The 64,033-nt window shown below is 36.1% G+C and overlaps 1 long non-coding RNA gene and 1 pseudogene across 1 annotated transcript; both read left to right on the top strand.

The window, feature by feature from the left end:
• The first annotated feature begins 29,649 nt into the window (after window positions 1-29,649).
• Window positions 29,650-34,496, top strand: LOC145521328 (uncharacterized). Its single transcript, XR_014065325.1, has 2 exons — window positions 29,650-29,743; window positions 33,111-34,496. It is a non-coding gene; the product is annotated as an uncharacterized LOC145521328 (long non-coding RNA).
• A 16,392-nt stretch (window positions 34,497-50,888) lies between these two features.
• LOC145515704 (14-3-3 protein zeta/delta pseudogene) lies at window positions 50,889-51,445 on the top strand (annotated as a pseudogene).
• The last annotated feature ends 12,588 nt before the right edge of the window (window positions 51,446-64,033 follow it).

Here is a 64,033-nt window from a genome sequence, read left to right on the forward strand (position 1 = left end):
TTTCTGAGAAGATATTTTCAAGTAAGATATTCCTGGGCAAGGATTTGGAAGACTGTGTAATAACAAGATCCTATAGAAATATGAGTTTATACCTTGATGCTAAAATGTTAACCATTATTTTAATTAATAAGCTTTTATGTATCTAATCCTTTAATATTGTGAAATATCACCATCTAATTTAGCTTTTGAAAAATGCTGATTTTAGTATGTTTTCATTTATAAAACAAAAAAGCAGAGCATATAAATGTCTAATAAAAGATGATTAGTTAAATAAGTATGGCACATTTAATATATGATCATATAGACCTGAAACTAGAAGAGATAGAAAGACTGTGACATTTTACAAATGGAAAATAATAGGTTCTATTAGTTTTTATTTTACATACACACATAAATGACTGAAAGATTCACACACATGAATCGGAGTTGCATACTGAAACTCTGCTCCACAGATGGAAAATAAATTTAGCTTCTTTATTCTCTACAAGTGATCCAATTTCCTCACTATTTCCCGTGCTGCTGGGCTGGTAGAGATAGATATATCGGGATAAATTTACTTGCTAATACCAGTGAGGTTTTCCACTTTGAATCCATTCAAAAGTTCTAGTATCTTTGGGGCAAATGCTTAGTTTTTGGAATTTCCCTCTTCTCGCTCACATCCCCATGTACACTGATTCTCTGTAGGAGACATATGGGTAGACGGAAAATTATATAACTTTCTGACTGCTGAGGAAAAAGACCTCCTCTTCCCACAATGGCTTTTTAACTGTACTAATCTCTGCAGCTCAGTTCTTCCTGCCATCACTCTGGTGTTCATCATGGAGACACTAGTCCCATCTGCTCTCTTGGGATTTCAGGTTATTACCAATCATTCATGTTCATGGCCTTGACTACTCACGTTGAATTTCAGTGTCCCTGATCACTGTGACCTCCTTGTCCATGCACCTTGCTTCTACTGTTACACGCAACCAATCTTAAAATTATGCATCCCTTCTAGGAAGCTCACTGAGATTTCTGCACCCCAGCTAACCTTTCAAAGGCCATGGGAAGCCAGCAGTCCTGTGATAGGCTCATCTCTTACTGTCAATGCTCTGCTACTGGTCAATTTACTTTGTTGGTCATGGTACCAAACTGGACCTGGGCTTCTTCTAGAAGCTTGCATCCTTTCCTACATTTGCCTAAGGAAGTGGACACTAGTTCTGATGACCTCAAGATCATCCCATCCCATTCTTTTAAGGTTTGTCCAAGGTGGGGTGGGAATAAAGTGCTAGCACTCAACTAATTCCTTTTTCCTCTACATTTCTTCTTTCTATACTACTCAAGTTCAGAACAGGTGGGCCTTATAGTTTCTCCTCCTCTCTAAAAGAAGCATTTCCTCTTCTTTGGCAACATTAGACCTCATAGCTTGCCCTTAGTAATGGAAACTCTTTGAGACCTCATGGACTACAGCCTGTCAGGCTCCTCTGTCCATGGCATTCTCCAGGTAAGAATACTGGAGTGGGTTGCCATGCCCTCCTCCAGGGGATCTTCCCAACCTAGGGATCAAACTGGGGTCTCCTGCATTGCAGGCAGATTCTTTACTGCCTGAGCCACCAGGGAAGCCCAATAATGACACACCAAACTCCTAATCAAATAAGTGCTGCTCTTACGATCAATGTAGTAGGAAAATTAGGAACTAGGGATTTCTAAAAACAGAAGCACATAGTTTGCAATAAAAATTCATCAGTCCTATTACAGAGATACATATTTGCATAACATTTATATACATGAGTAGAGGCATATATATGCACATATATAACATGCTGGTATATCATGAAAGGCATATTATATACATTTTTCATTTTATGGCATACTGAAATGTTACCATTATTCAATCTGTGGATAATATTATAAGTGATTTTTTATTTTCTTCCTTATGCCTTTTTTAAATATACTTTAAATTTTCTAAACTTAGTACACATTATTAAAATAATTTACCAAACAAGATAATGTATATTTGCAAAAATACCTGTACTTTAGCCTAAGAATTTGGTCTCTTTTGAGTAGCATTTTCCATAATATTTAAAATCTTTCTATTAAAGCATCAATAGAAGAATCACTTTAAAAGTTGAATTAAAAATTTTCAAGAGCTTAAATGTCTGCAAACGTTGACTGCATCCATGAAATTAAAAGATGCTTGCTCCTTGGAAGGAAAGCTATGACAAAACTAGACAGCATATTAAAAAGCAGAGACATCACTTTGCTGACAAAGGTCCACATAGTCAAAGCTATGGTTTTTCCAGTAGTCATGTATGAATGTGAGAGTTGGACCATAAAGAAGGCTGAGTGTTGAAGAATTGATGTTTTTGAATTGTGATGCTTGAGAAGATGCTTGAGAGTCCCTTGAACTGCAAGTTGAACCAGTCAATCCTAAAGGAAATCAATCCTGAATGTTCACTGGAAGGACTGATGCTGAAGCTGAAACTCCAATAATTTAGTCACCTGACACAAAAAGCTGACTTATTGAAAAAGATCCTGATGCTAGGAAAGGCTGAAGGCAAAAAGAGAAGAGGGTGGCAGAGGAAGAGATGGTTAGATAGCATCACCGACTCGATAGACATGAATTTGAGCAAACTCTGGGAAATAGTGAAGGACAGGGAAGCCTGGCATGCTGCAGCCCATGGGGTCACAAAGAGCTGGACACCAATTAGTGACTGAACAACAACAACACAAATATTTAAATAATTCCCCAGGATGCCTATAATGAGTTGATTATAATATTTAGATTTTGCATTTTACACTTAGCAGAGTCAGCCCCTGTTTTCCATTTGAAGATGGAAGCTCTGGGTAGTTACCTATGGATATGTCTAGGAAGTTCCCTTATCTTTCCTGAAGCAGCTGTCTACAGAGGTTATTAGTCTTGCGGGCTGGGCCTTAGTGGGCAGTTGTCAATAAGGTGGTGTCTACGAAGGCTACCAATAGCTGATCTGCATGTAGAATTTTGGATGCATTCAGCTTCTCCTCTTATCATCTTCCTCTCCTAGGTGCATACTTAATTGAATCAAGACCTCTAGGTATCCCCATCTTAAAGCCAAATAGCCCCAACATAAAGGTTTTCTTTCCCATCTGTTCACTTTGGATAAATAGCTTAGTTCTGTAAATGAATTTGCAGACCACCAAAACAAACTAGTGCTATGTATAAATTGTACACCGACAACAGATTTTAACAGACCTTTCAAAATTTGAAACTAAGCAAGTCTAATGTGCATATTAAAACTTAACTTTGGTTTCTTATAGTTAATCATTATTTTTAATAGAGAGGAAGCTAAGTCTAAACTTAAGAGCTAAATCTCATGAAAAGTCTCTGAAGTCAGGCTGAAAGATTCATTTCAGATACTAAATAACAGTACTAAGCTGTGCTCTTTGAAAATAAAGAATATTTTTATTCTTTCAGATCAGTAAACATTAAAATATACAGTGTTCTGTCCCTATAGAAATCAAGCAGAATATTATAGTATTTCTTTGATCAAAAATTCTACTTTTTGGAAGCACAAGATTATTTTCAGTAATTATTTGAAAATTCACTTTATACAGTATCTGCTGGACATCTTATATTTCACAGAAAACCATTCTGTGAGACTGTCTGGAGAGAAGGAAGTAAACATTAGTGCAGTTTGTGGAATAGCTAAGTTTTATCTTAAAAAGTTATATCCCATTCTTTAGTATACATGGATGACTATTTGGCATTTCAAGCACTGTGTTAAGTGTAATGAAATTAAACTGAATCCAGCATTTGTATTACCATTTGAACAAAGTTTTTTGCTCTTTGGTGCACAATCTCGAAAATAAGTCTATCATTCCTGGGTGGTCACTGTAGATAGCTACAAGCATACAAAATACAAAAAGCACGCATGAAATATGCCAGTCTATTAAATTAACATCTTGCAAAAGCCCCTCTCTAAAATCCAGATGCTTATATTGCTTTTGACAGACTGTAGGCAGTAAAGTTTTAACTTAAAAGAAGGGGCTTTCCGTTTCTGTTTTCAAGTTAAAAATAATGAAAGGAAAACACACTGAAATTCCCACATTATTAAATAAAACATTTAAGTGGCCAAGGGCCAATCATTGTCACGCTATGAACAAATGCCTTACGGTAATATGTTCCATAACTGTTTGCTAAAAACTACCAATTTTAACACATTTGCACATGATTAAACACCATAAAAAGTTACTTATTGAAGCCAGTGTCATAACACTGTTACTCAAGCCCAAGGGTAGGGAAGCTTCAGTGCAAACCTGAACAAGAAAGGTGGTGTGAAATAAGTTCCACGTTGTGAAAACAGATCCTAAGCAGATTTGCCAAATAGCTGACTCCATTCAATGGTCAGAAGTTCATAACATCATCACAAGACTGCAGGGCTAAGAAAATGTTAACCGATGAATTTTCTCAGCAGTGAAAATATGCAAAGATAGATGATTAAAATTAAGTTTTGAAAAATCTATTCAACTCCTGTAATCTCCCTACAAAAAAAAAAATAAATAAATGCTTACTGGAAAAAAGTAAACTGGAGTTGACTTTCTTCAGGTAAGCTCTTGCAAAACCTTTTAAAAGGCAAAAGAAATCTTGTATTAGAGCTAGTAATTAGTATGCTAAGAGAAAAAAAATAGCAGGAAGAACTTTTCAAGTTTTAATATAATCAGAAGTTACAACTTTATAAAAAACAAAACAATAGCAAAGTGAAAAAGTAATCCTTTGGGGCCTTTAGTGTTCCTTGGCTCTCAGCTCCATCACTACAGTCTCTGCCTTCATCATCACGTGATGTTCTCCTATGTGGCTTTGTCTTCATGTGACTGTCTTCTTATAGGGACACCAGCCATATTGGATTGGGGATATATTCTACTAAGTATGACATCATCTTGACCAATTACATTTCTAAGGTCAAACTCTGAGATACTTGGGTTTAGGACTACAACCTATCTTTTTTCAGGGCACATGATTCCACTCATAAGAGTTAAGTATTTGTGGAGTTCTGTGTTGGTGTTCTAATTTTGCTAAAAGATCTCAAATCCAGGGCAGTCCATGCGCAACAGGTGAATGGATCAATGAGAAATAGTTAAGTGACAGAATTACTTCTTTATAAAGGAGGACTACTAATTAAACCAATTTAGAACATGTGTTAATTTATATAGTGTTACATTATAAAATATTGAACATTTATTTTCAAATCATGGAAAAATATTTTTATATTTGGGTGGCAGATCTTTAAAAGCTTTATTACTGAATTGAGATGCCTGAGAAGAATTTCTAAACATAATTGGCCTGTTGAATTTCTCTACTAGGCAATGTCTAGATAATTAAAGCTTCTAAATTTCTGAAAGATGGGTGCCTCACAAAATTGCACCCATTTAGGTTGTACAGTTAAAAATAGTGTTAACATTAAAGTACAGTCCCAGTTCTTTCATTGATGAAGTAAATCACATAATTGCTACTTTAGTTTCTACATTTGTAAACTAGAGGCTCTCAAATTGACTTCATGTATTTATTGTAACTCTGAAGATAACAAATACTATACATAGTAAGATAAATTTTCATAAATGATTAGTAGTACAATTCAGTTCATTTACCCCAGCCACCCCGAGAGAGTCCTGTTAGACAAGCAAGGAAGAAGTCTGAAAGGACCACGCAGTGCCGTTCCCAGCCCTCACCTCCTGGCATTTCCACTGCTCTCAAAACACTATTCCAGTGGTTCAGCAGTTGGAATTCTATTTGAAAAGAGGGGATTGTCTCTCTATTCCTTTCTCTTAAAGGTACAAACATCAAATGTTTAAGAGTGGACCTACTCAGGGGGTTGAGGCTGGAGCTGCAACCACCCCCTTGCTCCCTCCTGGGGAGAACTGTCTCAGGCCAGAGGATGAAGCAAGCGGTGGGGAGAAGCAGGCAGAGAGCGGAGTCCTGGTGGGGTCAGCTGAACGCCTGCATCGAGGCTGATTCATGTCAATGTATGGCAAAAACCACTGCAATGTTGTAAAGTAATTAGCCTCCAATTATAATAAATAATTTTTTAAAAGAGGACCTTTCAGGAAAAAAAAAAGTTTAAGAGTTATTGTATGCAAATATTTTCTCCCATTTTGAGGGTTGTCTTCTCATCTTGTTTATGGTTTCCCTTGCTGTGCAAAAGCTTTCAAGTTTCATTACGTCCTATTTGTTTATTTTTGTTTTTATTTTTTATTACTTTCAGAGGTGGATCAAAAAAGATCTTGCTCTGATTTATGTCACAGTGTTTTTCCTGTTTTCCTCTAAGAATTTTATGGTGGTTGGCCTTACATTTAGGCCTTTAATCCATTTTTAATTTATTTGTGTTTATTGTGTTAGGGTGGAGAAGGCAATGGCAACACACTCCAGTACTCTTGCCTGGAAAATCCCATGGACGGAGGAGCCTGGTAGGCTGCAGTCCATGGGGTCGTGAAGAGTCGGACACGACTGAAGTGACTTAGCAGCAGCAGCATTGTGTTAGGGAGTGTTCTAATTTCATTCTTTTACATGGAGCTGTCCAGTTTCCAGCACCACTTATTGAAGAGGCTGTTCTTTCTCCATTGTGTATTCTTGCTTCTTTTGTCATGGATTAATTGACCATAGGTGCATGGTTTTATTTCAGGGCTTTCTACCTGAATTAATTTTTTAGTGAGGCATGATGCAAGACTTGTGGTTCTTGTTTTACACAGAGGCATTCAGGGTTTCTAACACCATATGTTGAAAAGAATATCTTTTCCCAATTAAATTATTTTGGGTGAAAGTCAACTGACCACACATATGTGGATCTACTTCTAGACTCTGTATCATGTTCCATTGATTTCTTTGTCTTTCCGGTGGCCAATACCACAGTCTGGTTTATTGTAACTTTTAGCCTCTAAACAATGCGTGTGTGCTCAGTTGCTCAGTCCTGTCAGACTCTTTGAGGCCCCATGGACTGTAGGCTGCCAGGCTCCTTTACCCATGGAATTTTCCAGGCAAGAATACTGGAGTGAGGTAGCATTTCCTACTCCAAGGGATCTTCTTGACTCAGAGATTGAACCCTCATCTCTTGCATCTCCTGCATTGGCAGGCAGATTCTTTACTACTAGCACTATCTGGGAAGACCTCTAAACAGTATATTCACCTATTTTTTTTTTTTTGTCCTTTTTTAAAATTACTTGAGCTATTTATGTTCTTTTGCATTTCCATGTAAAACTTTGAATCAAATTGTCATTTTTTACCAGAAAAGAAAAATGGCCTAATGATTGAGATGGTATTGAATTTATAGATAATTTGGGGAAAAAAAGGACATCTTAGCATTATTGAATGTTCCATATTTCCTCCTGTTCCCTATTATTAATAGCATTTTGGCTTATTTTCAGGTTTGATAAATTATGGCTAATGCGGCCATAAACATGCTTACATAGTTCATTTTTCTTTTTAATATAAATCTAGAAACATCAATTAATTCTATTTGATTAGTATTTTATTCAAGTCTTCCATTTACTTATCTTTTTGTCTGTTCTAATAATAACTGGATGATAGAAATTAAAATCTGTATCATGTGGATTTTTCTGTTTTTCTTTAGTTCTTTTAAATTTTTGTTTTATGTACTTTGAAAAATGGTGATTAGGTGTATGCACATTTAGAAGTGTTATGTCTTATTGGAAACTATTTTATTTATTAATTAGAAAACAATCATTTGTGATTATATTTGATTTATTCAAGTCTACTTCGTCTGATATAAATATAGGCAATTCATCTTTTACAAGTTTATTGTTTTCATGGTAAATCTTTATATATCATCTTAATTTATTTGGTGGTATCCTTAAATGTTAAGTGTCTCTTTTGTCCTTGTGGGCCAGTGGCTAAGACCGTGTCCTCAACACAAGGGGCCTAGGTTCAATCCATGGTCAAGGAATTGGATCCTTCAGATCACAGTCAAGATCCAGCACAGCCAAATAAATAAATTTTAAAAAGATATTAGATAAACATCTGCACTGTTTTAGAAAAACAAATTAAAGTATATCTTTTGTAAATATTTTTTGCATTTGTCCATTATTCATTTTTCCCTTATTCTTTCTTCTGTGGATTAGTTGAGTATTTTCTTTGAGTATTTAGTTGAGTATTACCTTTCTAAGTGTATCTCTTTGTATTATTTTTGGTGACTTTTCTATAAATTGCACTCTACATTATAACTTACCACAATATTATATTTTAATAATATTATAATATCAAATGTTTGATATAAGAAACTTAAGACAGTAGAACTACATTTCCCTTTCACAGCCTTCCATTTTTATGTTGCTATTGTCATTTACTCTATTTCTCTATGTGTTATATACTCCATATGCTTTGTTAGATTTGCTTTATATAGGCAGTTGAGTTTTAAAAGAAAATTAGTAAAAGAATATTTATTATTATTTCTTGTGATCTTACTTTTTTCTAATAAATTCAGTTTTCCATCTGGTATCATTTTATTCTATCTGAAGAACATCTTTAGCATTCTTTTTTTGTCATGTATGTATGCTGGTGATAATTTTCCTCAGCTTTCATCTGAATGCTGAAAATTCCTAATTTCCCATTAATTTTTTGAAGGTTTTTTTTTTCAGGGTAAAAATCCTATGCTGATAGGTTCTATTTTTTCTGCATTTTAAATATGCCATTTACATTTTCTTATGCTCTCTATTATTTCTGATTAGAAGTCAGTTATAATTCTGATATGTTTCCCTTTATTTCATTTATCCTTTCCTTTTGACTGCTCTTAAGACTTATTTCTTCAGCTTTTATTTTTAGCAATTTGACTACAGTGTGTGAAGGTGGGGTCTTCTTTATGGCTTATCTAGATACTTTGTTCCTTGGGATGGTATTTTTACCAAATGTGAAACATTTTGGCCTATATTTATTAAAATACATTTTTTTACGTCATTCTGTTTCTTCTCAACTCTAGGAAACCAATTATACAAATGTTAGAAAATAGATGTACATTACCTCGTAAGTAATAGATTGAGCCTTTGTTTCCTCTATGGTAAGCATTTGCTGAAAAATCTGGTTAGTTCCCTTGGACTTTTGGATTCTTGCCCATGTGTGCATAATATACAGTTGAAGACACGGATTTGAAGAAAACCTATACTTACATTTTGGAGCTCTTTCCTCTGTAACTCCATTGTATCCAGATGTTCCTTCTTTAATTTCTAACTGCTTTTGCAGTTGCAAATATCTCCTGTTACTTCTATGGCCAATAAAACTGTGGCTTTCTGTTTAAGTTCTAGCTGATTCATTTATCTGTGTTGTGAAATGCCCTTTCAACCTATATATCATTCATTGCAGTTTTCTTCTTTTAAGGGTTAAACAGAATACAGTTTCTGTTTTTATATTTTGTCCAGAGTTTATAATTATTATTTGTAGGAGAATTTAATCTAATAAATGCTTTTCCACCGTTATCAGAAACAGATCCTCTGGGCTAGTAATTTATAAACCTGCTTCTTTGGATCATAAGGATTCAGAGATGATATACCACCATCTGGTAAGATGTGTTCTGCTACCCTCTGTCTATATTTGTGGATCTTTAAATTAATCTATTTACATATTAATCTTTCTCTTAATGTTTTATTAGAAGAAAATATTCTACTATTTGAAAAGTCATTTTTCCAGTCTCAGATTAGTTTCCAGGAAACAACATGATGTTTTTAAATCTAATTTTTTTAATTGTGTATACTTACAAAGATTATTTTATGGAAGAATCTTTGGGGATGTTGTTCATTCACTCCTGGGTTATCCAAAAATGTTGCTGATTCATGTTTGGTTCTAAATGCTTGAGCCTTATTAGAGTATCTTGGAGCTATCAAAACCAATGGTAACAAGGCACAGTGGGTTATGGGGAGTGGTGGTGAGTGTCCTTCAGACTGTGGAAGGACTCTCTCAACCAGTTTAAATGCTCAATATATGTACACCAATGCAAATATTTACATGAGAACTGTTTTAGTTTTTATTTTCTTAACGGTGTTTTCTTTAAGGTTTAGTAGTAATGGTCAATCTTTTTCTTTTGATTTAAAAATTCAAAACTAGCTCCTGGTTAACCATAACAAAAACACAGGAGATGCAGCTTCCATCTCTAGATCAAGAAGCTCTCTTGGAGGAGAAATGGGCAACCCACTCCAGTATTCTTGCCAGGAAAATCTTACGGACAAAGGAGCATGGCGAGCTAGAGTCCATAGAGTCACAAAGTGTTGCACACAACTGAGACTGAGCAGGCAGGTAACCATAACAAAATATTTATCTGATCATAAAAAATTGAAATCTAACTAGAAGCGCTTGTTACAAGTTGTTTTACAATGTTTTACTAACACAACATTATAAATCAATTATACTTCAGTAAAGAAGAAAAAAAAATTTAAGAATAAAATGATTGAAAGGATTCTTCAATTTTTTACTACTCCTAAAATATTGCCCTTGTTCAGAGAAAATACAAATATAAAATTCAGTTAAAATGTTTGCTTATTCATTTATAGTCATGACTATGAACTACATTGCATAATTCATTTATATATGTGTACCAGATACATGGCATTTTGTGAAGTCATTTCATACCATCAGCAAAAGTCAGTGTAATAAAATGACATCCTATAATTAAGATGAGTGCTGGAGAAAGGAGAAAACCTTTATGTAGAGACACATGTTTTATAATCTCTTTACTCTAATATTGATCAGTATGCTATTAATTTTGTGTGTAATTTTGCAACCTCGATTTCTAATATTATAATAAAGTTGCTATAGTCATTCATGAACAATTATTGAGGCAATAAATTAAAAACTGAATAAGAAACAGTCCTAAACTGGTGGAGTCAATAATGTCCTAATGTCGTAAAGCAATAAACTTAATGTCCTAAGGAGATAATCTTAACGGAACGTGGTTACTGTTACAACACATGCTTGTGCCTCATGCTGTGGAAACATTAAGTCTGCACAGATAATACACTCTGAAATACTCTTGTTGTGTAGTATTTTATACATGAAGAAAATTATAGAGACTAAATATTACCAACACAGTGTATGATTTGCTTATTAGAAATTCCTAAAATTCTGAGTCAAAAAATTTTAATAAAGTCTTATAATAAATTTGAACTCCATTTTGTACTCCCCTTTCCTTGAAAATAAACTGTCTAGAGAAGTTTTATTAATTCTTCATATTTTTTTTGAAACTTTGACTATATATGTTTATATCTAGGGAAAACATGTATCATGGCCTGGCATTTTTTTTAAAAGTTCACAATGTATTTTATTATTCAGCATTATCTTTGAGAGATTAATCTGACATAAAATCTATTCATTTTCACGACTGAAAACACACCTAGTTATGTGAATATACCCCTATTACTGATCAGTTTTCAAGTTGATGAATATTGGTTTGCTTCCAACTTTGGGCAATTATAAACAAGGCCACTATGAACATCCTTGTTTGTTTCTTTGTCTATAGTTCTGAGTGAAACTATCTCTAGGGTATTTATTGATGTATAGAATTGCTGTGTCTTAAGAGGTGAAACTTCTCAGTTTTACCAGATATTGCAAAAATCAAGTCTCCAAAATTTGTTGTAAGAATTTTCACCTCCACTGAGTATTAAACTATGATTTTTTCTACATTTTAACAATATTGGGTATTGTTAGACTTTTAAATCTATTGGGCATCATGCTGCTTAATGTGAATTTTCTATTTACTAATGAGGTTGGTTGATATATTTATTAATCCTTTAGGGTTCTTCTCCTGTAAATTTTAAGTTTATGCTCTTAGACCATTTTAAAATAAATTATGTGGGCATTTTTTTTATTTGTAGGTTTGCTTTATGTTTCTAAAGTCAGTCTCAATATCAAGATCGAAAATAATGATACCACATGCAGAGAAAATTATATTCAAATCATTATCTGTAGAACATGAGTAGGTTTTCAAAGTCCCACCTACACTTTACCTTTTAAAGTGAAATTACTTGAACAGATGTGTGCATGCACACACACACATAGATTCAGAAACTTCTTGGATCACACCTTAGGACATAGGCATCTCTATAGAAATAGGTGATTTGCTCATTTATACAATCTGATGATCCAGAAAGGAAACAAATACATCTGGATTTTCCATGTGAAAGAAATAGATTAATCATGAACAGTACTAGGGAGGAGAGACTTTAGGTGATGGTACTCTAGTCTAGGGGTGTACAAACCCAGACAGAAATTTGAAATAATCACTTTTGCCTTTGTTGTCCATCCATCTCTCTCTCTCTCTTGTCTTCTGTAGTTTGAAGCCTTCTGGCATCTCATCTTTCCTGCTCTATGATGTCTCAGTTTTCTGCTCCACTCCAGCGAGCACTGAGATATATTGCTGTAGGTGTCAAGAGAATAACAATGTGATTCACACTAATGTGAGAGTTACTGATTACATTCCAAGATGGTTTATGTATAAGAGGTTGTCACCGGCTAACTGATAAAACTGAAAAGAAGGACAGGATATGCATTAAATAAAATAGTGCTAGGCTCTAAGCTAGCACTAAGTATCATGTGTTTTAATTTTTAGCTCTCACAGTACTTGTGAAAGAGATATAAATATACATACTCTTTCCACAATGTAGAAACAAATTTAGGACATATGTGGTAGGAGGTTGGCAGTGGGAATCTGTCTTCTGCCCATCAATTATATTACTAGGATAGGCTACATAAAAGACCTCTTTCTTGCTCTAATGCATGTTGGTACCATATGTCTTTCTGATCCTCAGGGATAGAATCTATCTCATTCTCTCAAGTCAATAAATTTGTTCCTATTGTCTATCAGGATAAGAAGGAGCAAAAATTTGACACAACCTTTGGAAATTTCATTGACTATGTTGTACATCAATGAAAACTTTTACAAATTAGAGATTATTTAAGAGAAAAAAGTTATTTTCAAAATATTAACTATATCAGATATGATCACAGATTGAAACAGTAACTAAATAAAATGCACAGTTTGAGTTATATAGCAAGCTATCTGTAAGAGTAAAAATGGCCAGCTCAAATATTGACTAAATTGTAAAGTCAGTTTGTCCTCAAAGCTTCCGTAAAAATTCTTTTTTATACATTTACCAATGTCTCTTTGAAGCTACTCAATTTTATAAACTTGAATCAACTTGATTTAATAGAATGTTATTGGGTTGCTTACTCTGTACGACACTCTGTGTTAGGCATTGTGGAGTATAAGAAAGGAGGCACACAGTTTCTTCCTTAAGTTGCAGCAATGCAGATGGGAAGGGGACATGAAGTAGGTGGTGGTGTGAAACGACATGAGGTGATTGGGACTCTAGTAAATTGGAAGCAGAGGCAACCATGCAACAGGGTAAACCAGCAAGCTCCAACTGATTATTGCCGTTCAGGGACATAGGCACATGGTTGTCAGATTTGGGGATTTTTTTCCCTCAGGAGCATTTTTATGTTGAACTATGATTTTTAATCAGTGACACTTTTTAAAATTAAATGCTAATAAATACTGCAAGTTGAGTATGGCATACACACTGAAAAAATTAAAACTCTTAACTATAAAGTGATGTCCTTCATCCAAGCACTACCATTCAATTGAAAATGATCCATGATATCCAGGTTACCTGATCTGCCATGGATTGAATTTGTTTTCCCAAAATCCACATATTGAAACTCTAATCTTCAGTGCTAAGGAGGAGGTGGGGTTTGGGAAGTAATTAGTTCACACAGGAAGAGTCCTCATGAAAGAAGTCAGTGTCCTTATAAAAGAGACGTGAGAGATATGATTCCTCAGCCACGTGAGGCTATGGTGAAAATATGACCATCTGAAGACTGAGGTGGGAGTTTTCACAATGAACAGTGCTGAAATCTTGGACTTCTAGATTTCAGAACTTTGAGAACATAAATTTCTGTTGTCTCAGTCACTCAATCTATGTTATTCTGTTATGGAAGTCCAAGCTGACAAAGATCCAAAATAAAATAGCATTTTTTTTCCAATTTCCATCTTAAATTTTACTCACCATAATTTGCCAGACATGACCATTCCTTCCTTGTGGTGACATATTTCTTACCATCCCTACCAATACATTTGCAACCCCTTCCCAGTCTCCTATGTAGCTCCATCACTGTGAATGATGTTCAGACGTGGATGTTACTTACTTTTGTATCTCCAGTGTAGATTGTTCATCTGTGCCTCACATCCATAAATTCAGTTGGATGTCTAATAGGCATTTTGTCCAGAATCTACTCTTGATTTTTTTCCTGTCTTATTTCTTCTTGACTCACTTTCATTGCAGCAAATTGTGTCAGTTACTCAATCTACTCATTTGCTCAAGATATAAATCTAAGATTCATCATTGATATTTTCCCCTCAAATGTATCTATTTCTCTCTGTATTTAATGTAGCTACATGAGCCCTGTCTACCATCAACTTTTACCTCTCAACATGCTTCCTTGAATGAATGTTTGCTTACTCTCATAAAGCAACCAAAAATCTTTGAAAAACTTAAGTCTTATCATATACTTCTCACTTTAATATCTTTAGTGGCTTTCTAGGATCTCTGTGTGAAATTCAAAACTCTTAAATGGGCTGCTGCCTCCAGGAGGTCTAGCTTCTGCTAGACTCTAACACCACAGTCTGTCTTGTCCAGTGCACTCCACCCACATTTATTTCCTCCAGCAAGCCAAGCTTCTACCAATGTCTGAAATACAAATGTACACTAAAATATTTAGAAAGATTTTCTCTGTCTAGCTGCAATAGGATTTTTTGGGTCCCAACCCTTCAAGTAAATTCTCTTTGTCAATGTCAAGGTCAGGAAGTCCAGTGAAATGTTGGTGGACCCCTATATATGTCACCTTGAGTCAGCATCTAGAACATCACTGAGAACTGAGTAAATTTTGAATAGCTTTTTTCACTCATGTGAGTAGCCTTTCTGATATCACTGTTTTCCTACTTTATCTTGATAGAAACATATTTTATTTATTGCTTTACTTTTTTTATAATTTTTTTTTTATAAAGAGAGCCTTTCCCAACATAGAACTACACAAATTCCTGCATTTCACATTCCATTTAGAAGATCACATTATCTCAAAATGGATCTAGGAAAACCCAAGGAAAATATGAATATATTTTATTTTTTTCTGCAAATATTTATTGACCTCTTACCATATGAAAGACACTGTACTAAATTCCTGGGATACATTAATAAGGAAAAAATAGAAACCTCTCATGAGCTTATGAGGAGCTAGCTATAAATCAAATAATCACACAGATAATAGATACCATTATAAACTGAGATAAGTATTATGAAGAAATGGGTTAACATGCACTGAAAGAGTATGACAGCAAACTGGCACAGTTTAGGGGGCTTAGGAAAGCCTTCCTTGGAAATAATGTCTGAGTCAAGATATGAAAGATAGGAGGAGATTAATCAGATGGAAAGAATTTAGGAAAACAGAAAGAAGGAGAGTTTTCCAGGGGTGGAAATAGCATATGCAAAGGCCCTGAACCCAAAGGTCAATATGTTCAAGAAACTGAGTGAAGACCAGTATGCCACAACCAACAGAAGCAAAAGAAGATTTAGTGGAAGTTGCTGTTGGAGGAATAGGCAGATATTATGAGGATTGTGAGCAGATGACACATATGTTCTGCAGTTCAACAGACAGCTACTTAAAAATTCTAAATATCTTGTCTTTCAATTTTTCCTTCATCACTTATCAAAATTTTATATTAATAAGAGAAACAAAGGCATAAATAGAAACATATATGGGATATACCCATTGTAAAACTGACACAAATTAAATTAGGAAAGTCTAAACGTTGAATAACACAGATTTTTTAAAAGCAATATTTTGCTTGCAATTTTTTTTTAATCTTAGTGAGTACATGTGGGCTGATTCCAAGGTGAATTCTCTAGTCAGCACCAGTTTGAACCAGCTGTTCAGAAGCAAATTCAAGTCAGAAGCAAATGCAACCTGTTACTATATTTTACCTAGAAATCATTTAAAAAGATTAAATTTGCTTCCAGACCACACTTACTGAATTCCTAATGTGCAGGGAAACCATGCCCCTTTAGCTCTAAGATTCCTATTTAGCACAATCACAAAGAGCTTTTCAAATATATACAAGTATAAAAGTGAGGCATGTGGAGAAAAATCAGAAAGTGCCTGAGAATTGATCATTATGAGAGCTGCATCATCTATTCTTTTCATAATATATAAGAGGCTAAGTGAGTTTCCTGAAATAGAGTACTTAAACAATGTATTTGAGCCAAGGGCATAAACACTGATACAAATATTGATAAAGCAACCTGACTGTGGGAATTTAATACATTGTTGTTATAAAATTCTTCACATACATATATATATAGCCACACACACACACACACACACACACACACACACACACACACACATACACACACATGTATGGGGCTTCTCTGGTGGCTCAGTGGTAAAGAATCTGCCTGTCAGTGCAGAAGAACAAGAGATGTGGGTTTGATCCCGGATTGAGAAGATCCCCTGGAGGAGAAAATGGTAACCAACTCCAGTATTCTTGCCTGAAAAATTCCACGGAGAGAGGATCCTGGCAGGCTACAGTCCAAATAGTCAGACATGACAGCACCACAACACAAACATATAATACACATTTACATATAAGAATATATGTACAAGAATACTTATAGCAACATGGTGAGGACAAAAATTTGGCAACAAGCTAAATTCTCGTCAGTAAAAGAATGGGTGCATGAATTATAACAAAGCAAGGGCATCAAGTTAATATTTACAATATGAAACATGTCTATGTGTTTACCTGGAGAGATTTCCACAAAATAATGTAAATTAAGTGAAAAAGAAATTGGTGTCTGTAACACAATCTCATTTTGGTAAATAAACAAAATATGTGTATATACATAAATGTTTAGTATAAATATAAAATGTGTGTAAGGATAACTATTTTATTAGGTGAGTTGGGCTAAGTACGATTCAATCATGAAAAAACATGAAATCATGAAAAAACTTTCGTGACACTCCTTATTGAACTATGTTGACACTTTCTTTCCCAGACCTGTATAGAATTTCAAGTTGGTCCCACAGGTTTTACAGACCCTCTAAGATAATTTTTAGAAGTCCTCTGACAATGGACTACTCCTATAAGTCAATAGGAAGTAAAAAAAAAAAAGCAATAAAAAGTGGGTAAAATCTTTTCTAAATATACACAACAAAAGAGTATAAAAAAATGGCTGGTAAATATATCTAGTAAAGTAGAAAATATCTGTATCCTGTGCCCAAGCTAGCCTTAGTTTAATATACCCATCAGAAATGTGTACATATGTTTACCTAAGGACATATACTCAAACACTCATAGCAGCACTGTATGCATTAGCCAAAAGCTGGAAACTATCCAAATACCCATCAACAGTAGAATAGATTTTTTTAAAGTTAGCTGGAACACAATTTATGAACAGACAACTTCTGTAGACAAGCCAGAAAGACTTGTCTTCTTCAAATCAGCATTTCATTTATCTACTTCTCTATCTACATGACATCTTGTTATGCTGTTACTACCTCTTGAGTCTCCCACTGTTCCTCCAGCCACGGGAACATGTACACAAACTTTAAAGCTAACCAAAATGTTATCCACACTACTAAGTATTCTCTGATTCAGCAGAAACCTTCTCATTATCTGAATTCCCATTATGTTTGCTTTGTTTCACCTCCCTCCCCACTGAAGGCCTAAGAAAGCAGCAGCAAGCCATCCTCAAAAGTACCTTAAAAACTCAGTCTTAATAGACAAGACATCCTTGAAGAGCAGAGATGAACTGCTTCCCTCCAGACTGAAGTGAGAGAAACACTCTTCTTTCTTGCTTGAGCTGTTGGTAAATGTGGTCTCTGATAGAGCACTCGAATAAATAACATAGCAGGGCCAGTATTCTAATGTTTAACTGATCCACCAGGATTGAGAGTCAAGAGGCTTTAATCTTTCTTTGTTACTGCTCAAGGTGTCCAGTTTTTAAATGTCAGACAGAATTCAGTTCAGTTCAGTTGCTCAGTCGTGTCCGACTCTGCAACCCCATGGACTGCAGCACACTAGGCTTTCTTATCCATCACCAACTCCCGGAGTTTACTCACTCATGTCCATTGAGTTGATGATGCCATCCAACCATCTCATCCTATATCATCCCCTTCTCCTCCTGCCTTCTATCTTTCCCAGCATAAGGGTGTTTTCAAATGAGTCAGTTCTTTGCATCAGGTGGCCAAAGTATTGGAGTTTCAGCTTCAGCATCAATCCTTCCAATGAATATTCAGCACTGATTTCATTTAGGATGGACTGGTTGGATCTCCTTGCAGTCCAAGGGACCCTCAAGAGTCTTCTCCAACACCACAGTTCAAAAGCATCAATTCTTTGGTGCTCAGCTTTCTTTATAGTCCAACTCTCACATCCATACATGACTACTGGTAAAACCATAGCTTTGACTAGATGCACATTTGTTGGCAAAGTAATGTCTCTGCTTTTTAATATGCTGTCTAGGTTGGTCATAACTTTTCTTCCAAGGAGCAAGTGTCTTTTTATTTCATGACTGCAGTCACCATCTGCAGTGATTTTGGAGCCCAAGAAAATAAAGTCTGCCACTGTTTCCATTGTTTCCCCATCTATTTGCCATGAAAGGATGCGACCGGATATTATGATCTTAGTTTTCTGAATGTTGAGTTTCAAGCCAACTTTTTCACTCTCCTCTTGCATTTTCATCAGGAGGCTCTTTAGTTCTTCTTTGCTTTCTGCCATAAGTGTGGTTTCATCTGCATATCTCAGGTTATTGATATTTCTCCCAGCAGTCTTGATTCCAGCTTGTGCTTCATCCAGCCCAGCATTTCGCATGATGTACACTGTGTATAAGTTTAATAAGCAGAGTGACAGTATACAGCCTTGACATACTCCTTTTCCTATTCGGAACCAGTCTGTTGTTCCATGTCCAGTTCTAACTGTTGCTTCTTGATCTTCATACAGATTTCTCAGGATGCAGGTCAGGTGGTCTGGTATTCCCACCTCTTTCAGAATTTTCCGCATTTTGTTGTGATTCACACAATCAGAGGCTTTGGCATAGTCAATAAAGCAGAAGTAGATTTTTTTCTGGAACTCTCTTGCTTTTTCAATGATCCAATGGATCATCATTTGATCTCTGGTTCCTATGCCTTTTCTAAATCTAGCTTGAACATCTGGAAGCTCACGGTTCAAGTACTGTTGAAGCTTGGCTTGGAGAATTTTGAGCATTGCTTTGCTAGCGTATGAGATGAGTGCAATTATGCGGTAGTCTGAGCATTCTTTGGCATTGCCTTTCTTTGGGATTGGAATGAAAACTCACCTTTCCCAGTCCTGTGCCCACTGTTGAATTTCCCAAATTTGCTGGCATATTGAATGCACCATTTTCACAGCATCACCTTTTAGGCTTTGAAACAGCTCAATTAGAATTCCATCTTCTCCACTGGCTTTGTTCATAGATGCTTCCTAAGACCCACGTGACTTCACATTCCAGGATGTCTGGCTCTAGGTGAGTGAGTACACCATCATGTTCAGTTGTGCGGTATTGCACCATCCTGTGCAATCTTGGGCATTGATGGTCTCAAAACCATCCCCAAGAGAAAGAAATGCAGACAGCTTTGCCTTCACTTTAAGTCACACATACTGTCTCACTTAATTCATTTATCTAGCTCTTCCTAAAGAAGAGCCCATCATTAGGCTAAAGTTGTTTCAAATAGGATCCCCCTTCCACCCCACCCAGCTCTAAAACACTTCTTTTGAAAAATCTGTACTGGAAATTTATCTCAGTTTGAGATCTGATATCTTTCGTGTTGGCACCTCAGTCCAAACTAAGAGAGGAACAGTTCTGACACTTTTTTTTAATACTCTGTATTACATCTTTCAAATGTATTAAGGCTTAGGTGGGGGTATTTATTTCATTGACCATTACATACAGCCCCAGACATAAAGCACCTTCCATGTGCCAAGAACTATAGGAGGTAACAAGGATACCAACATTATTAAAACCAGGTTCCAACCTCATTGTTATTTTCATGATTTTGGCAAAACAGATATCTAACTCTGAAATATCATTTTAATAATATTGAACTATAACTTTAAAATTTTTAACATTGTTTAAAAATAACTTCTATCAGGAAAATAAGCAGCAAAGAAGCATCAGCATAATTTTGTTTGTTTGTTTTTCTGCTTCATTTGATACCTGCATTTATGCGTTGATTCTCATTTTCTTGAGCAAATGTCCAAAGAAAATAAACTTCCTTTATAAACCCTCTATTTATAAAACTTGCTCTTTACTTTCTATAAGCTTGGACTCAGCATTGTTTTAAATACTTAAAAAATGTTTGTTGGCATTTTTAAACATGCTTCAGAGGTTTGAAAAGATCTAGTTTAATAAAAGACATTATCAGAAGCCTGAAGGATTTTCTGACCCACAACATACTTCTGGAAGACAGCATAGAGTCATGTAAAAAGAATTAGGGATATTTGGGTTACAGCAAAATTGACTAATTCTCTTAGTTCTGAGACTCTGGCTAGTTTATGAAGCTTCCAGAATTACAGTTTGCTCATCCTTAAAAAGATGATAATGTAGCCTACTTTATGAAGCTGCTTAGTGGATTCAGAGATAAAATATACACACTGCTTAGCATCAAATACTGTTAGTTTTCTCTCTTATCCATTTATCTGATGGTGTTAATGTTAAGACTCACTCTTTTCTAAATATTTAAAATCTATCTAGTTTAAAAACACTTTGGGTCTTAAAAATTACTTTGGCGTTGTAATTATACTGTAAAGTATTAAATAAAATAGTTCTGGGATATGTAAATGTTTCACAAGCTCTGGAATCATAAGGACTGGCCAACCTGGGCAGGAAGCAGATTGACACAAAGGAAACAGGCCTCATCTTCCACGCTGGTAAATTTATGGGAATAATTAGAGCCTCACATGGAGTTGGTCCCTTTATCAGAATCTATACTATATAAAAAGAAATAAGCGCATACCTTAGATTGGAAAATGATTCTCTCTCAAATGATTAAAAAAAGGACACCTCTTTTTTTTTTTAATCTTTTTGACAACTTGATTGGGGGAGTGGAGATGGAGAATGGCCCTACTTAAGAAAGGTAAGCAAACTATTGGCAGGCAATGACTTTAAATTGCACATTAAACTAATCCAGGGCTATGCCTTAATAAAGGCTAGGGCTGGGAATTCTTATGGATTTGCTAGCTCATTGCTGGGACAACATCGAAAGGCAATAAATGTTCTATTACTTACACAAGCTGCTAGTTTTCAGAAAATTAGTCACTAGTGACCTTTTACCCTTTGTCTTGCTCTCCTTCTCAGTAACTGTACCTGATCTGAATCAAATGCAGATCAGTCCATAGAGAAGTTTCTCGGAGAATCTGCTGCAAATCTAAATAGCTGGATTTTGGTATCAGCAATAATGCTGATCTGTTAAAGAAAAACACAGTTCTATGCCTTTATCTGACCTTGAAACAAAAGCTGCATTCCCAAGTTACTATTTTAAGTTATTGTTTTAAGTAGATTAAATCTCTTTTCCAACAAAAAAGTCTCAGTCCAAACAAGTTGAATATGAAAATGACATTCAACTGAAAGTTCTTGATTTCTATACAGCTAACAAAAAATATAAGATTCTTACCATTTTTTAGTGAGCATTTGCCTACATGTGGGACTGTGGGTATATGAGCCATGGCGGAGATAACCATGAGGTGGAGGAGGTTGGCTGTCTTATGGTTGGTAGTGGAGGGGAACAGAAAAGGAGAGAAGTTATGTGATTTGGGTGCACCAGTCCTTACATTGAATTATATTGATTAGTTTTCCAGTTAGCAGGGAGACCTCCTTCTGACCCTATTTTCAGGGTCACTAGATCATAACGCAATCTCACAAAGAGACTGGTGTCCCTCCCCATATTGCTTTCCAAGGAAAGTATGGACCTGAAAATCACTCATTTGAAGCTTTCTTTTTTCTTCCTTTTCCTGGACTCCACCTAACAAATGCATATATAAATTGCGTATACAGTGTAATAACACACAGTGCAATGGACACAAGACATAAAAAGGTTCCAACCTTTTGCAAAAGGTTCCAACCTTTTGTCAAAAGGCTATTTTAGACATTGAATCTTGTGAATAGCATTTCATCTGAATCAAGAAAATAAAATGATAATATGTGACAAACAGGTGGGTCTGCTACAAGATAAACATCTTATTAGGGAAACTTTAAGGGTGTATTAAAATCTAGTTGAAGCATAACACTAAATATGAACTACTTAGAGGAGATATTTTTGGTTTATTCATGTGCATTTTCATCTTATATCAAACATGATTGATTAAGTGGCAGACAAAATAAGTATGTTTCTATGAATATTTATGATTAAAAATACCTGTTATTTAAAAGATGATGTACTAAGTCCAAAAAATTTTTTTTTCTATGAAATATCCTAGAAAGTCTATAGTTTAATGAGGCATTTACTGTAATTCATGAGAAACTGACAAAGAGACATCTTGACATCATGTGGACAAAACAGGTGACATTTTTCACATTTTAACAAATTGTATTGAAACTGGACTATCATACCAACAATCAGTAGTATGATGTCATTTGACATGCTATTACAGCTATTTACTAGGGCCTGTGTATGCTTTGGAATCTGTTTCCTTACCTGCTATGCCTCTATGTCTTATCTTATTCAACTAAAGGAAGCTGAATTCAACTAAATGTTCTCATCTTTGATTGAGATGAGAACACTTGTCTATAATGTGATGATTCAAACTTCAGGCTCTGTATTGAAGTAGTGGGTCACTCTCAACCCCACTTCTCCCTTAGTATTTATATACATACTTACTATTAGTTTGTTACTCTATTTTTCTCTTCATTTAGAGACATCTCAGGCTACTAACATTATTCCATGAATTGAAACCTTCAGGTGACTCACTAGACTATGTCAGTTCATATCACCTGGAAAATGCCTACTTCTTTTTAATTAATTCAAATCATTCTGTAATGTATGGATATCAATACAGTATATGAGGTGGAGTTACTGTTGAAAGAGGATAAATAATAGACTTACTAGAATCACATAAGTGCAGTGTGATAGAATAATTCAGAGATCAGTCCGGGGTGTTCATTGGAAGGACTGATGTTGAAGCTGACACTCCAATTCTTTGGCCACCTCATGCGAAGAGTTGACTCTTTGGAAAAGACCCTAATGCTGGGAAGGATTGGGGGCGGGAGAAGGGGACAACAGAGGATGAGACGGTTGGATGGCATCACCGACTCGATGGACATGGGTTTGGGTAAACTCTGGGAGTTGGTGATGGACAGGGAGGCCTGGCGTGTTGCGATTCATGGGGTCGCAAAGAGTCGGACAAGACTGAGCACCTGAACTGAGCTATCAACCAGTAAGCAAGACCCAACCAGTTCTACTCAAGTCCTAAAGAATCTCCCAGAGCATACCATTTCTCCAGGTCTACTCTCATTGTTTCAATCTGTCAGAAACATCAACGAATGGAGATTAAAATGTTTTCCAGTTTTAAAAATCCCCTTCACATTGAGTCGTTGATGCTTTTCTCCCCAGAAATGCCTGTGTATTTCCATCAATGTATTTTTCCCTGTCAAACATGTAATAAGCCTAGACTGCCTAGATATGAGATGACAGCAGCCCACTGATAGTGTTGATAGTGTTAGTTTCTTAAGCATGTCATGCTCAGTAAAGGCAAATGTGATGCCCAACCTGGGAAGCTGGCTTTGCAGCTGCTGTTAGTGATGTGCCCACAGGAAAGTATGTTGAAACTAGCCAAAGTGTCCAGTGAGACTTCTGTGGAGAGTAAAGACAGAGCTATGGAGAGAGAAAGAGATTTTGCCAGAGCTCTTTTTAGCCTCATTTCCCACTGAAGGCCTAGAGTGTCTTGTTTTATTTATATGACTTTGATTATGAGTAAGTTAGTAAAGAAAAGAGATTGAAGCCCAGATAGTGAATCTGCAGATATAATTTAGATCTGAGTTTGATATTTATATCTTGAGTCATGTATAGAGGTTTGTCTTCAGAAGAAAATTGTATGCCTGTCATTCACCCATGATACCATAGTAATTATAACATAATGCATGCCGTCTCGTATGCTTCACTTTCTGATCTTATACTATGTTTTATTTATTATGTAATCTATAATATAATCATAATCAAGAATGAATAGAAATAATCTTGGCTGACTGTCTTGAATAGTTTATTCATTACTCAGACTCATAGTGATTTCAAGTCTCCTTTTTATAAAATAACAAAATTGGTACCTCTTAAATAGTTTCACATCATGTTGTCAGTGAACAGGACTAGAGAAGACAAAATGCCACCAGTTTTGGCCAAAATTCTGAAGAAATTATATTGCAATCATTATCTAATGCTTCCAGAACTCAAATCTAGCTATGTACAAATCATCATGTAAGTGTCTCAATACTTTCAGCCTTCTATTGAATTCTCTTTAGTCATCTTCATGGTTTGCCTGGAATGGTTGCCTTTCGTATGGAAGAAATTGTTGGTTAGTGTATGTATCACAGCTGAAAACAGAAGAATTAGCTAGTCAATTTGTTACACAGAACACCAAGAAATTTTAAAGATTTAAAAAATCTATTTGGGCTTCCCAGGTGTCTCAGCGATAAGGAATCTGCCTGCCAAGCAGGGGACACGACTTCATTCCATCCCTGGGGTGGGAAGGTCCCCTGGAGAAGGAAATGGCAACCTACTCCATTATTCCTGCCTGAAAAATCCCATGGACAGAGGAGCCTGGCAGGCTACAGTCCATGGGGTTGCAAGAGTCTGGCATGACTTAGTGACTAAACAACAACCACAGTAGACAGAGATTTAGTGCTAGAATGTTCTACAATGCTACAGGAAAGGGACTTCCACAAGGACCCCAGGAAAAACTCCGTGAGCCCCAGCACTGGATGGGGGTAGGGGACAGGCCTTAGAATCTTCAGGAGTGTGGGGCACAGGGAGGTTGCAGGGGAATTGTGTTCAAGAGTTCTTCCAGAGCTGTTCTCCTGGGCCAGGAAGTTCTGGCAGCTACCAATGCCCCTTGACAGTCACTGATCTAATTACAAGACACACGAATGCTCAGGCAAGGCTACCCAGTGTCTCCAGGATCATGCCTGATGGCAGCATCTACTGAAGTAGTGGGGATATGGTCTTTTCGGTCTGTTCTTAGAAATCTCATGCAAGTTCAGGCTGCTGGGATTCAGAGGTGACTCTCAGTGGGTTAACTTCCCATCCTTCCAGGCTTTGGCGTCTGAGGATGTTCACCAGAAGAAGACATGGATAGTGGTGGCATGTCAGCATACCGAATCTCCCACAAACTGTGCTTATAGTAAAACTCTCAAAATTTTCTTCATGATGTTTTAGTTAATTAAAATGCAAAGATATTCAATGTACGTGTGTCCACGAGGCATAAATATTTCTTGAACTTTGTGTTCCTTGCACAGTGAGTTATTGTCTCTAATGCTCTTCTCTGGGATGGACACTCCCTTACCTCTTTCTGGAAAGCCTAAAACCCACCAGACGTTGCTTCCTTCAGGACCCTGTGGACATTCCACCAGAGGGTGTGGGCTTACCTAGGTCACAGGACTTTATAGTCTATGAATAAATTGACTTTTTATTGTGTGTTTCTCTGACATGACTATAAGCTCATTGAGAGCATGAAATGAGCCTTGTGTTCAGAGTAACTAATTTATTGCCTGTTACGTATTACATATAAACAAATGAGGGAGTAATTTTGAACATGACAACTTATTTTATTTTATGTAAATGTCATATTTTTTCATGACCAGACCCCCTTCATGTATGAACTTTTTGTGCAAGCACTGATTAACAATCTGCTATGTGTATTGCATTGCAGACCGTGTGTGGTCCTTGGGATACTTTGACTGTAAATTGAAACCTATCTCTAGCCCTGATTTTTAAATGGTATAAAAAGAGGGCTTATTTCCTTGACCTTTTTATATGTTTTAACTTTCCCAGCATGCTACATAACAAATTCTTTAAAAATAATCTCATTTGTTTGCAACATTTTAGTCTATGAGAGAAAAGAACTAGTAAGAGATACATAATTAAAAGTAAAAAACAGGAAAATTATAAAGTGTATTTTAGTTCTAGCTCTCACTGATCTGCTTTGCATTGTTGAGCAAATCACTTGACATAAGTATATCACAATTTCTCCATTTTCCAAATAAGCCTAATTTTAGTTTTCATTGCTTACCTAATGGAAATCTCAAGCTCCTTGAAATCTTAACAGAAAAGGATAAAGAGAACAATAGAAATTTTCTCTGAATTCTTTAGAGAGATTGGCCATATAAATTGAAGACAGTATTATAATTACATGGGGCACCGTGTGGCATAGTGTTATGCTATGCTAAGTCGCTTCAGTCGTGTCCGACTCTGTGCGACCCCATAGACGGCAGCTCACCAGGCTCCGCCATCCCTAGGATTCTCCAGGCAAGAATACTGGAGTGGGTTGCCATTTCTTTCTCCAGTGCATGAAAGGGAAAAGTGAAAGTGAAGTCGCTCAGTCGTGTCCGACTTAGCGACCCCATGGACTGTAGCCTACCAGGCTCCTCCGTCCATGGGATTTTCCAGGCAAGAGTACTGGGCATAGTGTTAAAGGAGGTTATTTTAGACAGACAGACAGACAGGGACTCAGGATTCTGCTTGGCCACAGGCGAGCTGGAGATAAGAAGATATCCTTGATCTTATGGACAAGGACTTCTAAAATACTGAAAAATAATTTCTGTCTCTAAGAGTTATTTCAAGTTTTAAATATATTATTTCATGCTTTATTTTAGTTGACTGCAAAAGTTGCATAAATGTAGATTCAAAGTTGGACAAAGTAGACTCATAGAGACAAGCACACACTCTCAGATAAAAATATTAATCCACTCTTGAGTGTGTAGCATTTGGGTTCAGAAAATCATGTGGTATTTTACAAAATGGTTATTTTAGGGAAAAAAATTAATCCAAGGTGTCTATTCTCTCATTAGGATATTATTATTATCACATCATGTTGTTTTTCCTAAGAGAGCAACATTGGTTTTTTTTTTGCCTAGATTCCCTTTAGTTCTAGGAAAATGTCTCACACCTCACTCCCATATCCACTTAACATTGTTGCAATAAGGTGCTCCTACGCCCCCCCATAAAACACTTGGCATGTATACACAATCCAAATTACAGATGCCTACTTAGTTAGATACAGAGACCTAAAATAAAACTAGTGGATTAAATTTTGTCATGTATCATCATATTAGTTGAAAACAGCTAGGTGTAGTGGAGTCTTAATTAGAAAACAGGAAGTAGAAGATACAAAGTAGTTATAAACTTGACATTTTGAGGGAGCATCATTAAGATCTTTCCTTTATCATACTAGACATATTTAATTATTTATGAGTCTCATTTACAGATAGTGTTTGTCTTTGCTGGTTTCTTTTTGAATCTTCTACATGTGTAGAACTTACACGATAGCTAAGCTTAAGAACTCAAATTGGCATAGAAGATGAAGTTCATAGCCTTCCCAGGTGGGCTAGTGGTAAAGAGCCCCAGGCAGGTAGACCTAAGAGATGCGGGTCCGATCCCTTGGTGGGGAAGCTCCCCTGGAGGAGGAAATGGCAACCCACTTAACTCCAGTGTTCTTGCTTGGAGAATCCCATGGACAGGGGAGCCTTTTGGGCTACAGTCCATACGGTAACACAGAATCGGACACGACTGAAGCCAGTTTAGCTCTTAGCACAAGGGTGATCTTCAGAGTTGAAACTGTTTTAAATATATTTACATGTTTAAAAGTCTGTGGGCAAAACAAGCTTTGTTTATTAATAAAAGGCAACCACATACTTGCTTAAGAAAATAACCATATTAATTATATATTAAATGGTTCAAACAAAAAAGAGTAGCTGTAACTGTTGTTAGTCTCCAATGAAATACAAAAATTGAGTAAATGCTTACAAACTTTTATGACAATTCAACAGAGTAATTTTACACCAGTTAAATCTAACAGTTAAAAAGGAATGATGAATTTTGTATGTTTTGAATTTTCTTTCTTTTAAAAAATATTTAGAGTAACTTTCATGAATTGTGTTTTACAAAAGTAGAGTCTGATGTATCAGAATAAAAATGTATATATGTGCCTATGTACATTAATGCCTGATCCTGTCCTTTAAATAACTTGAAAAGTGCTGCTCTAATTTATTTCTTCAGTGGCCCTATTAGACATGTAGAACAGAAACTACTAATCCTCACTCACATATAGAAAATATTTATCTCTAAGATATTACATAATATCACCAAGGTCACAGAGAAAGTGTTAAAATCAAATACCAAGTTTTATTATCCCATAGCTTATGCAGTTCTGCTTATACTACATACCATCAGAGAAAGTGCTACCCTATGCTAAAAATCTATTTACCTAGGTACTCTGACCTTGCTTAGTTGTTAGCAATGTAGGGAGAAACATCAAAAAGTTACAAGTTAACATCATCTATCTATCATCTCTATCTCTCTCTATCTCTCTTCTATTTGAAGACAGACCTCAAAAGGAACATTTAAAAGTTGCCTTTTATGTGAGTATAAGGAAGAAGAACAGGTGAAATGTGCATGGTGTGTGTGTGTGCTTATGAAAAATGAGTGGAGAAAACAGCTATTAAACAAGAAGAAGTATCCAATTGATATAATCAAAGATTGAGCCTTTGTTTTAGGGACCACCAATTGAAAATTGGTATGGCAGTGAAATCCCAAAGTTAGATTTTAAATCCCCAGAATTGGACTTGCCTTGGTCTGGGGTCAGGGTTTCAATTCTACTGTAATTGCAAAAACTTAAAAAAAATAAAATAAACTTCCTGGTTTATAACCAAATGTTTCATGGAATAACTTTGTCCTTTTTATTTGAGAAGAATTGTAAAGTTTAGGGATATCTCAGGGTGAAGTATTCCTTCATAGGTAGTGTTCCTTCTTTGGTATCTCAGGTAACTTAGATGACCCTCTACTGAAGACTTCACTTGCATCCATACCACCTGGGGAACTTTGTTCATGGTCTAAGATAGAATTTTTCACAAGATCCAGAGATTCTAAGAATGTCCAGAATTTTTCCGAGAAAATCTAGAGACAGTAACTTTGGACATCTGTAATTAAAGTTTGCAAAATTCTTCCAATTCTTATGCTGAGTAGAGCTGTAATATGAGGAAATACGTAAAAGTAAATTAGAATTGAGTTTCCCGGGTGGCTCTGTGGTAAAGAATCCACCTGCCAAACAAGAGATGAAGGTTCAATCCCTGGTTCAGGAAGATCTCTGGAGAAAGAAATGGCAACCCAATCTAGTGTTCATGACTGGGAGATCCCATGGACAGAGGAGCCTGGTGGGCTACAGCCCATGGGGTCGCAAAAGAGTCGGATATGACTGAGCTACTAAACAACAACAAATTAGAATTAATCAGAAGAGTAAAGTAGAAAGAAAAACAACCAAAAAGGCCTGATGCTTGCAAAGGGTTTAGAGGTTTGAAGCTGCCCTCAGTCAGGCAACCTTGTAGATAATCCAGTTTTTGAGATTGCCATTGTGAAGTCACCTTGGATTTGTCAATCACTTGAAGAGAAGTCTGCATGAGATGTGTTAAACGCACTGATGATAGCCAGTTAAGTCAGTGATGAGGCCTGCATTTGCAAATATGGAAAGTAAGTCTGAATTTGGTTTTACCTCCCAATATGTCAAATTTCCTGGCTGGAGGAATAGCTTTTGGCACTAAATAAAGGCATTATAACTATCTAGTGGCAGCAACTTTGAATTTCTGAGCTAAGGTCCCAAGAATTTTAAATGAGTTACTAGCTGATGTCTGGTTAATAAGCCTCATTTTAGTGATATTTGTGCTTGGTTGCTCAATCTTGTTCCACTCTTTGCGGCCCCATGGACTGTAGCCTGACAGGCTCTTCTGCCCATGGAATTTTCCAGGCAAGAATACTGGGGTGGGTTGCCATTTCCTATTCCAGGAGGTCTTCCTTATCTAGTGTACAGTATATATCAAGTCAAATAGCCATTACTTTTGGGGGGGGTACAACATCAAGCTTTTGGATCTTAAGTTTCGTGACCAGGGATTGAACTGGGGCCCTCATCAATGAAAGAACTTCACTGCCAGGGAATTCCCACCCTTAATAAATATATTTTTTTATGTCATTTGAAAACCTACCACAGTTTTTTAACCTAATGAAATAATCTACTTAAAACTTTTCATTTATAAAAACAAGATTTATAATACTTCCATAAAAATATCAGTATAGAGTATTCAATTTGTTATAATTTTAAGTGCATGTACTCATTTCTCAAGAATGTAGAATTATTTATTTAAATTTGTCCATTAACTATTAGGTATATGACTGTATATTTTACCTATAATTTCTTAAAACTCAGAAAAGGCAAAATTTATACTTCTTTCATTTGTAGGATATTTCTGATCTAAAGAGTATACTTAAGGGTTGTATTAATGCTTCTTTCACCCCAGTGACCCGAGCCTTTTAGTAAATTCTGTTCTGATATTAGTTTTCCTAAGTCAGGAAACATTTTCCATATGTCACAAAGCATTATCCAAAGAGAGTTCACAGCCACAGTGCTCCAGCTTTATCATCGTCATTCTGGCTGTAATGAAAGCCCTTCTCGGTGATAGCACCCATCTGAGAAATCAGAGAAAAGCATTTTTGGTACACCATTGTTCTTGGGTTAGCCTCATCCCTGGACTGGAATCGTTTCACAGTTTTTATTAAAATTACTATGAAAGAACAGCTGAAAAAATAAACTAAGTTGTCTGAGTGAATCTTATTTAGTGTCATCAAAGAAAAATTATCTGTCCTAGAGCAAAAAAGTGTAATGTAACAGCTGAAATGAACATCTAAGCAGAGGCATTAGAATTTGCTGAGGACCCCAGAAGTGCTCTGCTTTCAGAATACTTAAAGCACAGCAGAGAAAGAAAAAAGAAGGGCGAAATGTCAAATAAGAAAATTATTAAAAATTGTAAAAGAAAAACCACTGTAAGAGCTATTGTAGCATGTCTATGAAAGCAAAACTAAAATAAATCATCTAAGACAAATAATTAGAATAAAAATCAAGATTGTACAATTATTAATGTATTCATATACATTAAAATGTAGTTATGTTTAAAGACATTGAATAAGTAAATATAAAGGGAAAAAATAAGTTATTAGGTGTATACATTTTTGGATACAGGCAGATTCTTATAAGCATTTAATTTTACCATTGGAAAAGGGAACAGATTTACATCGACATTATCTTTGAATTGTTGTTGGAGAACACAGTAGACAGGAAATTTGTGTCTGCCAAAAAAATACTCAGTAATGCCTTTGGTGTTGTTTCAGAATAGTTTTAGATTGTGACCATGTCAATTTGAACACTAGAACTCAAAACAAGTTTAGTTAAAATAGATCAATCAGGTCTTACAGAATTTAATAATTTTTCTCAAATCAGGAAATAGAACTATGTGATTAATAGGAGAATGCACAAAGTAGGAGGAAATGCATTCATTTTAATAATGGCTAAAAACAGAAAATAATAATATTCAAGATACTTAAAACTGTAAGGTAAATAATTTTTATAATGTGTGTGGTTGCCATGAGCAACCATCATAATATGATCATTTATTAAAGGGGGCCTTTTAAACCTAATTCTGTATATAATAATGCATTTGCAAAAGAATATTTTCTTTTCTGCTCTTTACTCTTCCTGCTGTAGCTTAATCATGAACAAAATTCAGATAATAGAAATTGTTCTTGCCCATGGGGTTGTAAGCTAAGTAAAATAGAGAGTAAGAAATTTATCCCTTGAGTCCTCTAGATTAGAAGTGCAAATTTGATTAGCAAAACATATACCTGACAATAAGTGTGTTAGGCTACTCTGAGTCAAACTAAATATTATCCTCAGGGACTAGCTGAGAGCAGGGCATTGGTTGAGGCTCAAAGCATATAAATTATAAATGGAAAGACTTGAATGACACAGCTATTTTATGTATATATAATCTTAACTAGCTGAAGACTTTTCAACAGTTTCACAGCAGCTGTTCTCAGAATAGTAGGATTCTGACTATTGACCAAAAAGAAAAAAATTACCTTTGCTAATGAATGCCAAGAATTGGAAACAAAAGAACAACTAACAAGAATTAAAAGGTTCACGTAATAATACACCAAATTTTTTTTTAAGTTGCAACAAACTTGTAAAAGCGCTATCATGTAATTCATAAACTTTCACGTCTCAGATATAACATTTACTTAAAAAAATTTACCTGCCCAAGACATAATTTGAAATTTTTGATGAGTAACAAAACCAAGAGATATATAGATATATATACTCCAGCTCTCAGTGTAAAGGTACAAAACATTTGACAAATCAAGCCTGTGTTCAAAACAACACAAAGAGGTACAGGAACTGGCAATGCAAAATAAGCCTGTTCCACTCCACACCGTATCCAATACTTTAATTGGTTGCTTGTCTTTCATCAGTAGTGAGGATTTAGTGTTTCATTTTGCCAATTATCAAGATAATTGGACATTTTAAAGATACAAAGTGACAGGCCGAGATTATCGAAGGTACATGCATTCAAAATGCATTCAAAATGAACATCTATGGAGATTAATCTCTTTTTGGACTAACTCGCTAAATCTGAAGGGCAGTGTCTGCTTAAGAAACCTATCTAAATTCCCTTAAAGTCCATGAAGAAGGTTCATGGCCAAAACCAGCTTTCTCCCTGTGAGAAAGTTCTTTGGAAGACCACACATTTCGTTTTTAGAATTTGTATAGCATGTAGATGAAAATATATGCATGTACAAAACTGTCTAAAATGAAGCATTTCACACTAAGCCTAAACAAAATATTTAATATCTTCTTCCTAAACAAGTGATTTAGAAGAACAGGCAAATGTTTTTATATTTCATATTGGGTGTGCTCTATTTTTCTACCTAGACCAGCAAAAAAAATCTTCTTCAAAAGAAAACATAAAGTTGGAGAGAATTAAGACAAATACCAATTTTATTTTGTTGACAGGAACAAGGTACAGAGAAGAGAGACAAAGAAAAAATTCTGCATCTTTGGACCAGTTTGTGATTAATCACAGGTAGATTACCTCACAGAAGATAGAGCCAAACTCCTGGGAGAAGTACAGAAGAACATGCAGGATATTTTAGCAAGTAAATGATGACTGTCACTAATCCTGAGCTGAGGACATATATTAGGATAGCAGACATATCCGGGGAGGCAACATGTGTGTGCTCAGTCACTCAACCGTGTCTGACTCTTGAGACTCCACGGACTGTAGCCCGCCAGACTCCTCTGTCCCTAGAATTACCCAGGCAAGAATACCGGAGTGGGTTGCCACTTCCTACTCCAAGTGAGCTTCCCAATGCAGGGACCAAACCCTCATCTCCTGTGTCTCCGGCATTGGAAGGCAGTTTCTTTACCACTGCTCCACCTGGGCTGTGGTTGAGAAGCATAGGAGCAGCTAGATGTTGACCTCTATGGAACTGTGCTCTCCTTCCAAAATATTCTGTTACGTGCTGTGATGGAAATTCTAAAGAGTTTTGCTAATCTTGGTCACTGCTTGTTGATTGACATCCCAACCAGAAGGCATACAGGAATAATCTCTAAAGACTATGAAGTGATGAGAGCAATAGATTTCCCCAGCACCCCAGAGAGAGGATTTCTTGCAAGTTCTGCCAGCATGATGTCATAATGATTTCCCTGTCATCAGTGGGCATGCATGGCCATGCTCTCATCAGCATGATTTGGACTGACGCCCTGAAGAAGAGTCAGGTCATCTACCTTGGGTATGCTATCTCAGCCTTAACGGTAGTGACTGTTCCTTGTAACTGCCATACTTCTAGAGTCTTTCAAGCTGTCTTCAGCCATTACATACCAGCCCCTTGTTGCTCCAATCCCCTGTTATAATTAATAGCTTTTATTGGAGTATAGTGGTTTTACAATGTTGCATTCGTTTCTGCTGTACAAAAAAGTGAATAAGTTATATGTATATATACATATGCTTCCTCTTGAGCCTCCTTCTCCTCCCATCTCTCATTCCATCCATTCAGGTCATCACAGTGCATCAAGCTGAGCTTCCTGTGCTATACAATAGGTTCCTACTATCTGCTTTACACATGGCAGTGCACGTATGTCAGTTCCAGTCTCCCAATTCATCCTACCACCTTCCCCTCCCGTGTCCACACATCAGTTCCCTATGTCTCCGTCTCTATTCCTACCCGCAAATAGGTTCATCTGTACCATTTTTCCAGATCCTACATGTGTGCATTAATATACAATATTTTTTTCCTCTTTCTGACTCACTTCACTCTGTATGAAAGAACTCTAGACCCATCCATGTCTCTACAAATGACTCAATTTTGTTCCTTTTTAATATTAAACTTTCTTAGTCAATTGTGTGTGGTTTCTCTATTTTGATTGCACCCAAACTGACTTCTCTACCATCTGGTTGGCTACTAAAAGGCTTTAAAATGAACATACTGTACTGAGCAAACCTTTCACTGAGCATCTACTCTGTACCATATCAGTGTCAACTACGAGGGGTACACAGCAAACAGCGTGAATGCAGACAAAATTCTTGTCTTCAACAAACTTAAACCTCACCTACAGAAACAAAATGTAAACAGAACACTACAGTAAAATTTGATCAAGTTCTGGTGGAGGCATAATGTATACTGAATTGATAGGCAAGAGGACAGGATGATGGCGGATGGAAGGTTATGTCCTGAATCATGTGGAAAGACTTTCTACCTCCTTTAAGTAGATGTGTGCACTCTAAATAATATCAGAAGAGAAAGTTTCAGCGAGGGAAAATAGGATTATTTTGAAATTTTATGTCAGAAAATAACATTAGATCTCTCAAGGACGATGCTTTCTGGCACTGGAGATTCTAAACAGAGACCGGATGGCTATCCCGAGGGTTAACTTTGGGACTTAAGTCATTTTCAAGGTGCCAGTCTTTTGATTCTATGATTATTATAAAGCCAAGTCAAGTTAACTTGATCACATTGTACCTGCTTTTTCTCCTGTGTTCCATAGCTTGCTTAATTGTATTTTACTCTTCCTTGACAATAATTATAAAAATAAAACAGTATATTTTCAATTTCTTCTTATACTATATTTTATACATAGGATTATATATAATTTCCTATTGACAAGTTATCGCTCAAGATTGTCCTGTAACTTCTTTGTAATTCCTTGTCCTGCCTCAGACACTCATTCTTCCACTTCTATTAATAATAATTACACAATAGCTGTCCCCTTTATTTTGTGCTAAGACTTTTTTCTAACTAGTGACCCATTCCTTACTTTTCTAATGTATATCTGTATGTTAGAGTTTACAGTGCTCTGGAACAAACCAACCAAATTTTCAATGGCTTCTGGTAATCTGTTAATAATATATTATTTTAGAATTGTAATATATAGTAGAACTATATATAACTTTGCTCTGTATTTTCCAAGTCTAAATGTGTTACCATATTTTCCTAATTTAAAAAATAAAAAGAAAGAGAAAAAACAAAACAAAATAATATATATATTTTAGCATTTACCCTAGAGATTATACCATGCTTGCTTAACAACAGAAAAATATAAAGTATTCTCTCATTTTCTGACAAAACAAGTGTTTGTCTTAGAAACATTAAAGTGTTCTCTCCTTTGCATCTGTTACATTTTTGTTATGTATTTTAGCTCTGCTTATATTTTAGAATAAACTATTACAAGTATTGTTATATTCAGTTTTATTTATCCACACTATTTATTTACCCTTGCTGGTGCTTCATTCTCTTCTACATTTCCACATTTCCACCATGGGCTCTGAGCAACCCTGCTTGCTCTTGGCCCAACAATATCAAAGCCTGACAATACTTTGTCTGTGACAGTCTCTAGGGTTGTGTTTTCAATGAGCAGTCTTGAGGACTGAGGTAGCATCTACTGCTGGACAAAGATCAAGGACATTGCTGCTTGCTATCAAAGCGGTGAATCCTCTCAGATCAGTGTTTATCTCCTGAAATACAGTGTGGCATTGTGTAGGTATCCACATGGGCAGCCTCCCGCATTATTCTGTGGACTTGTAAAGCATCAGGAACTGGTTCAAAATGAAGTTCATGCTGTATGTTGCGCTGTGAGTAATAAAGTTCTTTGTTTCGCACTCAAGGATCTCCTGTCTTCTGCCAGCATCCATGAAAGACTAGCTAATGAACTTCGAAGTAAGATAAAATCACTCTCCGGCATAGTTCTTCCCATTATAATTCACTAGTCTGTGTTCTTCTCTGTATGATCTTTCTAAAATTCTGAGTTTTAATCAAATTAAAATCCTGTGTTTTTACTCTAGATCTTGTCATTTTCAGTTCAAGTATTCCAGTTAATAGTTTTTATTTTCATATACTTTCTCTATTGAAAGTTTTCATGCTTTCGTCTAGTTTTTCCTTTATTTGCCCCATTTACCCCCTATAACCTGATTATATAGGTCATGTGAATCAGCTCCTTGTATTTGATTTTCTTCTGATTATTGATTGTATGGTCCATCTAGTCAAGGCTATGGTTTTTCCACTAGTCATATATGGATGTGAGAGTTGGACTATAAAGAAATCTGAGAGCGGAAGAATTGATGCTTTTGAACTGTGGTGTTGGAGAAGACTCTTGAGAGTCCCTTGGACTGCAAGGAGATCCAACCAGTCCATCCTAAAGGAGATCAGTCCTGAGTGTTCATTGGAAGGACTGATGCTGAAGCTGAAACTCCAATACTTTGGCCAACTGATGCGAAGAACTGACTCATTTGAAAAGACCCTGAATCTGGGAAGGATTGGGGGCAGGAGGAGAAGGGGACGACAGAGGATGAGATGGTTGGATGGCATCACCGACTCAATGGACATGAGTTTGGGTAAATTCCGGGAGTTGGTGATGGACAGGGAGGCTTTGCGTGCTGCGATTCATGGTGTTACAAAGAGTTGGACACGATTGAGCGACCGTGTTGAACTGAACTGAACTGAACCACTTCCTCTACTCTGAACTATGTAATAGGAAAACATAAGTTGAGGGGTGATAGAGGCACTCACAAGTATAGATTATAGATTCAGGGTCTTCATGGAGTGTCTTTAACTCTTCGTTCTGTCATGTATCAGGCTCTAAAGGATCTTAGGTATCAAATTAAGAAAGTAGAAGTCGCCATGATATCCTTTAGTCAACAGTTAATAAAGGGACAATTCTTCTTCCCAGGCTAATTCTAAAAACTTGAAGCATTTGAACATATACTACTCATTTGAAATGAGTCTCAGTGAAATCTAAAATTACCTAAGACTCTGCTGCTGCTGCTGCTGCTAAGTCGCTGCAGTCGTGTCTGACTCTGTGCAGCCCCATAGACGGCAGCCCACCAGGCTCCCCCATCCCTGGGATTCTCCAGGCAAGAACACTAGAGTGGATTGCCATTTCCTTCTCCAATGCATGAAAGTGAAAAGTGGAAGTGAAGTCGCTCAGTCGTTTCCTACTCTTCGCGACCCCATGGACTGCAGCCCACCAGGCTCCTCCATCCATGGGATTTTCCAGGCAACAGTACTGGAGTGGGTTGCCATTGCCTTCTCCAACCTGAAACTGTAGGTTGTACTAAATCTTTTAGAATATTCTATTTTACTCCAAGAGGGAAATCAGTAGCTAGGAAAAAAAAAAAACCACTGCCAACCCATGCATGAGAAAAGAGGAAAGCAGAAAAATAGGTACTTTTTTGGGAGACTACTATTGGAGTATTTTGTGTGTGTGTGTATTTACTGTTAAAGATCTTTCAAAAAATAAAGTAGTACAAGATGTTTTTTTTTAAAACTGTGTGTATTCACAATGAGGGTTTCCCTGTCATACTTCCACTATGTAAACCTAGCTTAGGTGAATCCATGGTCCTTAGCCATGACAAGAATAGATCCATGCAAGAGCACCAGATACAGTTATGACCTCTTTATCTGTGTCTTTAAATACAGCCTTTAGGATGTCAATGACCTGTATCAACAGAAATATTAAAAGATATTTCATTTGCTTTTTTAAACTTTCCTTTTAGCCCAAAGTTGGAGTTCTTGGTCATAGTAGAAGTGGTTATGGAAATAAATTTTGAATGCATACTCTCTGGGTACTAAGAATTGTACTAGGAAAAACATATATTATTTCCAGTGATCTCGGTTCAACACAAAGAAAAGATACCATCGTCCTTATTTATAGATGAACAGAGAGAGAGAGAACTTAAGTGGAAGAACTGAAATCTGAACACAGACCTCTCTTGACTCAAATAGCCATGTTTATTTCATATGATTATTGCACCTTTCTGACTGTTTTGATCCATGGTATTGGTTGCAGAGATTGTTGAAAGATTATGTTGTATGTCTCACTGTCAGATTGAAGACTTTGTGTTGAATTTGTCATTTTTTATGGATTGAGATACAGCAAGTAGAATAGATGTCATCAGGCATAGTGTGTATGAAATAAGTATAATTTACCCCTTTGCAATGCTAGCTCATGTTCTGTGCTGCTCGTGAGATCACTGATTGTGGAGTCTGCCCTCCTTTGAGTCAGGAACACATTCCAAGATGCAAATCTTCTTATTTTTCTGTAAAGCTTTGACAAGAAAATTAAGCCAAACTTTCTCTAATTGATAGCAAAAGCTGTGGGATATATATGTATATATATATATATATATATATATATATATATATATATATATATTTATGAAGCAGATGTGAGTGTTTTGCTGTTTCTTATGGGTTATGCCCCCAAGCAATTGTCATTTCCCCCCCAATTTTTCTAAAAATTATTTCCAAAGATATAAAACATATGAACTTTTAAGGCTGACATTTGCTCCACATTGCCCTTGGCATAGAAGACAATAGGGAAAGTACATGAAAAAGCACCTAAGTGTGTGTTCAAGTTAGAGACTCTTAATCCTGACCCATTAAGGAAAACTGAAGTGATTTACTGGGGCACAGATCAACACCTAAAGAACACACAATGTGACTGAAAGATTGAGGATTATATCATAGAAAATGGGAGAGGTAAACGAACAGTTTTAGAAAAGAATCCTGGGGCAAACTTAAGAAATGATCAAAGGTAAGCGCTGCTAATGGCTTTAAAGCTTTTGGTAAATTAATGAGAATGACCTAGGTTAACCCATAAATTAGCTAAGTCAACTATCAATGTTATTTATGGGAGCAACACATTGCCAGAAAACAAAATTTGAGTATTGATGTACAGACCCATTTCTGTGTATGCAAAATGGATTTGTGCTTTAAATATCTTCCTGATGTATTTCATATTTCTTCTTCAATACCTGTTACTGCTCTGCCGTTTATAATCACCCATTCTCTCTGAATGTTCTTTCTTCTAGCACAATATTTGATTTCAGGCATATTCCTGTATGATGCACATTTGTTTTTCTTTTAAACCATATACACATTGTGGCATGATCTAGACAGATTAGTCATAGCAAATGTTTCCAGAATGTTATTAGTACTATTTCTAAGTTCTGGATAGCTTTCTTAAAGATAATTCCTAATCAGCTCTAAACCACCAAAATGTAACAAAACATATGTATGCAAGTAAATGTATAAAAATATATATTTCATGTTCACTTCAGAGTGATACTTCTAAACATCATTATATTACAGTTTTTTAATATCACTGGTTATTTGTGATTACAAATTAGGTTTCCAATAATTTGAGAAAATTAAGCAGTAGTAGCTCTTTTCTATATTTCCAAGCATTCAAATCTCTACAGAAATTCAAAACTTAAGTCAATACATTTGTTCATATAGTGTGAAATACTATTATTCCCAATGAAATAATCTAATTAGAAAATTCTTTCTGAACCTACTGACAGTAAGGCATCAAAATATAATATCCTATCTCTGTTGTTTTCTTGTATTGCTAAAATTTGTTCAATATTTTATTATTTATCCTAGTAGATTCATGAAAACAGTTTTTTGTTTGCATTGCCACTACATATAAGGAGCAGTAGCTTAATGATACTTACATTTAAAATATCAAGTTCCTTTAATCTTTACTATTTCTTGGTCTTTTAGTTCATACAATAGTTAATCGACTTATTTAAAAAGAAAGATCTGAGTATTGGGTATAGAAAAAGGCATGAGCACACACATAGGTAAAAGCATATCGTAAACACTTTCTATTATCAATACTCTAACTAAAGATGATAAATTGAAAAAAAAGATGATAAATGTTAGTAGACCTATTATATTTAGACTAACCAAACTAATTCAAGATGATCAATGGAAGAAAATAAGTCCATGCAAGTTTTTACGTGAGATGAAATCTCAATTTTTGATTAAACTTGTAAAAATTAATTTGCCTTAAAATGTTCTGAGATTCAGGCACATACAGAACTCTGTTTGAAAGTTGGCAGAATTATAGCTATACCCCCTCCAATTATGACACAATTGTTCTCGGATTACTATCATGAAATTAACTGTGAAGAGTCTTGGTGAAAATGTGCAATACAAATACATAGCTGGTGAGCTAGAAAGTATCTTAAATTTATTCACTAAATCTAAAACATCACTTCTTTGGTTGTATATTACACAACAGAATGGTCAGAAGTGAAAGAAATGAGAAGACAATGGAAAAAGGAATAAGAATCCTTTCAAATATACTGTGATGTAAAGCATCTATGTATAAAACTAACCTTGGAGTATCAATCATCTTCAGTATGTGGCTTTAGGTTTCAGATTCCATTAATTCGAATGAGCATCAGTCAGCTGAACAGAGAAAGCATTTACAATGGAGGGAGATGCTTTTTCAAAATCAGGATATAAACCCTCTTTTGACAATTTGAAGTGTGATTTTCTCAGAGATAATCCATTTCAAACCAACAGTGACTACTCATTTTAATTAGTTGGAGGCAGTTTTGCAAATTAAATTCCCACCTTGAAAGTCAAAATTCCAGAAGGAGAATGCTTTCATTTTGCTAATTGCTAAATGACTTTTCCGGACAAGGTAGAAGGAAGAAGGTGGGGAGGGGTCCTAAACAGCAGGCGGATCTTAAATGGCACACACCTGTGGTTATGAAGCGGCCTCTTAGTAGGGCTAGAATGTTAGTGCTGGATGTACAAGCGCTCAGAAGATTATTTGTCTTCCAAGTAAACCATCCTAGTAGATTCATTTCAAAGTAAAGCCAATCTTTTTTCTCTTTTCAGTCATGTGCCTTCATGATTCTGTCTTGAATTGGACATATGTGAAGTTATTTGAATTAAAAGTATGATCTAATACCCCAATACAAGATGTGATGCTATGAAGTACAGCATGATAATCCCTTTTGTGATATTCACTCCCTTAGTGGCCTAAGGCAAAAATCTTTGTCTAGGTTTCAAAGACATATGAAAGTGCATGTAAACGTACAAATCACACGCACCCTCACAAGCCCCTCTATTTCAATCAAAGGGAAAGACTTGCTTGAGATTCAGTTCACGTTTGAAAGAAAACTTAGGACTGGTTTCTCTATGCAAGCAAAATTCTTGAAGGCTTCTTCCTACCTGAGAGCCTGCAATCCTTAGAAGTGGCTTTAGGCGATTCGGGGAAGGATTTTCAAGGAGAGACTGACCCCTGGAGGCAGACAGAACTCCCTTTTGGTTAGATCTTGCTTTTGTAGCTCTTGGAGCTGTTAAGTAAAGGACTGACAGGAAGAGATGACATCCATGGCAAATTCCAGTAGGTGTCTTGACTACCTTTTCATTTTCTCCTTGACACACTCTAACTTAGTTACAGAAGAGCTAATAGAATCATAAATGGTGGAATATAAAGATTTTTGAAGTTATACAGTACTGAACCATAAACTCCATGAAGATAGAAAGTTATTTTATTTAGAATTATATCCTCAACTCTCAGCAAATGGCTGACACATACTTAGAACTAACTAAAAGTGTGTGGGAAGATTAAATGAACAAATGAACAAATAGAGTCTAAGTCTTTTATTTTACAAAGATTAAGGAAATTTCACAAGGTCCCATACTTAGTAGAAGACAGGAATGCTGATTAAACATTCGTTTAAACAATGCGGGCAGAACGAAAAAGATTTAAGACATTCCCCCTAATATAAGAGTCAGAAGGAGCCTGTGGAACAGATAATAGCGATAGTTATTTTATGTCAGCCCCCAAACACTGATCCCTGTCCGTCCATCTTTGGAATGACATTGATAATTCCTTTCAAAAGGAATCCAGAAACTTCACTGACTTCCTGTGAACAAAGAAAGGAAAGGGGGCTGAGAGAATTGCTTGCTCTGTGTGACTCATAAGCTTTAGGCCAAAACACAGTCATGATGAGAAAGCTTTAGTTTCTCCAAGGTAACTCCCCTCCCAACCTATGATGCAAATTAAGCTGATTTAAGACAAAGAGCATTATTAACTGACATTATTCTTGGTAAGGTCTGGTTTAAACATTTGATAGGTTACTTAAATGTTAATGCTTATAAATGAATCATGTAAAAGAGACTTTAGTGTGGGAAGAAATATGAAGCCATGATAGTTTTGACTGTTAGACACTTGTCAAGGCACTGGCAAAGCAAAGGCGGGAATTTTTTCCTAATAATTCTACAAATTTCCAAAAGAAGGTAGATTAGAAAAATCCAATACTTGTTGAAATTGCTCACCTTCTTGTATATTTTAACACTTTTATTAATTATACTGTGATTAGGGTTTTGTATTTTCCTTTGCTGTTAAGTTCTCTCGTGGGCTTTTGACCATCGAGTGCCCAAGTGTGCAGTATATAGCTTAAGAATAAACAAACAAACGAAAACAAAAAAGATATTGACTCAATTGGAAGACAATTTTATAAACTCCATTATTTTATTAGAATCAATCATGCTTTTCTCTCCATTTAAATTGTGCTCCCAGGAGCAGTCTTTAAATTCAGAAAAACACAGCTGCAAATATAAGCTATCTTCTTCTCTTTCTTGCCCCACAAGTATGTACATCTTTTTATAATACTTCTGAATTCTTGCTTCAAACACTTTAGTTCTTCTCAAATTTCTTCAACTCTTTGTTTCTCTGCCTCACAATCTAGAATTAGTCTACATCAGTGGCCACATTTGCTTCTTCTCTTTTTAAAATAAAAGCTTATTTTCTGACTACAGATGTAATTTTGTACTCCATGCATAAAACAAAGACAATTTCATAGAAAAAAAATTTGTAAAAAAATTTGTAATCATACTGCTAAATATAACCACCACTAACATTTTGGTTATTTCTTATTGAGTTGAACAATTGAGTCTATACCATATATTCACAGGCTTCTTGCTGTACTAAATAATGCAGTATTCCAATGTCATTAAAATTTTATTTAAATGTTTTCTTGCCTTTTGTTTGCTTTCGACATGCTTGCTTTTCCAACTTTTTAAGTCTTTAGCACTTTGAGAAATATACTTTAAACTTTTAGAAATTCTATTAGTCATATTTTAGTTTTAGTTTTTAAAGTTATTTTTAATTGGAGGGCAATTGCTTTAGAATATTATGTTGGCTTCTGCCATACAACAACGTGAAACAGCTACAAGGGCAAATATATCCCCTCTCTCCTGAACCTCCCTGCCACCACCTACCCCATCCCACCCATCAATGGATAAGGAAGCTGTAGTACAAATATACAATGGAATATTACTCAGCCATAAAAAGAAACATATTTGAGTCAGTTCTAGTGAGGTGGATGAACCTACAGCCTGTTATACAGAGTGAAGTAAGTCAGAAAGAGAAAAACAAATTTTACATAATATATTAACTCATATGTATGGAATCTAGAAAAAAATGGTACTGATGAACCAATTTGCAGGGCATGAGCAGAGACACAGACGAAGAGAACAGACTTTGGACACAGTGGGGGAAGGAGAGTGTGGGATGAATAGAGAGAGTAGAACTGACAGATACACACTGCCAGGTGTAAGACAGCTAGTGAGAAGCTGCTGTATGGGCACGTGGAGCTCAACTCAGTGCTCTCTGACATATTTTATGTTTAAAGAACATTTTAAACATATTTATCTATTTATCAAAATCAAGAAGGAATATAATTTGAGACAATATTAACTTATCTTTCACATCTTGTCACCATCTTTCTTCACTTTCTAGGTTTTGGGAGGATTTAGGAACAAGAACATCATTCTGTCTCTGTTAATTGCTCAGTCATGTTTGACTCTTTGGGACCCCATGGACTGTAGCTCACAAGACTTCTCTGTCCATGGAATTCTCCAGGCAAGAATACTGGAGTGGGTTGCCATTTCCTTCTCTAGGGGATCTTTCTGACTCAGGGATTGAACCCAGGTCTCCTGCATTTCAGGCAGATTCTTTACCATCTGAGATATCAAGGAAGCCCAAGAATATCATTACTAACATTTTATTTTACCATTATCCTTTCTGTTTTTAGGTATACATTCTAAAATTTTCAACACTTTAGGAACAAATTTCTAATGAATATTTTGACAATACCATTTGACTAATTTAATGCACAGCATCATAACTCTTGCTATAACATTTACCATCCCCTCCCTTGATTCCTTAGTTTTGTTTTAACTCATTAATGACAATGTGCATTTAAGCTTTTCTCTTGTCTCATTTCTGGAAAGTTTGGGATTGAGATTTATTAGTTTTGAATTTTTACCTATTGGATCTATAAAGCTTAATTGTTAGAAAAGAAAATTAACTTGAATTATATATTAAGTCCCTCTGGTTCCAGGTACTTTGTTTTTCCTCAGCATCCTTCTCTTAAAAAGAAAAAAATTAGTTATCTTATTCTGGCAAGAACACTTAAGATCTACCTTCTTACCAAATTAAATGTACATTCCACTGTTGTTGATTTAGGTACAACAGATATAGCAGATCTCTAGAGCTTATTGATCATAATTAACTGAAACTTTCTGCCCTCTGATTAATAACTCCCCATTTTCCTGTCCCCTCAGCCTATGGCAATCATCATTCCACTATTTGATTCTATGAATTTGGTGGTGTTAATTTTTCCCCCAAGAGCAAATCAGATACAATAACAGAAATCAATCCCCACTTACTTATTTTTGAGGTCTTTACTCTTAAGGGGAACATATAACCCAGTAGGATTGAACTTAAAGTCTCAACCCGTAGAAATCTTCGTTTACCTACACTAGAGAGGTCATCTTTCTCTCCTGATACCTATCAAACTCCTGCTTCAACTTTTCCTTCCATGATCTATATTTCAGTAGCTTGGTATTAAAAAAAATAAGTAGTAGAAAAATCTAATGTCAAAGATTGAAAGAAGGTCAGCCAAAAATTGAAAAAGCAGAAATCCTATTCTTTAATGCTTCCCATATTATTTTCATATTGCTGTTAAATTTTTAGTTTTTATGTAATCCTACTTAGTTACAGTAAACTTTTTTATAACATCAGGTTGATTTTAGTCTTCCAGCTTTTCCTTTAGCTTTAGCTTTTTCTTTCCACACCAAAGAACCATAGATCTTTGTATATTGAGAATGACAAATAATTTTATAAAATATTCTTCATTTTTTGAGGTCTATTCCTCCTCTTAGTCTTCCAATTGGTCATGACTTGTTTTTACCTTATTTTTATAATGATGTATTATTTCTTTTTTACTTATTCTAAAACTAGGAGAAATCTAACTAGTGAAATGAGTTTGATCCTCAGAAAATGTTAAATCTGAATGCACTTAGAATCACTCCATATATGGAGTCTTAGCCAGATTCATTCTCTGTGCACAATTTACATTTTTAGATCTAAAGCTGGAGGCTATGCAAGAACATATAACTGCTGTTCCAAATCTGACCTTGGTAGGCATATATCTTGTATAGTTTTGATATCCTGAAATGAGTTTCTCCTATCCTGATGAAACTCAGGTTGACAGTAAACCCTCAGTATTCCATCTTACCTTCTGCCTAGTGAACATTTGCTCACAGAGAACAAACTAATGGGGGATGTGTGGGGTTGAAGAAAAAGGGAAGAGAGAAACAGAGGTACCAGGCAGTAGAAAATGCTCCTAGAGTTTTCAGGTTAGCCCATTTATCAGAAAGAGGAAATGGTGGATGAGAAATATTTCCAATCACTTTGACACAATGAGGATTTTTTTTTATTCTGTAGTGAATGATGATTCGGAGAAGGCGATGGCATCCCACTCTAGTACTCTTGCCTGGAGGATCCCATGGATGGAGGAGCCTGGTGGGCTGCAGTCCATGGGGTCGCAAAGAGTCGGACACGACTGAGCGACTTCACTTTCACTTTTCACTTTCATGCATCGGAGAAGGAAATGGCAACCCACTCCAGTGTTCTTGCCTGGAGAATCCCAGGGGCGAAGAAGCCTGTTGGGCTGCCGTCTATGGGGTCGCACAGAGTCGGACACGACTGAAGTGACTTAGCAGTAGCAGAATGATGATTGGTATTTTTCAGTTCTGTTTTATCAACTTTATTGCTAGTGGAAACTCTTTCCAGGTTCCGGCAATAGAATAATACTCTGTGATAATTTTCAGTGTCATTTAGACTTCACTAATTTTGGTACTTCTTAAGCATTACATTGGGAATTGGAAAAGATTACATCAGGGGCTACTAACACCCCAAACTAAAATCTACTCTATAATTAATTTTTGTTATGGAAATTGTGGCAATGGAAACAATCTCAATTCAATATAATTCAATTCTGTTTAAGTGGTAATTATTGAATTTTTATTATTGGAGATAGAATCCCAAATTGACATAAGTGAAAAAGGAAGTATATTCCTTCATATATCAGAAGAGCTCATGAATAGGACTGTTTTCATGTATGGATAGTCCATGAGTTCAAATATGTTCAGTTCTCCAGCTTTTTCCATTTCCCAGTCCCTCAGATCTATTTTCCAGTGTTGATTTCATTTCAAGAAAAATTTTGTAATCAAGTAGCATCCAGAAATTTTAAACTTAAGTTCTTCTAGTACATCCCGGGTGGCTGAGATGGTAAAGAATCTGACTGAAAGAAGGAGGTTATTTTGAAAAGGAAACTAATAATAATTACACAACGTTCATCAACTGCTTATTCTGTGTCAAATACTATTTTAAGTCTTTTATTGACTTTTCACATCAATACTATGATGTATGTTATTATTTCCATTTTTATAGATGAGGAAACTGAGGCAAAAAAAAGAGAAGTAGTTTCCCACACAATTAATAAATGACCACACTATTTAATATTGAACAATCACTTCTTTCTATTTCGTCACTAAAAAAAGCTGGCATATGAGATCATCTTTCAACATTTTCCTGGTGGCTTCCCTGGTGGCTCAGACGGTAAAGCGTCTGCCTGCAATGCAGGAGACCTGGGTTCCATCCCTCGATTGGGAAGATCTTCCTGGAGGAGGAAACGGCAAACCACTCCAGTACTCTTGCCTGGAAAATACTATGGATGGAGGAGCCTGGTAGGCTACAGTCCATGGGGTCGCAAAGAGTCAGACACAACTGAGCAACTTCACTGGTTCACTGGTTTCAACAGTTTACAACTTGAAGTGAAAGTGTTAGTCACTCAGTCGTGTCTGACTCTTTGTGACCCCAGGGACTGTAAGCCACCAGGCTCCTCTGTCCATGGAATTCTCCAGGCAAGAAGGCTGGAGTGGCTTGACATTTCCTTCTCCAGGGGATCTTCCAAACCCAGGGATTGAACCCAGGTCTCCCGCATTGCAGGTGAATTCTTTACCATCTGAGCCACCAGGGAAGCCCTTTTACAACTTGGGAAACACTCTATTTATCTGAATTGGTTTTGGTATTAAACAACACTCTAGATCACTAGTCAAAATACATCAAATTGATGTCCACTGCTAAATATGTATGCTTCAATTTTATTTTTATTTTGAATAATTATTTTACATGTTCTAGAAGTTGGTCTCAATAATTTATTTATTTTAATATTTTAAATTAAAAATTAAAATATATTTGTCATTGTTTAGTCACTAAGTCATGTCTGACTCTTTTGCAACCCCATGGACTATAGCCCTCCAGGTTCTCTGTCCGTGTAATTTCCCAGGCAACAATACTGGAGTGAGTTGCCATTTCCTTCTCCAAGGGATCTTCCCAACCCAGGGACTGAACCTGAGTCTCCTGCATTTGCAGGTGGACTCTACCACTGAGCCATGAGGGAAGCCCTTTAAAAAACATACTATGGTAGAAAAGAATAAAAAGACATCATTTAAAACCATCACATAGCTTTTAATGATATCACATCAAATGTGTTCAAGTAGAATCCCTATTTTTCTTACTACCTCTAATTTTTTTAAAAAATTGGATATTCTTTTGCTTTTACATTAGCAACAATAAATAAAAATGCATCTAATTTTCTCCCATGTATTATTATATTTGAAGACTTCCTTATAGAAAGTACATTAAATGTGATGTTTATTTTACTTATTGGTGAAAACAAGCTATTAATTTTTTAAATATTCATATATTTTAATAGTTTCACTAGGATAAAGCAACCTGGAATTTTTCCTTAGATTTTTCAACTGTAATGATCCAAACTATTATAGTATTTGGATAATTCTGACAGTTTTGTCCTTTTAGAGAGTGATAATTGTGTCATGAGTGAAATATTTGGACAAATGCCAAATGGCATTACCCAGAAAATGATAATCAATAAGAGCTTATTTAATAAAGCGTTTGTCCAGAGAGTAGAACCCTATGTGAACCAACAGTCAAGAATCCTGCATGACCTCACTTTGTGCCGTGACTTGCTTTGTGAATTGGAAAAATCAGTTAACCTCTTGGTGCTTCAGTTCAGTCATCTATGAACTGAGAAGAGTAACATTTGCCACCTAACTCACCAGTATTTTATGAAGTTTAATGAGCTTCAGAGTTTATAAAATGACTTTTCTTCTTGGATTGAAAGTCTCTTGAAGAGTATTAAATAACACTACTATATTTTTTCTTAATAAATAAATATTATTTATTACAATAAAATAAATTATCCTTTGAAAAGCACACGCAGTTACAAAATATATGATAAGATACTTCTAGTAGGGTTACCCCACACTAACCAGGTTATCTGAGAGGTAAGAAAAGTTTCAGTATCACTGCCATCAAACAGAATTCACTTCTATTGTTAGTTTCTCAAACTTCTGTGGCCCAATAACACATGCAAGTTAGAGTTCTTCCAACTTCAATTTAAAATATCTTAGTTCTAATCAATTTGTTAAACTCTGTTATCTATTGATACAGCTTTATGAGTTGAATATTAAAAAGAAAAAAAAATTTTCTCCACTGAACAAATGTGACCGCTCTTTATTCCCACATTGAATGAATAATTAAGTTTTGACAGAAATTCACAAAAGTAAGGTGATTCGGTGAAAGGGGGAAATGTGTCCTGTCACTCTGCATTTTCTGAAACAGTTTTGCCAAAGCTTTTCATGAGATAAAGAACATTTTTAATAGCACAAATTTGATAGGATCTTGACTTTTAGGTGTAACGCTATAAATCCTGTTTCATGGATTTTTAAATTTTATATTATTTTATATATTATTTTCAAATTTGAATGAGGGAAAATTATGTAATTTTCATGCTGTTAAAATTTATTTTTTTAATTTTAGAAAGAGAGGTGTCAACATATAAGTTATTTAAGCAACATTTCTTAAATTATAGTTTATCTTTTTACTTTGAGTACTAAATAACTCCTATTATATTTTCTATTAGGACAATGTGTGCCTGTTCAGTTGCTTCAGTTGTGTTCAACTCTTTGCGACCCTGTGGACTGTAGCCTGCCAGGCTCCTCTGTCCATAGGATTCTCCAGGAATCCTAGAGTGGTTTGCCATGCTCTCCTCCAGAGGATCTTCCTGACCCAGGGATCGAATCTGCACCTCCTGTGTCTCTTGCATTGCAGGTAGATTCTTTACCCCCTGAGCCACCTGGGAAGCCCATTAGTACAACAAGTATTTGTAAAAACACATCTCACATATTTCTCCTATTTTATTTTAGAAGCATAATAAAAGGAAAACTAATAGGGAAGTACACAATGTACACATTTTGCTCTTTTTATTTCTCTCCCAATAGGAGAAAGAGCCTATATAAAAAGAAAAGTATGCTCATGGTTTTTCCTGACCATGGAAATCAGAGAAATTATCTGACTGTATTTTCAGTCTAAAATAAATACAAGTTTTAGAGCACATTGTCTTAAAAGTTAACAGAAAAATATACAAACTAATTTTAGAAGTGTTGGGGCATCACCCATCCATGGACTGTCACTGATAAGGAATTCATTTCTTTGGGCTCCCAATCAAAATATATAACTATATGAAGATGAAACTGAGAGATTTTGAAGAACATTCACCCACTATAGACAGTATGTTCTTCTTTGCTCTTTCCTAAAGATACAAGCAATCTTCCCAGGTGGCAGCCAACCTTGAGCTCAAGTCCACGTGGACTCATCTAGACGGCATTTAACCTGAATAGCCACATACATTTTCTTGCTCCTGCAAGAAAAGAGGTAAGAAGTCTGTCTGTTACAACACTCCAGGTAGAGTCTCAGCCTTGGCACTGCTGCCCAGAGACTGCTGAGTCCCATCCGTCTGCTGCCCCTACTCCAGACCCAGAACATAGATAAAAATATACTGGTGCAGAAGGCCAAACTGGCTGAACAGGCTTAGCGAGATGGTGATACGGCAGCCTGTGTGAAGTCTGTAACTGAGCAAGGAGCTGAATTATCCATTGAGGAGAGGAGTCTTCTCTCAGTTGCTTATAAAAATGTTGTAGGAGCCTGTAGGTCATCTTGGAGGCTTGTCTCAAGTATTGATCAAAAGATGAAGGTGCTGAGAGAAAACAGCAGATGGTTCAAGAATAGAGAGAGAAAATGGAGACAAGGCTAAGAGATATTTGCAAAGATATACTGTTTCTTTTGGGAAAGTTCTTGATCCGCAGTGCTTCACAAGCAGAGAGCAAAGTCTTCTATTTGAAAATAAAAGGAGACTACCACCCTTCCTTGGCTAAGGTTATTGCTGGTGATAATAAGAGAGGGATTGTGGATTAGTCATGGCAAGCATACCAAGAAGCTTTTGAAATCAGCAAAAAGGAAACACAAAATCAGCAAAAAGGACGTGTTGGTTAACACATCCTATCAGATTGGATCTGGCCCTTAACTTCTGTGTTCTGTTATGAGATTCTGAAATCCCCTGAGAAAAGTGGCTCTCATGCAAAAACAGCATTTGATGGAGCCATTGCTGAACTTGATACATTAAGTGAAGGGTCACACAAAGATAGCACGCTAATAACACAGTTACTGAGAGACAACTGACCTTGTGGATACTGGATACCCAAAGAGATGAAGCTGAAGCAGATGAAGAAGAAAATTGCCCAGCCTTCCAACTTTTGTCCGCCTCATTGTAAAACTTGCACCGTAGGCCATTTGTCATCTGTGCTATCTACTGATACTTGTTTATGATTTCTCACAGGTTAATGTTACTTCTGTTTGAATTTCTATATGTTCCATGTGGTTTTTATGTTTAATATTGGAAGAGTAGAGCCAGTTAATGGGCTTCCCTAGTAGCTCAGCTGGTAAAGAATCTGCCTGCAATGCAGGATACCCCAGTTCAATTCCTGGGTCAGGAAGATCGCCCGGAAAGGGATAGGCTACCCACTCCGGTATTCCTGGGCTTCCTTGGTAGCTCAGATGGGAAAGAATCCACCTGCAGTGCAGGAGACCTGGGTTTGATGCCTGGGTTGGGAAGTTTCCCTGGAGGAGGGCATGGCAACCCACCACTCCAGTATTCTTGCCTGGAGAATCCCCATGGACAGAGGAGTCTGGAGGGCTCCACGAGGTCACATAGAGTTGGACATGACTGAGTGAATAAGCCCAGCACAGAGCCAGTTAACATATAGGAAGTTATCTGTTTTCATCTTGAGGTGGCCAATATGGGGACATGGAAATTTTATACAAGTTATAAAAGTTTGGCTTCTGTTTCTGAGTTGTCATGTATGGATGTGAGAGTTGGACCATAAAGAAGGCTGGGTGCTGAAGAATTGATGCTGTTGAACTGTGGTGTTTTGAGAAGACTCTTCAAGACTCTCCTTGAAGTCCCTTTGACTGCAAGGAGCTCAAAACAGTCAATCCTAAAGGAAATCAATCCTGACTATTCATTGGAAGGGTTGATGCTGAAGCTGAAGCTCCTACTTAGGCCACCTGATGTGAAAAACCGACTCATTAGAAAAGACCCTGATGCTGGGAAAGATTGAAGGCAGGAGGAGAAGGGGACGACAGAGGATGAGATAGTTGCATGGCGTCACCAACTTGATGGATATGAATTTGAGCAAGGTTCAGGAGATGGTGAAGGAGAGGGAAGCCTGGCATGCTGCAGTCCATGCAGTCGCAAAGAGTCAGACTCAGCTGAGTGACTGAACAACAAATAAAAGTTTGGCATGGTACTTTTGGTACATTGTGGCTTCACAAGGGCCAGTATTAAAACTGCTTCCATGTCTAAGCAAAGAAAGCTGCCTATACATTGGTTTGTCCTGGTGGGGGATAAAAGGGATAGTTGGCTCCAGTCACAGGTGTAGTTGTGGGTACTTTAAGATTTGAAGCACTTACATGGTTGTAATAGAAATGCATGTCCCATGGATATTACATGTTAAACCAGGTGTTATCCGTGGAATACCCATTCTCAATGTGCACACTGTTGACAACAGTTACAGAAGTGTTCATTTAGCTGTGACCCAATTTTCCCTGGATAAGGGCAGAGATAATTCACATTCCATTATTTGTAGTTACCTGCCATTTGTTTTCATTCTTTTTGCTATACTAATTTTATTTATAATTAAATATTTTAGGCAACCTAAGAACAAATGTACAAGTAAAGATGCAGTAAAAATGAATTGTCTGATATTCCTTGCTTCATGTATATCAAGCATGGCAGTAAAACACAAAAAACATATATTTAACTTTTCAGTTTAGTTTTTTTTTTTTATTCTTGCCTAATATGTCTGTGCTATAAAACTAGTTAACAGGGAAATAACTTGAGATGACGGCTAGCTTTGTTTAACGTCTTAAGAGATTGTCAAGAACAATCCAAGCATTATTGTTAAGAACATGTGTATTAAGTTTGTGTAAATGGAATAAAAGTTTTATGAATGGACTTTACAGCTGCTTTCTCTACAGCTTTTCATGTAAATTAGTCATTTGGTTCTGAAACTTCTCTAAAGAAAAGTGTACATTTTTGGAAATTTACTCCTTATTCCCTCTTGGCAGCTAAGGGGCTTTTACCAAGTTTGAATATGAAGTTTATTATAATAACAAAATACTACTAAGATAAATACTACTGTTCCTAACCAGGTCTCATATCAATCCCATCCCCTGAAATAAAATCTTTTTCTTTTCAGAAGCAAGGGGATTGTTTGAAAAAAATAATACATTACATTCAAATTTTTTTGGTATATGGCATTTTCTAATTTAGGAAGCCACGATGTTCTTGATCCATCATCATGGCAACTGGATAGCATTAACTGCAAGTTTTGTGCTTTGAAATCACTTTTGTTTTTAAGAATTTCTTGATACTTATAGCCTGGCTTCAATTTTGATACTTTGTTCTCTCTATGTCTCAGGAGCACAGGATTGCTACTTTTTTTTTTTTTTTTTTTGCCATTTTGTCTGTCACCAACCATTTCTACTTGGTGGTCATGTATTGATGTTACATAGGATGCTATGGAATAACCTGAATGAACTTTTTGGCCAACCCAGCACTTAGGAGAAAGACTGCATGGTCTTTCTGGCTCCACTCTGTTCAAGGACACCCTGCTTCCTTTGCTTGCATTCTACAAATTATTTCCCTCTTTCTATTCTCTGCAGCAAATCTTTCCTTAGTTTATGAAACTGTTTATCTCCCTATAACCTCTACCTATCTTGAATCATCTATCATTGTCTTTACCTTTAAAATCCTACCTCTCTTTAAATAATGATGGGACTAAGTTATACCCAAAACTCACCCTTGATTTCCTCAGTATCTTGCTAAAAACATCAAACAAAAATATCATTTTAAAAGAGGTGTACATTTTTCCCTCTAGAATGTAAGCTCCCTGAGAAAAGGGACAATATTCTCTGTATGTTCAGTTGTGCCTAGTATATCATAAATGATCAATACAAACTGATTATGAGGAAAAAACACTCCAAGTATTATAACCATGAATAGATAACCAGACAGCTAAATAGTTAAAGCAGACATCCTTAATTTAGAACAGGTCTTTTCTAAAGTACAGGATTTGTGCTTCATTTTCTTTCTCCTCTTAAGGAAATGCAATGCTGTGGTTCCCATATACCAGTTCTCAGACCAGGGCTGGCTTTGAGCAAATCTTCACAAGTTCAGGACAAAAACAAGAAAAAAAAAGAAAAATTTTGTATGTGTGTGATGGCAAAGTTGGCAATTATTTTGTCTTGTGAACATAAATCTTTTAGTCCAAGAATCTGCCTTCCTAATTTTTTGTTGTAATGAAGTGACTCATCTAAAATAGTCATGTGGGACAGACTTTCTTAAAATATATATATAAAATATCAGTTAGCAAACCTACATTGTGCCTGGCTCTTCCCCAAATCCACTTTTAGAAAGGGAATGTTCTGATTTCCATCTGAAATCCAGAAGTCTAAGACACTTTGGTTTTAGATATCTTTATAATAGTTTTAGACAGCAGGAGACATGAAAGTTCATAATATCATTATAGGCATAACAGAGATGTTTTATTGTTATTTAGATCATGGCATCTGGTCTCATCACTTCATGACAAATAGATGGGGAGACAATGGAAACAATGAGAGCCTTTTTCTGGGCTCCAAAATCACTGCAGATGGTGACAGCAGCCATGAAGGTTAAAAGATGCTTGATCCTTGGAAGAAAAGCTATGACCAACCTAGGCAGCATATTAAAAAGCAGAGACATTACTTTGCCAACAAAGGTCTGCCTAGTCCAAGCTATGGTTTTTCCAGTAGACATGTATGGACCTGAGAGTTGGACTACCAAGAAAGCTATCTGAGTGCCGAAGAATTGATGCTTTCAAATTGTGGTGATGGAGAAGACTCTTAAGAGTCTCTTGGACTGCAAGGAGATCAAACAAGTCAATCCTAGAGGAAATCAGTCCTGAATATTCATTGGAAGGACTGATGCTGAAGCTGAAACTCCAATACTTTGGCCACCTGATGCAAAGTGTTGACGCATTGGAAAAGACCCTGATGCTGGGAAAGATTGAAGGCAGGAGGAGAAGGGGATGACAGAGGATGAAATGGTTGGATGGCATCACCAACTCAATGGACATAAGTTTGAGCAAGTTTCAGGAGATGGTGAAGGACAGTGAAGCTTGGCGTGCTGCATTCCATGGGGTCTCAAAGAGTCAGACTCAACTAAGCAACTGAACTGAACTGAGAATTTATTAACATGAAAAAATAATAAATAGTATTTATATTGTCTGCAATATTGCTAAAAAAGATTTTCAAATGAGCAAATTTGGTAGGTTTGGTTCCTCTTTTTTTTCTAAATGAATTATGATTGATTTTAGTCATAGCTAATCTGTGACTTGTACGACAAATTTCTTTAAAAATACATTAGAAAAAAATACTGTTGGGGACAAAAACTGTTTGGGGACAATATGTGAAATGAAAGATCATGCCATAAATTAATCAGAAATTACTCTGGATAAGGCAAACCAAGCCAGACAGTCCATCAGTGTCATTTGACTACTGTCAATCAAAGAGGCCAAGTCTAAGACCTATAATAACTGACTAGAATATTCACCAAACATTAAGATGCTCTTTTGGAATGTGACATTTCAGAATGAAGCTTACTGGATTTAACGACAATTGTGTGTTTAGTAAAGAAAGAGAAATGTCTGTGGCTTATAGAAAAATTTTGGATACTTTCTAGATACTTAACAAACACCTATTGGAATGTAACTCTAATTTTGTTGTACACCCTGATTTCAAGTTTTTTTTTTTTATGATTTCTTTCAGTTATTAGGTAACCATGCATCTTATGAAATCTCATGCAGTAGTTCTAATATTTTCATAGGAAAAAACTCACTGCAAGCCATCACAGGTTTCTGGCTTATTACTGTGTTGACCATTGTCTGCCCAGAGGAAATGTTAATGTCCACCACTAAACAGATAAAGCAGAGTCCTTACTGATCACTGAATGACAGTTTTACGAGGCCGCATTTTTTTGAAATTTGTTTAAGTCGATGGATTGGTTTTCCCCCCGTGTAAGTAAAGAAAGCTTGGTAACATTGTGGAATTTTTGCTGGGACTAACTTTATCTGCATATTTTTGGTCTCTTCAGACCAAAAAATGTTAGTGCTGGAAAATTCCTGGACAGTGGTTTTAGAGGTACATGGCTATAAAAGAGAAGTATTTCCTTCTTTTTACTGCTTGACTTAGCAAAATAAACTCATTTCAGTTTTATAAAATGCAGGCAAGAATTCAATTGCAAAGGACCCTTATTTTTACTTTAAACAATTTAATCTTTTGCCTTTACATAACCTTTTAATATTATCTTTTAATAAAGAGGATAGGCTACATAATGGTACTTTTGGCATTGCAAAGGGCTTTGAAAATATAATTTTAAACCCAATATATATTGAATGCTAAGGACATGGACAGGAAGTTTGGTTTGGAGAGTAATTATATCAGACTACCAATCAGAAGGTTGAACGTGCTGTCCTGATTCTTTGGTTGACGGCATTGTTTTTCCAAATTTATGGTGCTATCCCAAGACTTCTCACCTGTGACAGAGGGCTGCTGAGAAATAAAACGGGTGTAGGGAGGGAAAGGGGGAGGGAGGGAAGGGAGGGAGGAAGTGGAGAGAGAGGAAGACGTTTTAGAGTATTACTTACGTAACAGTAGACTTCACATTTTCCCCAGTGTTTAGTAATGTACAAATACATTGGGAGGTCTGATCTCGAAATAATAACCAAATACAAAGAAAATGGGCATAGCAAACAAATCTGTGCTTATGTAGTGTCCCTATTAAGATTGAAAAATATTAACCTATGAGAAAGTATTCCTCTCATAAAGGGAGTCCAGTGTATATTTTTCTTTTTTGGTAGGTCAAGTTAATTTCAATTTGTATATTTAGTGTTGGAGGAATAACATGTTTCAGTGAGGAATAAATCAATTCCGTCAAGGAACTGGCATCAGGTACTTGATAGTCAAAGGGGCTCATTTTCTGACACAAATACAAGGTCATTTAGCTATCTTATCTTCTAAACTAATTCTGACTCAGACGGCCCAGTTTCCTTGAAAAGAGAACTAATGGGGCTATGTCTTTCCCAGGCAAGCTTCTGAATAATTTGACTCAGTTAGCTTTGCCACTGCATTTTGGTGAGACTCTTCTATTTATTTTGATAAAACAGCTAAGAAAAATCTATATATCCAATGTCAAGTCTCAAGGAAGAAATTTTCTTTCTTTAACAAAGAAGGCTAGTAGGGTACTTGCCCAAGGATATGTAAAATCCTGTTCAACACAAGACCTAGAATATTCTGGAGATTTCAGAAAGTTTCTGACCCTCTGTGTCAGACTCTCAAGCACAGTTTGGTCTACTCCATCACCCCAGAGATAAAACCCATCAATCCTAAATGAAATCAACCCTGAATATTCACTGGAAGGACTGATGTTGAAGTTGAAGCTCCAGTACTTTGTCCACCTGATGCGAAGAGATGACTCAATGGAAATGACCCTGATGCTGGGAAAGATTGAAGGCAAAAGGAGAAGGGGGCAGCAGAGAATGAGACGGTTAGATAGCATTACCATCTTTGACTCAAAGGACATGAGTTTAAGCAAACTTTACATAATACTGGAGGACAGAGGAGCCTGGCAGGCTACAGTCCATGAGGTTGCAAAGAGTTGGACATGACTTGGCAACTGAACAACAACCATTACCCTAGACATATATTCAGGGAAAAGATGCAATTATAGGAGACTTAAGGTTCCTCAGATGATTTTATTCTTTGCCTTTTTTATTATAAATCAAAGGATAAAAAATAAAAGTTTGATAATATATGTTAGTCTGTGATTACTGGGTATAATAGTTGGTTAAAACTGCCATAACAAGTACCACAAACTGAGTGGCTTAACCAAATTTTATTGTCTCAACAACACCAAGAGTAGAATTTTGAGATGAGGTGTTGGCAGGATTGGTGCTTTCTGAAGGAGGGGAATCTGTTCTGTGCATCTCTCCTAGTCACTAAAACTAGCTGGCAAGTTTTTGGTCTTCCTTGGCTTATGGACACATCACCCAGTCTCTGCTTTCATGTTCAAAAAGTGGTCTATTTTTGTGTGTATCTGTATTCAAATTTCCCCTTTTTATTAAGTCCCACTCTAGTGACCTCATCTTAACTTGATATCTGCAAAAAAACCTATTTCCAAATAAGGTCACCAGAACTGCTTAGATTCTCAGGCAGCACAGTGGTAAAGAACCTGCCTGCCAATGCAGGAGATGCAAAAGATGCAGTTTCGATCCCTAGTTTGGGAAGATCCCCTGGAGTAGGAAGTGGCAACCCACTCCAGTATTCTTGAATGGAAAATCTGGGGACAGAGGAGCCTGGCAGGCCACAGTCCATGGAATGACAAAGAACTGGACACAACTGAACATGCACATACACCAGAACTGCAGGCGGGTAACTTCAATATCTTTTGTGGGCATACAGTTCAACATATAAGGCTGGGTTTATCCAGTTTGACATTTGCATTTCGATCATATTACATCCTAATATGTACAGGTTAGAATACTGGGATCTCCTTATAAGGATTACATTATATAAAAAAGAAGAGGATAGACAAAGAGAGGCTAGAGAAAGCATCTAAGACAAAATCAACTTAGTCATTCACATCCTTTTAGATTAAATACATGCCTTTGATATATGTCCCTACTGTCATTGTTTAGTTCTCACTTCTCACCTAATGAAATTTTTATTAACACATAATCCAAATTTTAAAAAAGTTTAATTTTAGCCAAAGTTTGGTGGCTTTTCAATCTGATCCAGTTTAATAATCAAAGACGTCCTAGGCTATGTATGTTTATTTCTCTGCTAGACTTACATATACATTTATAAGGACAAATGCAGAGCAGAGAAATGCCTCAATGTAAGTAACACACTGGTTCTTAGATAAACAGGCCAGGACTGTACTGAATCCACTGGTTTTCTTTCCAATCACTCTGCTGTATCAACCGATTTCTTCACTATTGATTGAATCAGCTGGGCAGACAATCTGATTTTGTCATTAAGTCAACTGAAAATACCAGATTGACTCTTTTTGATCTGTTTTATTTAAGCATAATTATTGTCAGAGTGTTCTCCAATCCTCCATTTGACGGCAGAACAAATGAAAGGCATTTTCCCCCCACATTTTACTAAGAGCAAAAAGTAAAGTGGACTCTATGGTTGATTTACCTAAATAGTAGAAAAGTTTGTCAACAATTTTAAAAATGAAACCTAGGAGCTTAACTTGACTGTGTCTGGGACTAAATGGATTCAGAATTCATGAGCTAATGTCTGGAAATATTGAGTTTCTTTAAAAAAGAAAAAAAAAACAGCATTGGCTTTGGCATAAAGACTTAGTGATTAAGAACAACAAACAAACAAACAAAAATAGGAATACAAGAACTTCAGACATTCCAACGACCCGTGTATTGCTTCCAGATTTTAGTCTAACAGAGTGGTGAACAGGGCGATCTTGTTCCATTGTGTTCACATTTATTCAGTTAAAGTATATCTCCGAGTGAAGACTAGTGATCATACTGGGTGGTTAGTACCCTTCCTAGCTCTGCAAGTTCCTGCAAATATCATCTCATTACTCTTCAAAATGATCCAGGCAAAAATCATACATCGCATCTCAAAAACTATTCTTGAAAATGACAATTTACAGCCTCCAATAAGAGTGTATACTATACATCTATGCACTTAAATTTTTCCTCCTAGTTTTTATTTTGGAGATCTGGTCAGCGAGTGAGCAATTAAAAGACCATCTAAACTAGCTAGGAAGCAACCCCCTGTCAAGATGGTATTTATGGACGACTCTCTGACATGTTTGTTTTACAAATTAACATTAAACCTTCAAATAACAAGAGCTTGGTGTGATTTTCTGTGAAGCAAACATGAAGCTCTAAGTGTTTCACCATATTGAGGGTTTCTTTTTTATTTACATAGTGATATATTATGTTTGTCTTATTAGCACAACGAAAATGTTAGTAGCCACCCATAAATACAACTCTGATAAACGGCTACTTCATTTCAGGGTCACTAATCTATGTTAATACCATTTGGTCAAGATCCTCTAACAGCTGTTAGGATTTCAACCCCTATAGGTCAGAGAAAGAAGATGGGAAAATCCTCAATAAAATGTTGTTAGAAGCTACAGGTGGGGAAATAAAGAAGCTCTTGTGACCTGTAATCTTATTCCCTCATAAAGTCACCAAGAGAGCACAGCGGCTTCTGCAGTTGAAATTAGACAACACACTAGTGGCTTTTCAATCTCAACTTTTACAGTTCAATGTTATCATTTTCAGTGAAGAACAAATGAAGGAGACAGCAGCTCTGCCCAAGATGCTCTCTCTGGGTTTAATCAGCCCACTCAACCACATGAGTAACTCTGCCTTAACAGTATTTTTTGTATTCCCACTTATAAACAATGTAAGCTTCTTTCTGATCTGTTCATAAACAAACATCAGATTCTCAACATGCTGTATTTGGGTTTTATCTTTTTTTTTATGCCAAATACATCTGAAGAAAATAATTTCCTTTAAAACATTTAATACTAAGCCAGATCAACTTAATAATGCGAGTTGACATGAGATCATAAAATCTACCTGAGACATCAGCGTTGGTGTCAATATACCGGCCTACCATACTGACACTCCGTATAAAAAAAAAAAAAAGAAAAGGACCACAAATAAGTGTCTGACCAAATAAGAGTCCTGGTGATAATTGTGCTCCTTTAGAGATGCGTCCATGAGCTCCTACCCAAAGAGTAGCAGGCTTTCACTTTGCCCTGTCCTCACAGCCGTTAGTGATGGCAAAAAACTGCTATATGTCTGCTGCGTACAACTGGGTCCTGAGGGGTATAAGCTTGGTGCTTCATTTTGCTCAGAAGAGTCTGTGACTCATTTTTTTGGCCCCAAAGGGAAAATGAATGCTTGCTGGTATATCACCATTGACATACTGTTCTTTCCTTCATAAAACTAATGTTTTATGGTTTTTCTCTTTGATTTAGGAAGAATATTTAGCAAAATATAAAATGAAGGAGCTGAAAAGAAAAACAAAATATTCTTGTAGGAACAGTTAGGAAGGGGTCAACAGCAATTTTCTGTTTTATTTTTCTCCCCATTTATAAAAAACATCTCTGGAGTTACTACATCACATCAAAGTCATGTTTTAAAAATGTTTGATTAATACCAAAATGGTTTTTTAAAACATAGCTTCAGACTATTAGCTTTAATTTTTCTGCCATAGAATAATAGAATAAGTTAAAATAAGTTATTGGTGTCCTGGGTAACACAGCTTTTTTTTTTTTACACACAGATGCGCTACATTTTGTTTGCTAAAAGTTAACTATGTAGTAGAAAGAGTAGAATTTAATATTGTTATTGGACAAAAATAACATTTCATAGATTTAATTTGCTATCAAGCATTTGCATAATATTAAGGTTTGGATTTCACATAAGCTTAAGGTTTGAATTTCACATAAGCTTAAGGTTTGTCATATGTAATTTCCATTTATTTACAATGTATGGGACAACTTGTCTAAGATCAGTTGGCTCTGTGAGCAGTTTACTTGACAAATTATGTCAAATATTTGCTTTCTGAAATCCTGAGAATTGGTTGAGTATAATTGTACTTCATGTTGGCAAAAAATAAATAAATATGGGACTAAGAAATTCCTATCATTAATTTGTCAGAAACTTGAGTTGTCATTTCTGAAAATTTAATGTCACCGAAGCTCTATTTCCAATAGCAAAGGAGCACTATTGCTAATAGACTTCAGAGCTTGAAATAAATAAATCTTCGGAATCCTGTTGCATCTCTTGGGGTATGACATTTGACAGTCTTTTATAGCACAGAACGAAACAAGTTTGTGAGCTGGAATTCAATTGTGGTGTATTGATTCCTTGCATCAGTCATTATTCCCTGCTGATTGACAGCTGAAAATTGGTTACGTTAAGTATTTCATATGTTATATTGGCTGACATTTGCTTGCCTGCTCCTGTGTCAATATTGTTGTAAAGATCTCCAGCTTTATGAGATAGCAATAGACACTGACTGTGGCTTTTGTGTGATGTTCCAGTGTTTTTCCTGACATAATTTAAGACATATTAAAAACCAGCAGCATCTTCCCTCTTGAGAAGCTTAATGCCAATATTATTGTCTTCCAGGGGAAGATCATGTATGCTCATAATCGGGTGCTAATTTCCAACCGTCCGCTCATGTTTAGGCATTAGGCACTATAACTGTAAAATTGAGCCTTCTTGATTGATTCATGTCAAGCCTCATCTCGGCTCCTGCAGGGGAAGTCATCGGCTGACCCTTTTTACACTAAAAGAAGAGATTTGTGTTCCTTTCTTTCACCTGGAACCATCAAATTGACTGAATAATCTGTAATACATTAGTGCTGACATTTGTTAGGGGAGAATTAAACAAGACACAGTAATCATTCCCTAGAATAAAAATTGTGTTTGATTTCCAACAGAGTTCTATTAAAGCGATGACAGAATCAGTCTCTGCCAAGGTGGAAAACCGTGAATATTCTCTGCATTAATGAATCAAGTTAACACATTAATTGTTTATAGGACCTAGTTCTTCAGTATGAGTGTTAAAGGGTAGGGAGGCTCTCATTTATGTTCAGTGTGTGTTTGTAATTATGGTGAGCTTCTTGTGGAAAACAATTCTTATTGTCTTTTTACTTTGGGTACTCTGAGATGTAAAAGTTGCATTATTCCCTGAGGTATCTAAAACTCCTCCAGAAATGACCTACTATGTCCTCTTCAGCTCACCTGGGAAATAGGATGAAAAGACTGAATGAGATAAGTACCCAAGTACTAAATTTGATTCCTGTTTTTCATTATGTCAGTTAAGTTTGCAATATCTTTCAATTTAGATCAAGAAATGTCCATATAGTTCACTCCTCCTGTTCTAAAGCACACAGGAATCATCACCACGAGCTTCATTTGAAACTTTCCCTGAACAGCTATATTTCCTATTCACTGGTCTTCATTCCCAGCACCTGCTGCCAACCACGACTGTCACCAGGAAAGGGATCTTGTTACACTCATTAGAGTTCACATGTGTGTGCTCTGTCAGAACCACAGTGTTTTATATCTAACTTGTTTAGGACTCATTTTCAAGATGATTCATTTGTAAGTGATTATGTGAGTATGTTCCATTATGAGTTCACACTTCTCAGAAGTACCACTTAAAAGTGGACCTTTCCCACTTTTGATGATATTTGTTGAAGTAGTTGTCAACTTTGTTAATTGGGGTCATTTCAAAGTGCTCATAGGCCTGTTCTCTAGATACTCCATGCCATGTGGAGCGATTTGGGGAAGAAAACTGAACAGCCTTTGCAAAGAACTAACACAGACCAAACAAAATTCTCCTTTTCCTTGAAATATTGGAAAGATCTCGAGACACTTATTAAAGTTAAATAGACAATCCATAAATTAGTAGGAAACACCTACCCATTTCTCCAAAAAATAAACTCTTAGGGGATAAACAAAAATGGTCTCACCACATTTATTTTGGGAAATTTAGTAGTTTGGTTGCCTTGCATATAAGAACCTTCATGAACAAACATAAAACATATAGCCTCTGCCAAGAACCTTGTTAGGAATTAAACCTACTATGATGACGATCACTAGATGATCAAACTGAAATCAGATTGATTATAGTCTTTGCAGCCGAAGATGGAAGAGCACTATGGAGTCAGCAAAACCAACATTAGGAGTTGACTGTGG

The sequence above is a fragment of the Giraffa tippelskirchi genome, chromosome 1 (assembly GCF_054371585.1).
Source record: "Giraffa tippelskirchi isolate mGirTip1 chromosome 1, T2T-mGirTip1v1.2.pri, whole genome shotgun sequence".
Lineage (NCBI taxonomy): Eukaryota > Metazoa > Chordata > Mammalia > Artiodactyla > Giraffidae > Giraffa > Giraffa tippelskirchi.